This window comes from Macaca nemestrina, chromosome 15 (assembly GCF_043159975.1).
Source record: "Macaca nemestrina isolate mMacNem1 chromosome 15, mMacNem.hap1, whole genome shotgun sequence".
In the NCBI taxonomy this organism is placed as follows: domain Eukaryota; kingdom Metazoa; phylum Chordata; class Mammalia; order Primates; family Cercopithecidae; genus Macaca; species Macaca nemestrina.
The window spans coordinates 104,806,325-104,875,378 of NC_092139.1; the positions used below are offsets into that span (position 1 = coordinate 104,806,325).

Below are 69,054 nucleotides of genomic sequence, written 5' to 3' on the forward strand. Positions count from 1 at the left end.
GGCACCACTGCACTCCAGCCTGGGTGACAGAGCGAGACTCTGTCTCAAAAAAAAAAAAAGGCAGACCCCATCAGGATGTTCCACTATACAATGTAGTAGTGTGTTTTTTCCTGCAGAGAAGATCCAACAGTTCTCTTATCATAATTAAACACAAAACATGGGACAGGGTCCCTGGGGCGGGAGGTAGGGGGGCTTGTGTGTGCCTCACTGGAGCATAAACGGCACAGGTGCTCAGCTCTGCGCCACACAGTAGGGGCTTGGTAGATGCTGAGCATGAATGTGTACTTGTCGGGCAACCTGGCATCTGATCATTATGTCCACCGCATGAAGTAGATTACCATCATCCCCATTTTACAGACAGGAAACCAAGGCGCAGAGATGTGGGGACTTGCCCAAGGTCACAACCAGAGAGTGACACGGCTGACTCTATGCTGGTGCCACTAGCTCCAAGGCACGCTGGCTGCGTGAGTGACCCGGGGGCTCGCTTCTTTGTGAGCAGAAAGAACCAGTCTGAATCGCCAAGAGGAGACAGCATTCTTTAATCATGCTGGATGGCAGGGCAGGGCGGGGTCAGGCCAGGCAGGATCAGGCAGGGTGGTTTATAGCACAGGTCTTCCTGGCACTTGGTCAGATCCTGTTTCCGTCATCTGGCCATGGAGCCATGGCTCCCTTGGCTGTAAGCACCAGAGATCACCCCCCAGGGCACCTCAGCCCCAGAGTCTGCATGAGCACCAATGGGCGGAGGCCGCCTCCCTCTGGGGAGAAGGGCAGGCCACCTGGGTTTGCAAGGCTAGGGGGACACCAGGCCACCCCACCCTGGAAGAAGAAGAAATGGAAGGCCCAAGGTCCCTCCTTTGGCTCTGCCTCTCCCAGTGACTAGAAAATTGCCTGCTTCAGCTGCCCCGACCTGCTGAGGGCTCTAAAGCCTGGGGCTTCCGCCCTGGCCCTTCTCCCGCAGTTGTTTGTAAAGGCAGCACCAGGCCGGAGGAGGGCTCTGAGACGAGGAGCTGCCCACCGGGGCCTTAGCACCTTGATAAAGCCTGGAGAATCGGGGCACTGGGCCAGTGAGGGGCAGACAGCACCTGGGGACAGACATCAGTGTCTGAGGGCAGCTGGAGGCCCTGGGAAAACTGAGCTTCAGATGCCTTTGGTGTGGGGGTTTGAGCAAGGCCCTGGCAGAGCCCTGGGAGGAGGCAGGAAGGGGATCCCAGTGAGGAGGGCAGTTTTCGCAGGCTGCCGTATCACCTGTGGGGAGAGCTATGGGTGTGGGCTCCATTCCTCGGGGACCCCTTCATCCCACAAATGCCCCCACACTCCTGGGTCCTCTCCTCACAGAACCCTTGACCTGTCCAAGGCCCCCTGGGGTTTGCTTTAACAATGAGCATTGGGCAGGTGGATGAGGAACGGAAAGGGGATACCCACCCCTGCCACTGGGACCCCATCCCACCAGCCTTGGGGAGGAGTGGGTAGTGGAGGACCAGCAGCACCTGAACACCCAGAACACAGGGTCCCGTGAGCTCTGGGTCTGCTTTAAAACCTATGTACGCATCTCTCCCCGCCTGGGCTGGACTGGCTGGTCACTGAGGGCAGGGGCAGGGCCTGTGTCTGACTCCCTCACCCTTCCTGGGACCCGGCACAGAGTGAGTGCTCAGTGTTTAATGAATGAATAAATGAACGGTGACTGCAGTGGTACAGGCCTGAGCAAGAGAAGAGGGGGAAGGGGCAAAGAGAACACAGCATGGGGAGCCCTGGAGGGATGAGAGAATTTAAGAATGTTGGAAGAGGCCAGGCGCGGTGGCTCACACCTATAATCCCAGCATTTTGGGAGGCCAAGGCGGGTGGATCACCTGAGGTCAGGAGTTCGAGACCAGCCTGACCAATATGGTGAAACCCGTCTCTACTAAAAATACAAAAATTAGCCAGGCATGGTAGCGGGCGCCTATAATCCCAGCTACTAGGGAGGCTGAGGAAGAAGAATCAGCTTGAACCTGGGAGGCAGAGGTTGCAGTGAACTGAGATCGCACCACTGCACTCTAGCCTGGGCAACAGAGTGAGACTCTGCCTCAAAAAAAAAGAAAAAAAAAAAAAAAAGGTTGGGAGAATTCTAGAATGTGTGGATTCCAGAATGTTCAGAAAGTACTAGAATATTGAGAAAGTTCTAGAACCTGGTTGCTCCAGTGTGGTTCATAGACCGACCCCATCAGCATCACCCAGGAACTTGTTAGAAACAGAATTCTGGACCCACTCAGACCTGCTGAGTCAGAATCTGCATTTAACATGAACCCTGGGTAATTCGCATGTATATCCAAGTTTGAGAAGTGCTAGGCTACGAGGCTGGGAAAGTTCTAGAATATTTAGGTTAGAAAGTGTCTTAAAATAGGTCCAAGAGAGAAGAGAGGAGCAGAAATAGGCTGGGAGGAACGATGGCAGCCAAGAAAGAAGCAGGGTCTCCCCAGAATGCCAGGTCCCAGGGGACCTCCCTGGCCTTCCTGCTTCACAGCGATGAAAACTGAGCCCTGCAGGGGATGGGACCAGCACCTGGGCTCTCTGGCCGGAAGGATGGCCCAGAGGGCCTCAGTCGTCCTCAGCCTTGATGAGGTGGCCGCTGAAGGTGATGTAGGTGTCGAAGTCATTGCTGTAGATGGCGTTCTCGCGCTGGCGCTTGAAGAGCCGCACCCAGACGCGGTCCCCGTAGGCCAGGTCCAGCATCACGCTCTGGCTCTGCATGATGCTGCGCTCGCTGGGCTGCGCGTACAGGATGACGGCCTCCTTCTGGTTGTGCATGATGTGCACGTACGTCTCCTTGTAGTTCCAGCTGTGCACATTCAGGCTGAAGAAGTAGATGCCGCGCAGGGGAGCAGCAAAGTGGCCGGCCGCCATGTCAAAGCACCCATCGAGGTTCACAAAGACCCTTTCGAAGAGCAGCGTCTGGAAGTCCTCGCCGCTGTGCAGGGCTGTCTTGCGGCCCACTGAGAAGGCGAAGAAGCGCTTCTGGCACGGGGCACTGGGGCTGCCCATCTCCCCCTTGTCACCCTTGCTGCCCTGTGGGCCAGGCTCCCCTTGGGGACCCTCCCTGCCCATGTGCCCTGGCAGGCCCATTGCACCTGGGTCCCCTTTGTCACCTGTGGGGAGAAAAAGGGACAAGTCAGGGTGGACATCTGAGCCTGCTCCAAGGAGGTGCCCACACTCATCTGTGAAGGCGCTGCCCCTGTCCTGGCCCAGAGAAGAAGGCAGCATTTATTTAGCACCTACTGTATGCCAGACATTGCCTCCCCAAACGCCTGCCTAAAGAAAACGTCATGACCATCTTCCCTTCACAGAGAGGTTAGGTGACTCACCCCGGGCCACAGAGTGCAGGAGCAGAAGAGGCAGGACTTAAAACATGGTCTGTCCGCAGGGTGACTTGGCTTCCCCTCACCCAGCAGGGAGGGTCCGGCTGTTGTCTCTGGGAGGCCAGACCCAGGCCCCCACCCCAGGACCACAGCGCTGTCCAGGCTGGCAGGGATGTGCGGTGTGCTGGAAAGTACTTTGGGTTTCCGACCCAGGGAAGAAGCCAAGAAAATACCTTTGCCCACCTGGAGGAAAAGCCCAGGTTAGGAGCCAGGAAGCCCTTGGTTGGCAGTCCTGCCCCATGTGACCTGGGGCACTCCACGGCTGCGGTCTGGGTTTTCTGGTCTAGATTTTAAAGAGGATGATGTCCACCTCAGGGGTGTTTGTGAGCTCTCAACAAAATGTCCTGTGGGAAAGCACTTTGCAAACTCTGCAAATAAGAGGCAGGACAGTTCACCCAGCATGGCTGGTCCATCCCGACCTGCTCTGAGGTCTGGCAGCATCTACAATGGCCCCCAGGCAGGCACAGCCCTGCCCAGCCCTTAGTCCAGGCTGACTTTGAACATAAGAAAAGCAGGTGACCACCCACGCCTGGAAGGACACGACGTCACATAGCTCCCTGCCACCTGTCACAGTGCCTGGAGTCACACCAGCAACCACACCCTTGCATGGGTTAGAAGGCCCTGTGTTTTCCACAGGTGGGGAAGGGGGCAGAAAAGAGGGCACAAGCCCTTGAGGCAGAAGCCCAGAGAGGGGGTCAGGGCAAGTCCAAAGCTCTGCAGAGGTCTGGCTCCACCGCCTCGCTGGAGAGCCGCGTCCTCACCTGCACAGCTCCAGAGTGTTTGCAGAAAGCTTGCTGTGCCCCAGCCCAAGGGAAGGAAGGAGTGGAGGGTGGACAGGAGGAAGGGGCTATCTTGTCTTTACAAATAAGGCAGCAAGCTCAGGGTAGGGGAGAAACCAGCCTGACTCACTGGGCAAGGGAGTGGAAGAGGTGAGGTTGGGACCCAGGACTCCTAAAGCCAGCCCAGGGTCCCTCAGCCACGGCAGCCTACCCAGCTCCCAGCAGGCTGCTGAGCCAGGCACAGGAGCAGTGACCCCGGGTTTGGGGAGGGCAATGAGGAGGGACCATCAGCAGCCAGGCACCTCTCCAACCTCATGCAGAGAGCGAACTCGGCCCTGGGGAGGCTGGGTGGGGAGGGGGCTGTGAGGAAGAGCAATGTCCTCCCCACGAAATCAGAACAAGGGCAGGACAGGTGCCAGGTGACCACTGGCTATGCAGTGGAGTGTCCCCGGGGAGAGCTCAGGAACAAATCTGGCTCCGTCCCTGACAGCTGTGTGGCCCCAAGAGACTGAGTTTCCCCTTCTGCAAAGTGGGAGGAATAAGAAAATATCGAACTCACGGGCTGTTGCAGGCAGAGACTGAAGCTAAGAATGTCAAGGCCTGGCCACAGCTGTCAGCCACCACAGCCTGGAAGGGAAGTGAGTCCCTCTACGTCCAATTAAGAGAGCGGGTAGCCGGCCCTCACCTGGACGGCCCTCGCCTGGACAGGATCTCACCTGGACGGCCCTCACCTAGATGGCCCTCACCTGCACAGCCCTCACCTGCACAGCCCTCACCTGGATGCCCTTCACCTGGACGCCCATCACCTGAACGCCCTTCACCTGGACACCCTTCACCTGGACGGCCCTCACCTGGACAGGATCTCGCCTGGACGGCCCTCACCTAGATGGCCCTCACCTGCAAAGCCCTCACTTGGACGGCCCTCACCTGGACGGCCCTCACCTGGATGCCCATCACCTGGACGCCCTTCACCTGGACGGCCCTCACCTAGATGGCCCTCACCTGGACGGCCCTCACCTGGATGCCCTTCACCTGGACGGCCCTCACCTGGACAGGATCTCGCCTGGACGGCCCTCACCTAGATGGCCCTCACCTGCACAGCCCTCACTTGGACGGCCCTCACCTAGACAGCCCTCGCCTGGAGAGGCCCTCACTTGAATGGCCCTCACCTGGATGGCCCTCACTTGGACGGCCCTCACCTGGACAGACCCCACAGGGCTGCCTGCTCCGACCCTTGGCCCCCACTGGCTGCTCTCCACATGACATTAGAGGGATCCATTTGAAACCTGTGTGGGATCAAGTCCCTCTCCCACTCAAACCTGCCCCTGTTGCCACTCCACTCAGCGGAGCCCAAGTCCCTACGGTGGCCAGTGGTGACAGCACCCCATGTGATCTGAGCCTGGTGCATCTCCCAGCCCTGCCCCAGGGCCACTGCACCAGCTGTGCCCTTTGCCAGGAGGCTCCTCCGCCACCTCTTAGAAGCCTGTGCTCCATGGGTCCTCCACTAACCACCCCATTCTATATGCAGCCTGCAGCCCAGACCCACACTTCTGAAGCTCCTTTTCGTTTCCCAGAGCACTGATCACCATTGAACATTCCACTCCACTAACTTAGGTGATGTGTCTCTTGCTCATGCCCCGTCTCCCCACCGAGAACAGGCGCTCAGGCGGGAGGCATCTTGGCCTGGTTTCACACTCCGTCGTCAGTGTTTGGAAGTCCTGGCTCACACTGGGGCTCAGTAACTCAGGATGAAAGAGGAATCTGGACAGGTTTCCGTCCTGCCCTCTACTCCCTCCACCTCAGCTCCCTGGCCCTCCCTGCCCACTACCGGGCCCCATGGGAGGGCACTTACCCTTCAGGATGGTGATGTTAATATAGGGTCTGATCTCAGGCAGGGCGTGCGGGAGGCCGGAGGAAGAGGCTGAGGACACATGGGCAGGATCCAGGGGGTCCTCAGAGTCACAGCACCGTTGACAGCCGCTGGCCACAGGTCTGTCAGAGGTGAGCTCCACCTTAGGGACCTCACACATCAGGAGAAAGAGCAGGAGCACTGCCCAGAGGGGACCCAGGGCGGCTGTCCCCATGGTGACCTGGAACAAGGAAGGAGGGACAGGAACTATATTTCACTCAACATCTACTATGTGCCGATGCCTGGGGTGGGCGGGTGCTGCCTCCCCCAGCCAGATCACTCCTGACCTAACTCCAGAGGGAAAGTTATCGTCCCCATCTATCAGACAAGAAGATTGAGAACTCCACAGAGCAGCTGTTCCCCAAGATCGGGAGGAGACAGCAGCAGGGGAGGGCCTGGATGCTGAGTCTCCCAGCACCCAGTCCATGGAGGCTTCTGCTACACGCAGGCCTGAGAAGGAAGCCCCTCTGAAAACAGCCACAGCCGATAGCAGACAGGGATCCCAGGAAAGCTTTGCCTGGGCAGGTGAGAAGATGTCCCAGCTCGCCATAGGTGGCAACCCAGGAGACCATCAAATGCTTTCCCGCCCACGCACCTCCCTTTGGCAGTTTCTTGCCACCGACTCCACTATCGCCAGCAAACACATGCCCCTCGGACAGGAGGACAGAAGTTAGTGAACACTGGGGACAAACGTGGAGGATTCTGTAGGCTTGTTCTCAGGAGAGGGGATGGATGGCTGAGCCCACGTTTTGGCATGAGAACACCATAGTTCTGCAAAAAGAGATAGGAGAGTTCATTGATCCTAGCAGACAGAAAGTAATATCCATGAGAGCATGTGGGGTGGTGCACGGCGATGGCGTCATTGCATTGCTGAGCAATCGAGAGAAGGCTCCTTGACTGCAGCTCATTGCTAGTCTTCAGAGTGCCTTTGTGCAAAGTAAAGAAGGTGCCCCTCTGGACAAATTCGAAATGGTAAGAGTCCCCTTTGGAAGGACGTGATGCTGAGGGTGTGCAGCTTGGCAAGGGCTGGCGCTAGCCCACCTCCCTGCTCAGCACCTGTGTGCAGTCAACAACCTATGAAACCCAACCTTATCCAGAAGCCCTGCAGGGAGGGTTCTGGAGAGAGAGTTAATTCATTGGAAGATGGCTGTGTCAATCATCGTAGACCTGCCAATCAGATGCCAAGGTGGTAGATTGGAATTAAGGGGTAGGACGAGGAGGTATGAAAAATTCTAAAGGATCAGAAAAGTGTAAGTGTTGGTGAGGATCTCTGTCTCCGGCCGTGTCCAGGAAGGGGTCCAGGGTTCCAGGAGAGAGGCAGGAAGTAGCCTGGACAGCAGGCGCTAGAGACAGGCCTGGGTTGGGTGGGCAGGAAGCCGGGCAAAGACCTTTGAGGTGGTGCAGCTTCTGGGGGCTGGCCCCGAGTTATCACAGGATCAGAAACTCTGCTTTTGAAACCAGACTGGTTTTTACACTTCTGGCGTTTCTTTGTTTATTTCCTTTTTGTTCTCCTTTAACATTTAGTAGAATTCAAAAATATTTTTTTTGTGGTTAATACATGTAGACAAGGTACAATTATTACTTTTTAAAATGCCACCCTATCTCAGCTGAGCACTGAGGTGAGGGCAGAGTTTTAAAGGGGCAGGATGGCCAGGTGCAATGACTTACTCTTGCAGTCCCAGCACTTTGTGAGGCCACGGAGAGAGGATCACTTGAGACCCGGAGTTCGAGACCAGTCTGGGCAACATAATGAGACCTTGTCTCTATTTTTCAAAAATTAAAATTAAAAATAAATAAAGCGGCAGGAGCCCTGTCCCCCACCCCCGGAGCTGGGTGGTAGCAGCAGGAGAAGGGGTGTGGGCAGGGAATCTCCAGAGCCACCTCCCTCTTCCTGGAGGTGACTCTTCCCAAGCTCCTGTCTGCCCAGCCTGGCTGGGTTCCTGGTTCTGCTCAATAAGGAGATCAAATCCTCAGAGGTCAACATCCTCCCTGTCTGAGGCTGTCATCCTCAGCTTTTACTTATAAATGACAAATCCCAGTGGTTTTGGAAATCCCAAAATTTCCTTCTTTTTCCCAGCCATAGATATGACATCATGAGAAAAGCTGAGGTCTTAGAGTCAAATCTGAGACCCAGAATAGTTTGCAAGCTGTGTGACCTAGGACTAGTGGCTGAACTTCTCTGGGCTTCCTGCTCCTTGATACTTACAAGGAGATGACACCTCTCTCTCCCTCCCAGGTAATTTGGAAGGATTTCAATGCAGAGAAAGTGCCTGCCTTATAAAAGACTTAAAAAAAAAAAAAAAGTGTGCTTTGACTTCTTCCCTATGCCTGCATGGGATGGGAAGGAGAACTTCTCCCAGAGGACTGGCATGGTTTGGGAGCATTTCTGTTTCCTATTGGCCCCAGCCAGATGGGAGTCAAAGGCTGTGAGACACAGAACCGTGGCCTGGGAGCAGGAATCAGGAAGCCGTTAACGAGGAATGATAACCGCAGCTAGAATCACAAACTAGCTCTGGGGGTGGGTGCCAGGCAGGAACCAAGTGTGGAGACCAAGTCATAGGGAGGACTTTTGGGGTCCTTGCTGCTTCCACTGGGGAGCTGGGACCTCTTTGGGGTGGGAGCGGCAGGGCAACTTTTCTCGGTCCAGGCAGGCCGTGCAGAGCTGAGTTTGTGTGTGCCCGGGCAGGGGCGGGCACAAGCCGGGAGCAGTGGAGCGCAGCCCTCAGCCAGAGGCAGGAGGAAATGTGGAGGGGAGAGCCTGCAGAGGCTGTCCCAGTCAGAGGGAGAGAGCAGGGCCCGAGATGCTTCCAGGAAGCAAGGAGGGAGGAGAGGAATTCCAGGCTCTGACCCCAGTCCCCAAGCTGAGGAGCCTCTGGTCACTCACCCTGTGTCCTGTGGCCTCCCCAGGCGAATCACGGACCCTGAGCCACTGCATGGCCTCTGGCTCCTTGGCCCATGTCTGCAATACTAGTTGCTGGCCCAGACCCCCAGGCCCAGCAGAGGAGGGAGAGAGGAGAGGATGGAGGGAGAGAGGGCGGAGGGAGGGCGGAGGGAGCGGGCAGAGCCGCTTCCCACTTCCCCTCCTCCCTGCTCCCTCCCCTTCAGCCTCTGGGTTCTGCGGAGATAAAGGGAGGCAGAGCTTTCCTTTGCTTAACTCTTTGGTAATCCAGTGGGGTCTTGTTTGATTCAAAGGCCTAGAAAGTCAGAGCAGGGAGGAATGTGAGGCTCCCTGATGATTGGGAAATGGACACACGGATGGGGCAGAGGAGCCCCTAGGTTGCTCAGGAAGGGGGAGGCAGCCCTGAGTCCACCCTGAGCTAAAGTGCTCAATTGCTCTGAGTCATAGAGGCAGGGTGGGTAGCAGAGAAGGTGCAGGTGTTGGCCCTCCAGCCACAGGCTAGAATCCTGGCCCTGCTACCACAGTCACATCGCCTCTCAGAGCCTAGGTGTTCCAGAACTGCAGTCCTCAGCCCCCTTTGTGCCAGGCACATGGGAGGGCTTAACCCATGTTTGTGGGGGGGAATGACCAGGCTGACCTCCTCAGGTATCATGCAACTGTTACCAGAGAGGGGTCCTGATCCAGAACCCAAGAGACGATTCTTGGATCTTGCACCAGAAAGAATTTGGGGCAAGTCCACAGAGCAAAGTGAAAGCAAGTTTATTAGAGAAGCAAAAAAAAAAAACAACAAAAGAATGGCTACTCCATAGGCAGAGCACCCCCAAGCACTGCTAGTTGGCCATTTTTATAGTTATTTCTTGATCATATGCTAAACAAGGGGTGGATTATTCATGAGTTTTCCAGGAAAGGGATGGGGATTTCCTGAAACTGAGGGTTCCTCCCACTTTTAGACCATATAGGATAATTTCCAGACATTGCCATGGTATTTGTAAACTGTCTTGGTGCTGGTAGAAGTGTCTTTTAGCATGCTAATGCATTATAATTAACATATAATGAGCAATAAGGATGACCAGATGTCACTTTCATTACAATCTTAGATTTGGCAGGTTTTGGCTGGTTTGTTTACCACATACTGTTTATCAGCAGGGTCTTGATGACCTGTATCTTGTGATAACAGTCCTGCCAACTTCCTATCTCTTCCTGTGACTAAGAATGCCTGACCTGGGAATGCAGCCTGGCAGGTCTCAGCCTCATTTTACCGAGTCCCTATTCAAGATGGGGTTGCCCTATTTCGAACACCTCTGACATATTTCCCTACTCTCTTTTACGAGGGAACCCTTAATCTTAAGGGTTATAGAGGGACGAAGATCCATCTTCTGTAACTTCTTCAGGCTGAATAGGGGCGATAATATTCCTGCCTAACTATTACAGTCTCTTGTGTTTGGTGCAAAGAGGAGCTCAGTAAGAAAATGTTGGTATGTTCAGAGTTATTCATAACTCTGAGTCCTAACAAAAGGTGATATCTGGAAGATTATTGTGTGTTCAATTTAAGAAAGCATTGAGTAAGCTTATCTTGCATTCTTACACAAAGAGTATAATAGCAATATATTCTACAACAGCAAAGTAAAATAAGTAAAATTTTCCCAAGTAAACCAAATAAGAAGGTTTTCCATAAACTGGGCAAGAATGCCAATTAGTATTGACTTACTGGGTAAAATGAGGCTGAGACCTACTGGGCTGCATTCCTAGGAGGTTAGGCATTCTTAGTCACAGGAATTGCTAGATGAGCTGATATGGAGTTGCTAGATGATTCCAATACATGCCCAGAATTAGATACTGCTCCAGATTTTTATGTTATCCATCCCTCTTGTTTCTGATGAGAAACAGCCAAGAGATAACTGTTTGGTTCACAGAAAGGAGGAAGGTCAATCTAAATTGCAGAAAAAAACTCAAAAACAATGGATAAGACTAGAATCTAATGACAGGTGTCCCATATTTTTTGAAACATTGTTTTTCTCTCTCCAATCTCCCATTTAAAAAAAAAAATCATCGTAGGACCTATTTATTTGCAAAATAAGCTTTAGTCTCATTATACTTGGCTTCATTATTTGCATAAAATGCAGCAAATATAATTATTTGCCATATAGGCTCCTTTTAAAATTGGCTCTGTTTCATAAGGTATCTTAGATGTTTTAAAGCTTTGAGCCCAGCCATGGATTTACCTATGCCTGCAAGTACCTGTATAAGTTAGATAAATTCCTCTCCTCTTGAGGTCCCAAGATAACTTGGGGCTCCTGGGCCTGTCAGAAAGTTACATTCTTTACTTACCACAGGTCAGGAACCCCATACAGGGACACAAGGTACAAAACCAGTTTTTCCAAGGGGCTTTTATTGGCTCTCTTAGTCAACTTTAATTCCTTAAAGAAGTCTGTTTACATTTGAAAGCATGCCATTCCAGTCAAACCCTTGTTAAATAACCAGTTTCTCCAATTATGTCCTGTTACCAAAAAAAAAAAGAAGAAAGAAGGAAAAACAGGTTCTTACTGCACTTATGCAAATAACTATATTGCCATAAGTTAAGAACACTCACAAATAGTTTCCAAATTCTGGAGAAATCAGGTAGAGAGAAAAAAATATGTTCCAAATTTTGTTTTTGGACAAAACTTTGTTTTATAATCCTTATAGGAGCATACTTTACTCAATTGTTAAAAGCTGTAAATAGCTCAAGAAGTGGGGGTTTCTTGACTCTGAAAAACAAAACAGAAAGATCAACAACATTTTAAGCAAAAAGTCATAAAAGATTATTTCAGTCTTTTATTAGTTCAGTCTATGCAATTAATTCCTGTTTTGCTTGATATATACGTGTTAGTTTTCCAGGAGAGTCTTGGATGCTGTTTTCTTTCTCTCTGCATTTAAGAGTACTCATTAAAGTTCTAAGGCTGATTATAAACCACCTTTTGAAGAGAATAAAAACAAGACAACAATTGTCTATGGATGACAAAAAGGCTTAGGGCAGCCATGGTTAAACAATTAATATCATTGACTAGGAAATTTGGATACCTCTGTGGCACATAATAACTTAGCATAACAATTATAATTATTATTGATAATGAACATTAGTATTGATAATGTTCATATCAGAATTATAGGAGTTTCCCATAATTTTGGAACACATACCAATAACATATTTATATAAACACAGCCCAAAGAAAGCCAAACAGAATTTCATATTTGACAATGCTTCCTGTATTATTTTAATGTACCAAATAAGCCAAATATGTCATTTTTGGACTTTAGGGGACCTAGTATCTAAAGGACTAATCAGGTTAGAAAAAGACATAACTTAGAATGTGATTTTGGAAAGTTTGTCAAATATCAAAAATTTAAAACATTTGACATTACAAAATAGCATCCCAGGTCACCATAAGCCATTTATTTGGCCAAAATGATAACTCAAAGATATTTTTAAAGGCAAAAACCTTTACTCACTGATAAAGGGAAGACTTTGCTTTCCAAAAAAAACTGTCTCTTTTGTTTCCTTTCTTTTTTCTATAGCTTATTCAAAAGGCAAACAAAAATCTTTAATTATTTTTCAATATTACATGAAAAACTTGTTCAAGAGAGAAAGCCAAATTTTACCTTTGCATTTGTGTACTATTAATGTCAAACCCAATTCATAATAAAGCCTTATAGACAACTCTATCCAATTTTAATGTTTGACCATGAGGTAAGATTCTCATAAACCTTTTATAGCTCTTTACAATTTTCTTGTTAAAGAGTACACCAGTGCTCTAAGAAAACCTTGTTATACTTTTATTCCATATTTAATTTATGAAAAAACTGAATAATATCCCTTTAATTTAAGCCAATAGGTTCACACAGAATTTCTTTTACAAGATTAATCTTTCACAAACCTTCCACAACTTGCTCAAGCTTTATCCAACCTAACTTGAAACAATCCTTTGACCCTCTAAAGTAGGGGGAGAAAATCCACATTCCCATACTTTCTCATAATCTTCTTACCAAAAGCATATTCTACTTTCCTTACACACCTTGCATGTAAAACTGTTTTTCCAGTAGTCTCAATTACATACGTTACAACGTTAACTCTTAGCAACTTTTATTTTTGGTGAAAAACTTGGTAAGTAAGTGGTTTTAATTATGTTCCAGGTGTGGAGCCTAGGACACTGGGCAGAAGTGCAGATAAGGTCTGACTCTTTCCAGCATAGCTGGGGGCATGGCTAACTCGACAAGTCCCCAGGCCTTATCTAGAATCTAATGGCCCCAAAGCAGGTAAGCTGGGCAATTTCCAAAAGTCAATGATGCAGTTTATGACCTTGAAGCATTTAGCAAACCTAATATCTGACCTGCCTAATTTAGACCAAATGTCTAAAGTTTGAAGATATTTTAATTTTACCAATAATCTTTAAAAGTGTCTTTATTTCCCAAAGATTATTAAAGTCATGTGAACCAAAAGGCATTAATGTTTCTATTTTTCTGACAAAATATTTAAGTACTTATTATTTTTAAGCCAATTAATCAGAGCCCTTTCATATATCAACATCACACAGACAACATATATAAATACACAGACAGACAGAAGATCCTGTAGTTGTAAGATTTTTCAGTTGCTAATTTTTAAGTTTATGAATTGGATTACTGACTTCAGGGTGGAGCCCTTCAAGAAACAGTGCCAGGAAAGCCTGCAGTTTCTAAGGCCTAATAAGCAGGCACAGCTAGAACGCAAAACAGATCTCCAAAACAAAGGGTCTCATTTTTATATTGGATCCTGGATCCTAAAGAGAGGGAATCAGCCCATCCCCCATGGCAGTCTTATCTTTCAATGGAGGGTGGGGATGCTTCCATACTTCCTAGGTGGCCAAGAGTATGCTTTACTGATCCAAATGTGCGAAGAGCCAAGTATCCCCCCAGAACTGCCATTAGCCACCCCTAAAAGTATATTTCCCATCTAGTTATTACATAGCTAGGCTAAAAGCTCTCTTACAATGCAGAGTAATTTCTGATATCCCCAAAAGTCAAAACTGTCAGATAACACAGTACAAAGCAGAACGGAGCCTTAGATTTTAAGGGTGGGCTATCTGCTTTCAATTCCTGGGGATCCATGAGGAGAGCAGAGGTTTCTCCCAAAACAGGGTCTGTGGCACCTCCTATTTTTACTGACAAGTCCCAGGCTATTAAAATTTATCTTAGGTCCTCTCAGGTGCGGCATCAAGAGTGAGAAGAAGACAAAATGGTGAAAAAAATTCAGTTGACTGAAAAGAAAAACTTTTTTCAGAAAACTAAGACCCAAGAAGAGAAAAAAAAGCATAAAGGCCTTTTAAATATATATATAGCTTGGATATCCATTTTTAATTAAGCTGACTTTTAACCAAATCTTGTTACCAGACTCTAGCCAGGACACACAGGCAATATTTCTGACTTTTGAACTTCACCAACAGTAACCTCCCAGGTGAAACTGGTAAGCCTCAACTAAGGTTATCACTTAATCCAGGTATACAAGGTATTTTCAGAGAGGTGATAAGCAGTTTTTACGAGATCTAGAATCGCCAAGCGTAGCTCAAAGGGTAGCTCAGAGAAAGGAAAATTCAAACGAGAAGTCAGAAGCTGTTTATAGAGGGGAAGAGAATCAATAAATGGCAAAGGTCACATAGATATTAAACCAGAAAGGACTCATTCCCTAAGATGGGAATTGAACCTGGGTACCCACTGTGAAAAGACAAATCCTTAGTCACTGAGCCACGGCACTGGACAGTTTTTGTTTTTACTGGAAGGAGCCTAGAGAAGCCAATTTCAAGTTTGTAAAGGCTTTTAACAGCTCAGGATAATTTTTAGGGCTATCACATGAACCCCCAATTTCCTGTCCTCTGGATGGTGGAGACTAAGAGAAAGTACTCCCACATGATCACAAGGTTAAACTCCCAAGGACATAAAAAAAGACAAGACAGAAACATCTAGTTTTTGTTTCAGGGACTTGCCACAAAGTTTGTAACTGACCAGTTTGCTGGGCCAACTTCAATAATGGGCTTATAGGGGTCCTAGGCCCACATTCTATCCTATAGTACCTCTTTTTATGGCAGATTGACACAGAAAGAAAAATTCATGGCACAAAGTACACCAGATTCTCTAAAGCTTAAGACTAGCCCCCATGAATCCTTTTTCATATTAATGAAATTCCTTGCAGGAAAGACAAACAGTGATTGTTATCATTTATTCAACCAGTTTGCACAAAGAGAGGCCAGAAGCCTGACTGGTAAGAAATTCCTACCCTTTGTCAGCATGCCAGGTTTCTGGGTTCCCTTTCTCTCTGTGGCTTTGATGGCCCTGCTTACTGTGCCATTGCTATGGGGGCCAAGCCACGTTACAAAAGAAAATCATCTTTTTCCATTTCATGGAACCACAGGCAAAAGTCTCTTAATTTTGTAAGATGCCATCCAACAGGCTGCATGGGGAAACCAAATTAACATTTTCCATTTCAGGACACTGGCCACCCCACTCAGTGCCCAACATCAACCTGGCAAGACTCAAACTTGCTCCCAATGGCCCTTGTCATCTTTGATCCACTCCAAGTGAGGTGGAATGCCCTCCAACCAGGAGTTTCAATATGTGGTGTCTGGGCAAGATGGAAGAGTGGACAGTCACCCTGAGTGACAGAAAAGATAGAAAAGAGAAACGAGAGAGGAAGAAAAGCATTGCCTGCCAGGGGGTGGAGAAGCCGAGGAGCTCAGGGAGGCCAAAGGTACCCATTCCATTGACACTGAATCAATAGTTCAGGAAGTCGCTTGTCAGTGGCAAAGGTAGCTTTTCCAGCAATCTGGTCATCTCTAAAGTTTCCCCCTTTGGGGAGAAGAAAGCTCCCCATGTCCCATGATCCTGTACATGCCTAATCCTGTCACCCACATCTGTCAGCAAACAGTGCAAGGCAGATTAATCCAAAGAGAATAGTGGTTAACGTCCTGTAGTGCCTAATCCATTTCTCCTTACCAAGGGACTTTACCGTGGGGGATCTCTACCTCCCTAGATCTTAGGAAGGACTCCAACCTTCTTCAATTGGGCCTCCAACCCAGTTTCTGACAAACATCCTTGCCCTTTACTAAGAGGGACCTTTAACCCCCTATTTCTTAGGAGGGACCCTCACCCCAATCTATACATTAGCCAGGATAAAATACCCCTCACTTACTCAAAGTCGGCCAACTGGGGCTGTGGTCTTTCTCCTTTGGGTTGGGGGGTTCTCTGGTACTGTCCCTTTGTGGTTCACCAGAAAAATGGTACTGGAAAGAGGTCCCAATCCAGACCCCAAGAGAGGGTTCCTGGACTTGCACAAGAAAGAATTTGAGGTGAGTCCACAGAGTAAAGTGAAAGCAAGTTTATAGAGAAGTAATGAAACAAAAGAATGGCTACTCTATAGACAGACCACCCCTGAGGGCTGCTGGTTGGCTGTTTTTATGGTTATTTCTTGATTATATGCTAAACAAAAGGTGGATTATTAATCAGTTTTCCAAGAAAAGGGAGATTTCCCCAGAACTGAGAGTTCCTCTCGCTTTTAGACTGTATAAGGTAATTTCTGGACATTGCCATGGCATTTGTAAACCGTCTTGGTGCTGGTAGGAGTGTCTTTTAGCATGCTAATGCATTATAATTAGTGTATAATGAGCAGTGAGGATGACCAGAGGTCACTTTCATCACCGTCTTGGATTTAGTGTGTTTTGGCTGGCTTGTTTACCGCATCCTGTTTATCAGCAGGGTATTTATGACCTGGATCTTGTGATATCAGTCCTGCCGACTCCCATCTCATCCTGTGACTAAAAACGCCTAACCTCCTGGAAATGCAGCCCAGCAAGTCTCAGCCCCATTTTACCCAGCCCCTATTCAAGATGGAGTCGCTCTGGTTCTAACACCTCTGACACAGGGCCAGGGCAGCAGCCAAGTCGCTCCCCCATGCTCCAGCCCCAGCTACACCAAAGTCTTCTTCCTCTGACTGGAATTCTGCCATTGTTACTGACTCATCCTGGTCTTCTAGAACTATTCCCCTGTGGAAATGACCCCCAACAAGTTCATAGGACGGCAGCCTGTGTGCCTCTGGGTCTGGGCAGCGTCCTGCCTCAGTTTCCTTCTTGTTAGGCAGGGGGAAGTTTGGCAAAGCCTCTCTGCCCTGGCTTCCTGGGGCCCGAGACTCCTGTATAAAGACTGTCTCAAATGTCCCTTGCCCTCCACCAAGGGATTTGGTGGGTTTTGGCCAGCTTGTTTACTGCATCCTCCTGTTCTACATTTGTTAAGGACTTACTGCCTGCGCCAGGTCTCATCTCTCTCAGGGTTTTTGGTCCCCAAAGGGTGTTTATATTAATTACTTCAACTAGTCCTAGGGAGCTGGGGTCAGGCAGCTGAAGTGACTTGCCCAAGGTCACATAGCTGGTAGACAAGAATAAAGCCCCCTACAGAACAGAAGACTCTCCAACCCGATGGAGTTCCCTTGGGGCTTGGGCATGGGCGGGAAACAAAGCATGCCCATCAGGGCCATCCCGGGAAGGGGGAGGTGCAGGAGTGCGGGGACCCTGGTAGGGTTGGGGAGGATATATTTAAATCTGGGGCTTCGGGTGCTAAATCCCAGTCCCCACTCACAGCTGGGCAAAGTGTGGAGGATGGGACAGCCCCTGGGCTATGCATCCTCGACCAGGGCTCATCCTTGAGCCTCCAATTTTCAATTTACTTGGGGGATAATCAAACAAAAGAATATGAAGCCTGGAAAGATCCTCAGAGATTATCTCATCTGATTCTTTCATCTGACCAGCAGGGACACTGTGGCCCAGGGAGGATTTATCTTTGGCCCAAAGGTCACGTAGCAGAGTGGAGTCCAAGCTGGGATGACAGCCAGACTGTCCCAACCTCCAGCCTTGCGCTGTCACCCCTCCCAAACCGACTTGGAATCCCCCAAGTCGTCCATTCAGGGGTGCAAGGGGGCACAAAGGAAAGCAGACTAAAGGACTTTGGCTGCTGGGAACACCCAAAGGCCTGCACTGGCCCTGCCCTCTACGTGGCCCTGCCCCAGGCAGCATTCCCAGGGCACAGAGCCAGGGCTGCAGAGGGAGGATGCCAAGCGGAGCCTCCCTCCCTGCAGCTTCTAAAGGAAAAGGGTTGAGTCGGCAGCACTGGAGAGGGAGACAGCTCCTGGCTGGCTCCAAGCCTTCGGGCTTAGAAAACCTGACTTTCTGAGGAAACGGGGATGGAGAGAATGATCAGTGGGACTTGGGGAGAAACAGGCTGGGGACGCAGGAATGGTTTTGTCAAGGGCCAGCTGTGTGCCTGGCAGTGTTCCATACTGCCCTCAACAGCTCCTCTGCAGAGAAGAGCTGCTCAACCCACTTCACAGGTGAGGAGGCTGAGGTCTGAAAAGCCAGGCAATTTACCAGGTTCTGGGGCCAGCTCATTTGGCTCCTGGCCATGCAATGCCCCAGAGAAGAGCCTCCTGTCCCTCTAGGTGCGGGGCAGCTGGCAGGAGTCAGAGCAGACAAGAGAGAACTCTGGAATATTACACTTCAATATTTTCCCTCCCACTAGCTTTGACCAGGCCTGAAAATTCCTCCATTTGTGCGTCATCCGTTGGTGTCCCAGCCTTTCTGACAATCTCCTCAGCTGGTCAGGTGGCCTGGAGACAGAGCTCCAGCCCTGGGGCAGACAAACCTGGGTGATGACTCAGCTCCCCCTCCTAGCTGTATGACCTTGGGCAAGTTTACCTCTCGCAGTCTTGGTGTCCCTGGGCCAGATTAACATGGGGAGGACAGGACCATCAGAGCCCACTGGTGGAATGCCCAATGGGGGCGCTCCCCACTGGCCACCCATCAGTAAAGCTGTGTGCCCTTTCCCAGGCACCCTGGAACCCAGGACAACAGCATGACCAGGAGGAGTGCAGGCCCAGGGTGGCTCTCATCACCCTGCTATCACCCCCAGCAGCAAAGGAGTAACCCCAATGCAGAAACTCAGGGTATGGACCCTGTTTCCCCAGCCACCCCCCACCCTTTCCCCTGCCCCCAGAAGCTGGCTTTTCTGCCCCACCCATTCTGTGGGCCTTCCACATCTTGACTCCTCTAATCCTTCCAACAATGCTCTGAGATGGGCACATGTGTTACCTCATCTGTCCATTTTACAGACGAGATAGATGAGGCACATACTGACCACGAGCCAAGCCCCTGACCACCATCCTGCACTCGCCCACGTTCTAGCCCAGGGTCAGGAGAGGGTGTGAAAATAAGCACATTCAGTCAGCGCTTACAAAGCACCGCGTGCTTCATGTATTTAAAAAATAAAATGTGTGCCTGTCAAAAAAGGAGACAGGACAGTAAACATGATGATTCCTGGCGTCCGCTATGTAGGCTGTGAGTGGCAAGTCACAGATCTAATTGTTCAGGCTCAGAGATCAATTTCAACAAAGGAAGACGCCAGCGCCTCCTGCTGGGCAGAGCCCCCCGCGCCCGGGAACCTGTGACGCTACCCGCCCCCGCCTGTCCCACCAGCCCGTCCCCTCAGGGAAATTTGGGGCAGGCCAGGGCGCCCATGCACTGGCTTCTTCCTCCAAACCCCCGCAGTCCCCGCAGCACCCCGCCCCCCCCCCGGTCCCCCTGCCCCCCCGGCCCCCCCACCCCCGGTCCCCCCCCCACACACAAACCGGCTTCCTCTGGTTCTACCGAATCCCCCACGTTGACCCGCCCAGGGGCCGGGAAAGTTTCGCTCTCCGGACCCAGGTTCCCCATCCTGGGCTTTCAGGACGTCGGATCCCAAAGGTGTTCAGCGGAGTTGGGCGGGCTGTCATGTTTTACAAAAGGGGAAACTGAGTCTGGAGAGCGCCAGCACCGCGCCAGGCCCTCTGCCCCAGCGGGAAACCTGCTGATTGATGGAGGTGAAACCGAGACTCAGGGACACTGAGGGGCAGCAACTTCCTCCTCGGACACGACAGACCGACCAGCGGCAGAGCCAGCATGTTGGAGCGTGTGGCTGGCGCCAACCTCTCCCTTTCTCCCTGCAAAAGGAAGGGGAACGACGCCCCCACGCCAGGCTCGGGGAACCCCTCCCTCTCCACCCGCTTCGGCCTCAAGCCAAGCCCTGGCTCGTGGCTCCCTCTGCATAGCCCAGGGCCCAGGCAAGCAGGACCCCCACAACCACGACAGCGCCAAGGGCCCAAAGGCCAAGGACCCTCCTCTCTTGGCCTACGACCCTGGGCCTCGCGCCAGGAGGGCGGAGCCGCAGCAGCGCCGGGAAAGTGCCTTTGCGCTTCCGGCTTGGGGTGAAGCCGAGCAGATCCGAACAAGGCCGAGTCTGGCCGAGTGCTGCCGAATACAGCCGAGCAGAGCCGAGCCTGGCCGAGTGGAGCCAAGTATCGCCGAATAGAGACGAGTCCAGTCGAGCGAGTTGCGGTGAGGATACCACGCGGCGACTGGACGAGGCCTGAGGACCCGTGGCGCCCCCTGCCGGGCCTGGGGAGCACAAAGCCACCCCCCAGCTGTCTCCGCAGCCCTGCGACCGGCCTTTGAGATGGGCGTGGGAGCCCATTTTCCGGATGAGGAAACTGAGTCTATCAGAGGTTCTGAGGCTGGCTCAAAGGCACTCAGCGCTAAGAGGTAGTGGCGCTGGGGTTCAAACCCGATTGCGTGGCCAGGAGCTCACCTGCCACTACCGCCCACGTAACGGGCATCGTGCGTTTGTTCCGTTCTCCCTCTGGTAGCTGCCGTTTGATACGGCCCAGCAGGGAGAACCCCTCCCTTCTGAAGAGCAGGCGCAGGGTCCTGGCTGAAGCTCAGAGGCAACCCCTGATCTTACAGAGGGAGAGACCAGGCAGGCACGGGGGCCTGTTGAGCCAGCAGTTCCCCTGAGCAAATATTGACACATTTGCCGGCCTTTAAAGCGGACAGAAGGATGGAGAGGCCACATCCCAGCTCTTCCCCTGCTGGGCTCCGATACACCCCACCCCCACCGTAGGCCTCAGTTTCTCCACCTGTAAGATGGTGACAGCGGAAGTGGGCTCCAGGAGAGTGTGAGCCAGAACCTGAGGTGTCTGGAACCCCGGGGGACCCTGAGTGTGGCTCAGGCACCTTTTTTTTTTTTTAGACGGAGTCTCATTGTGTCACCCAGGCTGGAGTGCAGTGGCATGTTCTCTGATCACTGCAACTTCCGCCTCTCTGTTCAAGCGATTCTCCTGCCTCAGCCTCCGGAGTAGCTGAGACTACAGGTGCGTGCCACCACGCCCCGCTAATTTTTTGTATTTTCAGTTGAGATGAGGTTTCACCGTGTTAACCAGGATGCTCTCGATCTCCTGATCTCGTGATCCGCCCGCCTCGGCCTCCCAAAGTGCTGAGATTACAGGCATGAGTCACCGTGCCCAGCTGGCCCAGCCACTTTTTCTGAGCCTATGAGAAAGTGAAGGCTTGTCTCACCCTCCGCACACACATGTGCACTCATGTGTGCCCATCATTCACCCCTCGGTGTGGTGCATGCTGCTGCTATGAGGCTTGCTGGAGGCCTGCTGGGATTCTGGGGAGGAACCTAGGTCCCCATGGGGCCTGGGCTGCCCTCTGCCTGTTGGGTCTTCCCGGGGGGTGTTGTCTACCATGGCCAGTGGCCACCAGGGACACCAGTGGCCTCAGAGCTCTCCCCACCCCTAGCATCACTCCTGTCCACTCAGCCTCCATTTTCATAGTTTTGTTTTTAGACTATGAGCCCTGGACTAGGGCCTGGGAAAACCGTGTTTGGGGTCTGACTCCCGGTGCCGTAACCCTGGGTAAGCCACATGACCATCCTGGGCCCTACTGTCTTCAGGGGTAAAATTCGTGTCAGAGATGTCGTCAGGACACGGAAGGTCCATGCCTTCCCTGTGGACACGCTCTGGTTCTCTCTTTGCACTGATCTGGACTATAATCTGGGACACTTTCACCCCCACCGCAGAGGAATTCTTGCTGCTGTTGGAGCGCTTCTCATGCCTGTGCCACACACAGTATGTATGGTGTGCCAGCCACTGTCCTATGCTGTTACAAATATTAACTCATTTAAACTTCCTAGCAGTGGGGACAGTTGCTCTCCTGCTCATCTCAGAGAGGAGAAAATTAAGGCACAGAGAGGTTAATTAATTGGCTAAAAATCAAACGACTAGTGAAGATGAGCTGGGATTCAAGCCCAGACACTTCCAGAGTCCATGTGCTTAAGAATTGCTCTCTGGGCTGGGTGAGGTGGTTCACGCCTGTAATCCCAGCACTTTGGGAGGCCGAGGCAGGCGGATCACTGGGTCAGGAGTTCAAGACCATCCTGGCCAACATGGTGAAACCCCGTCTCTACTAAAATACAAACAGTTAGCCAGGTGTGGTGGCACGTGCCTGTAGTCCCAGCTACTTGGGAGGCTGAGGCAGGGGAATCACTTGAACCCAGGAGGCAGAGGTTGCAGTGAGCCGAGATCCCACCACTGCACTCCAGCCTGGTGACAAAGCAAGACTCCATTTCAAAAAAAAAAAAAAAAAAAAAGGAGTTACACCTCTTATCCTTGCCATCACTTCCTTGGCACCTAGAAGACAGGAAGGCCTTGTACTGGACTTCTCTGCCCTCAGCTTTTTGCAGTTGGCAACCACCCAATAAGCTCTTATTGGAGAGTTTGAAGGAATGAATGGGTTAACCCAATAGGTCCTCTGGGAGACCGAGGAGAGAAGGGGCCTTTACTTCCATTTTGCAAGAGTGGGAATTAAGAGTTTGCTAGGCCTCCCTTAACGAAGCACCACACACTGGCTGACTTAAGCAACAGAAACTGATTGTCTCACAGTTCTGGGGGCAGAAGTCCAGGCTTGGCCTCGGCAAGGTTAGTTCCTTCTGAGGGCTGCAAGGGAAGGAAGAGCTGTTTCAGGCTTGCTTCTAGCTTCTGCTGTGCTGGCAATCGTTGGCTTTCCTTGACTTGCGGATACCTTGTTGGATCTTTACCTTCATGTTCACATGGCGTCTCCCTGGGTGTTTGTCTGTGTCTGAATCTCCACTTTTTTTTTTTTTTTTTGAGATGAAGTTTCACTGTGTTGCCCAGACTGGAGGGCGGTGGTGCGATCTCAGCTCACTGCAACCTCCGCCTCTCAGATTCAGGCCTCCCAGATTCTCCTACCTCAGCCTCCAGAGTAGCTGGGATTACAGGCACATGCCACTATGCCTGACTAATTTTTGTATTTTTAGTAGAGACGGGGTTTCACCATGTTGACCAGGGTGTCCTCAAACTCCTGACCTCAGATGATCCACCCGCCTCGGCCACCCAAAGTGCTGGGATTACAGGCATAAGCCACCATGCCCGGCCTCCCCGTTTCTTAAGGACAGCAGTCGTATTGGATAAGGGGCCATCCCTGCTCCAGTATGACCTCTTCACTACCTACAACACAATGACCCCATTTCCAGGTAAGGTCACATTCTGGGGCTGTGGAGGTAAGGACTTCAGCATAGGAATTTAGGGGGGACACAATTCAGCCTTAACAGGAATAGATGCCCTAGGAAGCCCTGTGTGACACAGCCTCTGTCCCTCAAAAGGGGACTGTTCGCCACCTTTCTTTCACTCACTGCCTCTCCCTAGCTCAGGACCTTAGCACATGCCAATACCTCTGCCTGGCACACTGAGGCTGCAACTTCCACTCTAGATGCAGCCCCCACCAGCCCCCAACCCTCAGAGCATGCTGCACTTCTCCCTCCCCACTGAGCCCCCAAAATAGGGCTGCACTTCTTGTGTGCTTGTCTATGGGTGCTGAGAGGGCAGGACCCATGTCCATTTGCCTGCACCAGCCCCCGGCTGCATGTCAGGGCCTTGCGTATAGCTGGTGCTCAGAAAAGCCTTTGTTAGCTAAGTGAACTACATCCAGAGGTGAAATAAATGGCCCAAGGCCGCACAGTAGGTTTGCTGCGGGAGGCCTGGGACCCAGGCGTGCTGACTTTGGCCCCATGACTTTCAGGGAGACATTTCTCCCTCAGCCTTCCCGGGGAGTCGCTGAGATGCTCACAAGGGCCTGCCAGAGACAGGGAGTGCCCTGAGGCCTTGGCGGGATGGTGGCCTTGCACAGCTCCGGGGGTGCCCCTCACACTACAGCCTGGCCTTCTTGCCATGTTTTTTGGTTTTTGGTTTTGGATGTTTTTGTTTGTTTTTTTTGTTTGTTTGTTTGGGGTGGTTTTTTGTTTTGGTTTTGGTTTTTGGTTTTTGTTTGAGATAGGGTCTCCCTCTGTCATCCAGGCTGGAGTGCAGTGGCACAATCTTGGCTCACTGCAACCTCTGCCTCCCAGGCTCAAGCGATCCTCCCACCTCGGCCTCCCAAGTAGTTGGAACCACAGGCATGCACCACCATGCCTGGCTAATTTTTGTATTTTTGGTAGAGACGGAATTTCACTATGTTGTTGCCCAGGCTGATCTCGAACTCCTGAGCTCAAGCAATCCACCCACCTCAGCCTCCCAAAGTGCTGGGATTATAGGCGTGAGCCACTTCGCCCAACCTCTCACTGTGTTTTCTTCTGTGTCGAGTCCTGTGGAGTCCAGGCTGTCAATTCCCACGGGTCCGTGGCCTCCACCTGTCCCACCCCTTCTAGGTAAAGAGGATCCCAAAGATCTGGAGGCTGTGGTCTTTCCTGCCCCAGGCCTTGCGGGTTCCCATCTCCCCTCTGATAATGTTGATGCTGACGCAGGAAGTCCTGGTCCAGAGCCTGGTGGCCAAGGGCTGTTGCCTGGCAACCGCCTCTGAGAGACAAGTTCAAGGTAAAGCCTCGGGTCTGAGCAACTTCAATGGCTGGAGGAGGAGGAGAGGAGTGGGCAAGGTGAGTTATCATCACTCCTGCCTCCCTGCTCCAGCTCACAGCTGCAGAGCCTCCCCTCACCCTACAGCCCCAGTGGCTCCCCTAGCCCACAAATTCTAGCCCCAAACCCTATACAAGCTCCTTCAGTAGCCCCATCCCTTATCACTCATGTATTCAGAGGCACCATGCTGTAGCTTCACAGGAAGTTAGAGGCACAGCATGTACAGTCCCCCCTGGAGTTGTGACATGCAGTGGCCCCCTTTGTTCATTCATTCCAGATACTCCTAAGAAAGGCCACGGTAGCACTGCCAGGCCCTGGGAACACAAGGCTGCCAGACACACGTGTGTGGGGGACAAGCACACGTACACACAGACTGCACGTGAGCATGCACAGGTGGGGACAGCCAGTGTGGTGGGGAAGCGAGGGCTGCCAGGACCAGACGAGGGACCCTGCCCAGGCAGCCACTCCCACCCAACACTGGCACCCCAGCAGTTCCTCTGCTCCCACTACTTACACACCGGCCGCATGTCACACCCCAGTGCACATTCACTCATGGACGCAGCTAAGATGTCCTGACCACCTACTATGCACCCTGCACTGGGCTCACACAAACCTGGACACACAATATCACACCCAGCAAAGGCAGTCACACACAGCAAACCCCGCACACACCCAGACCCGCGTGCTGTTGGTTGTTGGTGCCTGGCCCACCTCCCCTAGCCATTAGTAGGCTGTCCCTGACCCACCTCTGCCCCATGGGCCAGGCCAGATTGTCCATCACAGTGCCCTACCTTCTCTCTGGCTGGAAATATGGGCACATGACCTGCACCCGGCCAACCATGGCACCCTATCACCATGGCTTTGGTGATTGGCCCAAGGGACCATCATGTGACCTAGTTGGAGCCAATCCACTTTCTTCCCTGAAATCTAATATTTGGATAATAGGGAGAAAGGACATCTACTGCTTTTGGATCAAGGTCTATAAGGATGTGGGCTCAGCCCCATCAAGGGTACCTTCCACGTTCCCTGAAGGACCTGGACTCTGGGATGTCACACCTGAAGAGGCCAGGGTGCACAGAGCCCACACACACCTGCACATTCACACCCATCTGGACACAGTGTCTGGCAGATAAATTGGCCCAGGCCACAGCTGTTATCAGATGTCACCATCTTTATTGACAAGAGCTAGAGACAGAAGCAGCAAAGGGTTTCCTAACTGGCCTCCCGGGGAACCTTCGAGGACATTGCTCTCCTGTCTTAGGCAGCAAGAAGGCAGGATCAGCCAGAGAAGGCCAGAAGGCCAGGGCATCCTTCCTCTCTCAGACCCTCAGATCTTCCTCAAGGAACCCCAGACCAAGTCCCAGGGCTGGGCCTCCAGCCTCCATCTCCACACAAAATGTGGTTTTATAAACTTCCTTCTCCTCTGAGGGTCTCACTCTCTCCCCAAGTCCTGCCTCCCTGACCCTTGGCCTCTGACCCCCAGACTGCCCATTTCTCATGGCCTACAGTGTCACCACCCCAAAGGACAGACACAGACCGGCCACTTGATGAAGGAGAGGGGGGTATAGGCCAAGCCTGGGGGTGAGGAGGGTACTCCCACTTTATAATCTGATACACCCCACCCTACCCGTTGCAGTGAGCCTCGAAGTTACCTCACATGACTCATTTTCTTGTTAGATCCCAGGAGGCAGCTAAGCTGTGATTCATCTCCATTTGTTGATGGGGAAATTGAGGCCCAGAAGGCCTATGCCAGCCCAGGACCCTGAGGTGTGCTGAAGATCCAAGTCTTCAAAATCTGGTTCCTGTGCTTTCCCTGAGGACCCCTGCCCTCTGCAGGGGGTGGGGAAGTGGAGGGATTTCACCGGGGGTCCCACCCTCCCAGGGCCAGCCTCACCACAGCTCTGAGGGACCATCTCTGGGACGGAGTCTAGGCCCAGCCTTGGATAGTGGCTGCTCCCCGTGGTCCCCCTCCACAGTCCCACTTCAACCTCTTCTTGTCTTTCCTGGGCCTCTCAACCTGTAGTCTCCAGGATGATAGAGCATGGGGAGGCCTGCTCCCCACCCACCAGGGGCTCCCCGGTCCTCCCGATGTCCCTGGTAGCCAGCTTCACCCTAGGGCTTTATTAAGACCTGAGCCCTTCTTGGCAGCACTCTCAGGCCCCTCAGGGACGCAGGCCCTGTGCCCGTCTGTACTCTGTGCATTTGCCGTTGCACCCTGGCTGTTCCACCCTGATCGTGTCCTTCCCTCAGTACTGGTTGGGTGGGCTGTTGTCGGCAACTCAGGTTCACAGATGCTACCACTGAGCTCAGCCCAGGGAGGCCAAAGACGGCTCCAGGAAACAGATCTGTGCTTCTCCTTCCCCCACTCATCCTCCCCTTTCCCCCTTGTCTTCCTCTTCCTTCTTCCTCTTCCTCTTCTCCCTTCCTCTTCCTTCTCCTCTCAGCATTCTTCAGCAGACACTGTGCCTTTCCATGCCAGTCCCCATGGGCTGGGTCTCTGCCTCAGTCTCCAGGAGGGGAGAATATGGGTCACAAGGAGAGAAACAGGAATGGCCTCTCCTACAAGGAGGTGCCTGGAAGCCCTCAAAGACCTGGGAACCCCTGGGAGCCCCTACTCCAGCCGCAAGACCCAACGTGAGCTTCCTTGGGGATTCAGTGGCTGACCTCAGCAGGGGTAGAGCCAGGCTTTGGGTGGCCTAAGCTTATGCAGTTTGAGGTCCCTCTTTAAGAAAACGAATACAAAATGACAAGTACAAAAGTAGATGCAGGGCCTTGAAAGAGCCCAGGCAGTGAGAGACCCTGAAGCTGGCCCTCACTCGCTTCCTGGGAAATTCACCTGTTCTCTCCGCGCCCAGGAGCACAGGACCTCCAGCATTGACTGCCTGGGCCAGAAGGGCATGGAGGTTGTTGGGGTTTCCCCGGGTGAAGCCTGAGGCCTAGAGAGGAGCAGAGCTGGTCCAAGGCCTCACAGTCGAGAGGAGGGAGCTGATCTGGGGCCTGATCATTTCTGCGCCACACCTCCCACCAGGTTAGGCTTTCTTCTGTTTAGGTTTCCAGCCCAGCCCCCAGCAGTTCCTGTGTCCCTGACTCTGAGCCCAAGAAATCCTGGCCTTGGTTTGTCCCTCTGAGGGTCAAGATTCAGGTTGATGCCCCCACACACTCCAGCCCTGGGGGGAGGCCAGTCTGCACCCACCTTTTGCTCGCTCAGCAAGGTCAGCCCAGCAGTAGTGCCCTCCAAACCTCTCATCTGACATAGATCATCCAGGCTGATGACTCCTATCCCTGAGTCACAGAGGAGAAAACAAGTCCCAGAGACTGGAAGCAACCTACCCGAGGTCACACAGCAAGTCCTGGCAGCAACAGCATCAAAGCCCAGGCCCTTCAACATCCTATCATGGGCCTGTGGCACCTTGGGAAGTACACCCTAGGCATACCCACGGCTTCTGCCCCTTCCTCGGGCCACCCCAGCTTTCCCCAGGCCCCTACAGGTAGCTGATGCGCATGGTGCTGGACTTCTCCCCAGTGGAGGCCTCTTGGGGTAGGAGCTGCTGCTCCTTGCTGGCCACTCTGCTGGGCGGCCGCTGCTGTCCACTGGTGCCAGGCTGTGTGATCTGGCTGACCCGGCCGTTCATCTCCTTCCTCTTGCCCCGCTCCCTGCTCTCCTCCCCATCCTCCTCCTCCTCATCCTCTTCCTCAGTCTTCTCCGGGGGCCCCACAGTGGGCTCCTGGCTGCACACGCGGCGGGAGGGCCGCAGCAGGACCCTGCGGAAGCCCTGCTTGAAGCGGTAGGAGAGGAAGCCATAAAGGATGGGGTTGGCACAGCTGTTGGCGTAGGGCAGTGCCACCACCAGGAAGTAGAGCCCGAAGAAGGCAGGCTCCTCAGGCAGTGGGCACACCACGTTGACGATGTTGAGCACGTAGAAGGGCATCCAGCAGAGCACGAAAAGCGCCACCACGGCCACCACCATGCGCGTGACCCTGCGCTCAGAGCGTCGCCGCTGGCACGAGGGCGCCCACACCCGGCGCCCGGCTGAGCGCACCTTCACCACGATGAGTAGGTAGCAGAGGCAGATGACCAGCAGCGGTCCGAAGAAGCCCAGTGCAGCCGTGTAGATGATGAAGCCAGCTCGCCAGGCTGCTGCCGGCTCGGGCCACTGCATGTGGCAGGTGCTCATGCCGCGGGGCACTCCTGAGAAGACCACCACGGGCAGCACCACCACGGCTGAGGCCACCCACACGGCCGCGCTGACCATGCGGGCCACCGGAGCCGTGCGCCAGCGGGCCGAGCGGGTGGGATGTACCACGGCCAGGTAGCGGTCCACGCTCATGACGGTCAGGCAGAAGATGCTGGTGAACTGGTTGATGCCATCCACTGCCATGACCAGGCGGCACATGAGGGAGCCGAAGGGCCAGTAGGACAGGGCGTTCTGGGCGGCCAGGAAGGGCAGGCCCAGCATGAAGAGCTCGTCAGCCAGTGCCAGGTTGAGGATGTAGACGTTGGTGACTGAAGGGCTGGCCGTGTGCCGCAGGACCACATAGATGACCAGAGAGTTACCCAGCAGGCCCACCACGCACACCACCAGGTAGACCAGGGGGATCAGAACGCCACTGACAGCCAGCCCTGCTGGGCTTGGGGCCGCTGACACATTGCCCAGGGTGGCATCTGGGGGCCAGGCCAAGGAGGCATTCTCGGGTTCTGAGGTCGTGGACACCGATGATGATGGAGGAAGCGTGTCCATGGCTGAGGGGAGGTTGCTCAGCAGTCAGCTATTTGCCTGGGGGAAGGAAAAACAGCTCGGTCACGGCAGAGAATGGCTTTCTCTGTGCTGCCCTCTCCCATCACACTGAACCTGGGGACCTGCTGCATGCCCATCCTCCCATCGTCTGAGAGATTTCAGAGGATGGGAAGTGCACCATCTCATTCACCCTGCACAGTGCCACAAGGCTGAGTCATGTTATCCCCTTTTCTCAGATGAGGAAACTGAGGCTTGGGGAGGTGAGGTGATCATTCTTCATCGTGGAGAGAGGGTGTGGTGTGAGGCATGAAGTCATACTGTTTCATCAACCAATACCTGCCCTTCCTTTCTACATGTGAGGCCCCAGCTGGCAGGCCCCTGTGAAGTGGGTTGCATTGCTGGCGAGACCAACAGGTCTCGTCCTGACATCTGAAAAACACTGCTTCATATCACAGGAACTTCACCTGGAAACCCGCTCCCTACCTGAACTTCAGAGGATCCATGAACGCCCTAAACTCCAGGTGAAGGTTAATATCAGATTCTTCAGGTTCCAAATGGAGTTAAGAACCATAGGCTTGGGGTGTCCCCTCCCTTGGGAGTCAGAGTCCTTAGCGCCCCCCATCAGCCTGGGCCATCCCACTATGCCCCTCCCAAAGGCCCTGCCCAGGAAGGTTGGCTATGAGCCTGGGGGGCAGGTGGTTGAGACCCCTTCTCCTCAGCGGCCGGCTGGGGTTGGAGAACTTTACAATTCACTTAGTAGATGGTATCCAAGAGCAGCCCCGCCCCCTGGCTGGAGGGGCCAGCTGCCTGGAGAGGGGAACATTTTCAGAAGGGATTTGCAGCACAAGCAAGAGCCCCCACTGCACTCCACGTGCTCTCTTAGTGTCTTTCTCATCCCATGCCTGCGTGTAAGAAGCCGGGGCTCCTCCGGGCTCCCCTGCAAGACTCTGATCCCCTCCCATGTGGAGTCTCCAGCCAGCTTTGGACCCTCCCCACTGCTTTCCACCCTGTCACTTTCCCACAGGCACAAGCTCTGCCTCAGTGTCAGGCATCAAATGAACCAGGAAGCCTGGAGTGGACCAATTCCAATGCCAAGGGGGAATGTCCGACCCCACTGCGGAAAGCAACGCTCAGGAGGCGGCCCAGGCAGGGCCAGGCTGGAAGCAGGAGCCTCCTCTGGGGCCTGGACCACCCACTGCACCCCTTCTTCCTAATTATCCCTCAATCCCCTGGCTCCTGGCTGTCCTCAGATTCTCCCTGCAGAAAACCCTGAAGGGAAGAGAAATCTCTCAGAGGAGAAGCTCTTCTTCTAATATCCCTGACACTGGGCCTGCAGTTCCTCCCTCCACTGGGAGCTGTGGTCCGCACTGCCCTATACGGACGTCACTGTTGAGGTGCAAAGCTTCTGGGAAGGAAAGGCACCCCAAATCCAAACAAACACCTCTGAGCACGCCTGGCTACCCTTGCCCCAAGGACCTGGGGCTGCAGCGGGCTTACAGTGCCAGGCTGGGTGAAGTCAAGGGTAGCAGGGAACCCCTAGGCCATGGCTTCTCCAAAAGCATCCCAAGCTGGCTGGGCTCAGAGCATCTCCTCCCTGTTCCTGGGGCTGGGAGAAGAGAAGGATTCTGAGCCTGGGTCATCCCCCAACCTGTCCTCAACCCATCCTTCTCCCCAACCCCTCATCAGGTCTCCTGCGCCTGGAACAGCAGCACTAAGGGAGGGGCACCTAGACAGTGGGCTAGAGGATCCTAACAGTGCTGCCAGCTGCTCATCACTGAGCCCTGACTGTGCCAGGTGCCAGGCTAAGCCGGTGAACTGCAGTATCCTATGGTGTCCCATGAGGGAGGCACTACTGTCATCCTCACTGCACAGATGGGGAGCAAACGTGAGGTCACATGTTCTGGTCACAGCTAGGAAGTGGCAAATCTAGAAAAATTTGTAGTGACGACCTCTACGCCCATTCCACAGGCTGGCAAACTGAAGCCAGGCCTGGGAAGGCACCCACCTGAGTGCCCAGCTGGTACCCCGCTTTCCCAGTTGCCCCCAGGGCTTTGAGCTATGAGGATCATGAACTCAAAGCCTACTGGACCTTAGAGATCTTAAAATAGAATTTTGAATTCTTAGAACAGTCAGAGAATCTTACAGCCTTAGGATTTTAGACTCAGTATCCTTGAATCAAAGAATGTTAGAATTTCAGAATGCTAGAATGAGTCCATCTTAGACCTGGAATTGTGGAACCTGGAACCTTAGAGCCCTGCCTCCTTGGCAGGGGACCCGCGTCACCATCTACCTTGCTGCCCTGTGATGTGCACAGATCCTCTTTATAGCATCCCTGCTGGTCAGCCAATCACAAGCCAGGGCTAGATGAGGGAGGGGAGCACCAGGCTCGCGAGAGAAGCAAGGAGCTGGGCAGGCCTAATTTCCAGGCTTCAGGGACAGATGCCCCTGGGGTAGCCCACTGGGGGTAAGCTCTGAGGTTGTCCCACCCCCACGCCTGCCCAGCACACGTCTGTGCACCCACAAGCGCATGCGCTGACACACACATGGTCCTGACAGGAACACGGCACGCCTAGCCAGACCCTCCTTTGTACCAGGGAATGCAGTCGCCCCTCCCAGAACCCCTGGCCCCCTCCTGGAAAACCCTGTCTCCACCTTTATCTCAGCCGGTCGTCCCTGTCAAAGTTTGAGGTGCCCAGGGAGCAGAAGCAGGGAAATTACAGCTTTCCAAGCACGTAAGCCAGACCTGCAATTGAGGTGCCGTCTTTTCTTTAAAGAGCTGGAATCCTGTGCATGATCTAGTTCATCCTTGGGAAGGAGGGACTTTTCCTCCCTGTCTGGTTTATCTTTGGCACAAGCTTGCCTGAAAGCTGGGGGCGGACTCCTCGGAGGACTGTTCAGGAGGAGACAGCACAGAGAGGGTGAGTGGCTGCCTTGAGCCCTACAGCCCTAATAATTCAGGGAGGCCAGGCACCCCAATCATTCTCCATTTGCCCATCTCTCACTCGCTAGAACACTGGCTCTTGAATGCAGGGGCCCTGATTGATTGATTTCTTAACCCCAGAACCTAGGACATCACCCAGAACAGCCATAAATGTGAACAGCCAAGCAGTTCAGCAAGGAGAGCTCCAAGGTGGGACACTGTCCCCAGATGGAAGCCTCAGACTCACATCACGAGATCCTTGAGAAGCCCAAGAGGGAGAGTTTTTAGAGAGGAAGAAGTTGAGGCTCAGAGAGGTTAAGTAAGCTGCACAGGGTCACCCAGCTGGAGAGTGGGAAGCCAGAATTCGAACTCAGTTCTGTCTACTTCTAAACCATCAGTACCTCCTGGCCCCACTTGGTTCCTCTGAAGGCCTCAGGCTGAGAAGAATCAAAGGCCATGACAGTCCTGAAGAGTGCAGGGCGATGGCTCCTGGCTCTCTGATTGTCCTCTACACCCTTGGGCCTTCTCCCCAAAGAGACCTGGCTTATGCTTGTCAGCGCCAACTGACTCACTCGCACCCCAGGCCTGGGGCCTTATCCCAGGAGCACACCCCACAGGCCCAGGGTTGGGGGCTTGGGCTCTGTTGCACAGCAATGACGCCAAATTGCTGTGTGACCTCGGGCAAGTCACTTCTCCCCCCTGCACCTCAGTTTCGTCGTATGACTTCGGGCAAGTCACTTATCCCCCTGGACCTCAGTTTCATCATATGGAAGACAAGCGGACCCACTTCCCAGGGTTGTTTGCAGAGATTAAATGGAGGCGTGCCAAGCACAGTGCCGGGTATGGAGGGGGAGCTCAGGAGAGCTGCCACGTGAGCTGGGAAAGCCAACGACATGACGCATCTGGCTCCCTCCAGCCCTGACAGCCTGCGATTCTGTGATTCCGAGATCCTGGAATCATGGCACAAGATTCTGAGACTAATGCCCCTGCCCCTGCAGCTGACCGGGAGGTCACAGGAAGGCCTCCCTCCTGCCTCCCTGGGACTCCCCACCCTCTGCCTCCCCAGCCCCAGCCTCCCAAGTTCATCCTGGGCAGAGGATGGGCTTCCGGGACCCCACCCTTCGGGACATCATCCGGGCCCCAGCCTCCTTACCTGCCCATAGGGTGAGGGCTTCCCTCCTTGTCGCCAGGCTGGTTATCATTCTGCTGTCCCCTCTCCCTGCCCAGTCCCCAGGGTCATTAGCCCTGGGATTGGTTAGGAGGGCACTCCTAACTGGGGTCCCCACGCGGCACCCACTTCTAGACTGCTTGCGGGCTCAGGTCCCCTCCCAGGCCCTCGGCCACGGCTGTCCACAGAGCCTCTCCCATCTGGTCTCCGGCCCTGACTTCCCAACCAGCGCCTGGTACGTCACCCCCCATCTCCAGGACACATCCTGGGGGGGCAGGGGCAAGGATAGAGGGGGAGAAGCTTCCCAGGGTGAAGAAGAGAAAAGGGGAACGAGGGACGCACAAACCAATAGAAATAGAGGGGAAAGGGGGTCGGGAGGAGGTGGAGAGAGAGAGAGAGAGAGAGAAAGAGGGAGGGGGAGAGAGAGAGAGAGGGAGAGGAGACCGTGAGTAGGAGGAAAGGCAGAATGAGGGGGAGTGATGAAAGATGCGTGACAGGGAGAAGACGAAGAGGAAAGAGAGGAGAGGAGACACGGGTGAGAGGGAGAGATGCAGAGAGAGGCAGGATAGAGAGGAGGAGGGAGGAAGGAGAACGAGGGGTTGGCAGGGAGAGTGACAGAGAGGGACTGTGCCACAGATGGTGACATGGAGCCCGCGAAAGGAGGGAGCAAGCAGGGAGGGGCCGAGGGCCAGAGAGCAGGTGTGGGGGGTGGGGGGCAGGTTAAGGGAGGAGGCCCAGCGAGGGAGCAGGAGGGGGGCAGACCCTGTTACCGAGGAGATTTCAGCCACCCACGCCCGCTGGCCTTGGCTCCCGCAGGGAGTTGGAGAAAAGAATGTGCTCAGTGCTCAGGGGAGCTGAGGCTGCCAGCCAGTAGCCAGAGCAGCTCCCCAAGGCCACTGCGGCACAGGTCCCACGGGGCTACAGCTGTGTCCCAAGGCAAGGCTGGGTGTGAGGCTGACCAGCCCGAGAGTCCACGGTCCAGCCCTGCAGTCGGGCATACCAGCCGCAGCCAGCACCGGCCACCGGGGAGGCCGGGTGGGGGTCATTAGCCCTGGGATTGGTTAAATCTGGAGAGCCCCAGGCAGGGTGCGTAGAAGGACAGAGTAGAGAACCAATATTTCAGGCTTTGAGGGCAAAATCATTGTGCCGGGAGAAAACAGATTTTCACTATTTTCTAACTGACAAAACTCAAAATAGAATAATAATAATTCAGGCCAGTGTTTTGTAATGCAGGTCCACTAATGAGAAGAATAGAGTTCTTTTTAGAGGCAACATATTTTGCTTAATTGGAGTTTAGAGTTAGTGTTTCATCAAACTGATTGCAAATGGTCATCCGTAAAAACCATTCTCAGCTCGTCGGCTGCACAAAAACAGGCAGTGTGTGGGATGTGCCCCATGGGCCACATTTACTGATCTCTGGTCTAAGAGACTCTGCCCTGTGGTCCTAGGAATGGCCCAGTGTTTGGAAAGCATCCTAGGTGGTGCTCTGCACAGAGGAGTGCTCAGGCCAAGGACGCAGTCCCTTCTCCCTCCCGTCGACGGGAGGGAGAAGGACACGCGTCTTGGCTGAGCACCTACTATGTGCCAGGCACCACCTAGGATGCTTTCCAAACTGGGCCATTCCTTGGGACCAGGGCTGGACCTCCTTTGTCACTAGGTACCTGGGGCTGCAGAGAACTGGAAGTTGAATTCGTCCAGAAGTGCCACCGTGCGTGCGGCAGCACACAGTAGGACACACCCGCTTCCACCCGGAGCTGGCCTGGTCTCTTAACGCTGCCCCTCCGTTTGCCATGTGCCCGGGGCAAGGCCCTTGCTCCAGGTCTCATTGTCTTGGTCTGTACAAGTTCATGAGGTGTGGGTGGGCTCCTGGGAGCATGTCCTCAGGGTCAAGGGTGGGTTTTCCATGGCACTGACCACCCTTCCCTACCCATGGCTTCTCCCTGCCCTCAGAATAAAAGCTCTCCCCCGGCAGCCCACCTGGCACTGCAGCTTTGAGTCTGCCGCCTGCGCGGGCCTCCTCCTCTGTGGATTTCCCTCGCCCCTCTGTGCCCTAGGCGCAGCCAGCCTCATGTATCCATTCACTTATTCCTGCAGGTTGGGGTACAGGGGCTGAAGACTGGACAGGAGAGTTTGAGCCCCAGCTCTGCCCCTGCCGTGCAGTGAACTTGAACTTCAGTTTTCTCCTTCAGTAGAGTGTACACCCCTGACTGCCCAGCCCGGGGGTTCTTGTGAAGGTTAAAGTAGTAAATGTTTGTCAGCATGCCCCCAGTCACACACCTCCCCAGCTCCGAGCCTTGCTGCTCCTGCCCAGAACCCCTCCACTGCTCTCCATCCACAGGCTCCCTTCTGGGCCAGGCCACTGAAGGGGTTCAGGGCACACCACCCCAGAATATGCCACTCTGACACATTGATTTCTTTGAACTAAAGGCACTTCAGAAACAGCAGGTGCAGAAAGGCTTTTCTTCCTGAAAGCAGGAGCGAAAATGCCCTGTGAAAGACGCCCTCCCTATGCTAGGAGGAAGAAAGACATTCTTATTACCGGATAAGGAGAGTCGAGGCCAAAAGAAATCCGTAAGAACAAATCGTTTAACCCTTATCTTCCCAGTTACACAATCGCCATTCTTTGTTCAACCTGATACAAAAGCCCTTATGTCTAGTCACTTCTTTGGGTCTTGGTCATTTGGGCGGGGGGGTGGAGGGGGCTCCCTCATACATGCAAATGAAATCTGTATGTTTTTCTCCTGCTGATCTGCCTTATGTCCGTTTAATTCTCCAGCCCAGCCAGAGACACTAAGACAGTAAAGAAGGGTTTTTCCTCCTCCACCCCACCGTCGCCTTGCACTCCCCTGCTTCCACCCTCGCCCCCTACTCAGCAGAGAGAGTGAGTCCATTACAAACATAAGTCATCCCAGCTGCCTCTTTGAGACCTTCCCATGGCCACCTGCTCTTTTTTTCAAGTAAAATCCACAGTCCCTACTGCGGCCTAGGGGCCCCGTGTAACGAGCCTCAGCCTGCGCTCCTGCCACTTGGCCCTCTTCTCGTTCTAAAGCACCAGGGCCTCCATCTGAACCTCACTGGTGTCACGAGTCCCTAGCAGTCCACTCCGGGTCCCCCTCTTCACGAACTTCAGCATGGTTAGGCATCCCCTGCTCTGGCAGCCTTCTCCAGAGCCCTCCCCTTCTCCGACACTCCCTTCTTCAAGATTCCTTGAAATAAAAGCAAATAAAATGTGCTTTTATTTCATCAAAGTACTGTTTGCAAGTAAATTTAGAAACCAGTAGAATAGTCCCCCCTTTACACCCCATATAATACCTTGGGACATACATCCCAATACCCGAAGCGGATGCCTGAAACCGTGGATAGTAGTGAACCTGCATATGTATGCTATTATTTTTTCCTGTATGATGTTTTACATACCTATGATAATTTTTAAAAATAGAAACAGGGTCTCACTATGTTGGCCAAGCTGGCCTCAAACTCCAGGCCTCAAGCGATCCTCCCACCTCAGGTTCTCAAAGTACTGGTATTATAGGCATGAGCCACCCTGCCCAGCCTGATAATTTTTTCTTTTTTTTGAGACAGAGTCTCGCACTGTCATCCAGGCTGGAGTGCAGTGGCGCCATCTTGGTTCACTGCAACCTCCGCCTCCCAGGTTCAAGCGATTCTCTTGCCTCAGCCTCCCGAGTAGCTGGGATTACAGGCTGATAATTTTTTTTTTAAATAAAAGTTCTCACCTATGTATTACTGAACCCAGCCTACTAGTGCAGAGCATATAAACAAAGAGAAAAAGTACCTTCCCAATCAAACATGTCCAGCTGTCCAGACAGTGGTGACATTTTCAGCTTGCAATGGTAAGATGATCATGACCTTGATACAACGTAAATATGTGTAGCATCTCACGCTTAGTTCCTTATAGACCCAGCTTGGTTCTTTCCAATACCTCCTTTTGGAGCTGTACCTGATGTTATTGCCAGTTTTCATACAAATCCACTGGGGAAATGGGTCCTTTTTGCTTTTGTTTCTTGCACAGGAATGACTTGATCCTGAGAGTCTTGTGAGAAGCTGTGGCGAGAAGCGGAGTCAACCACACACCACGATGGTGGAGAAAGATAATGTTTAATTTATAAATTAGGCACAGTTAAGAGATGAACAGCAATAATTAATCATACACTATACAATAGAACAATTATAACAATATACTCTAACAGAAGTTATGTGATGGTGATCTCTCTCTGTTTTTTTTCTTTCAAAAGCTATTAGTATTTTTGGACTGTGGTTGCCCGAAGGTAACTGAAACTCCACAAAGTGGACTACTGTAGTGCTGAAAAGATTTATAACAGCAAAAAACAGCAGTCGTCCCGCGTCCCTCCCGCCCCTCCCATCCCAGAGGTAATCCCACCCACTCAGCAATTGCTCCCTCGGTTAAACTCTTTCTTGCTAAATATAATATTGATTTTTAATGTCTTAATCCCTCAATTTTACCCATTATCTACTGACTGCTCTTATAGTAGAGGAGAAGTTTACATTTCTTACACACTCTCACCCCTTCTCCCCATCTTGTCGAGTTTCTGTTAAATGCATATCCAGTGTTCCCATGATTAATGCAATGTAAATATTATTTCCTGCTCAGCCAGGAGTTCATAATTGCTTCGTTTTTTTCATTTGCTTTGTGTTTTTCATTTGCTTCGTTTTTTGGTTTTTAAAAATATCTTCAATTTCCTGCACTAAGCATTTCCACACGTTCCTATAGCTTCATAAAAACCACACAGTGGAGTTTCCAGAGTCCAGCCTCAGGGACGATTTCATCCTGGAGACTACCGAGCTCCTCTTATCTGGGCCAGCTGCCCTTGGGCCCGTGTGCAGCTGACATCCCGAGATTCTCTCTCCATTATTGTTTGGGGATTGCCTTCAGCTTTTTCCTGTATGAATCCAGTTTCTTAGATTCCATGTCCTCCTTCTTGATGTTTTACTCTCTCATTTTGTGGGGGACTTGGGGGGTTGGTTTTTTTGTTTTGTTTTGTTTTTGAGACAGGGTCTTGCTCTGTCACCCACGCTGGAGTGCAGTGGTGCAATCTCAGCTCGCTGCAACCTCTGCCTACCAGGCCCAGGCGATCTTCTCACCTCAGCCTCCTGAGTAGCTGGGACTACAGGTGCATGCCACCATGCCCAGATAATTTTTGTATTTTCAGTAGAGATGGGGTTTTGCCATGTTGCCAAGGCTGGTCTTGAACTCCTGGGCTCAAGTGATCCACCTGCCTCAGCCTTCCAAAGTGCTGAGATTACAGATGTGAGCCACCGCGCCTGGCCTCCTCTCTCATTTTAATAGACCATAGCTCCTAGTAACTTTCAGAGAAAGTGTGCATGTTTCAAAATAGTGAATTCCCCTCTCACACTTGTTGATAGATAGGCTAGGTATAGAATTTGAGATTGAGAATGGCTCTGACTCAACTGACAGAAGGCATCTGTGGGTGTCTCTAGCGCTTCCAGCACAATTCTTTTTTTTTTGAGACAGAGTCTGGCTCTGTCGCCCAGGCTGGAGTGCAGTGGCGCGATCTCGGCTCCTGCAAGCTCCGCCTCCCGGGTTCACGCCATTCTCCTGCCTCAGCCTCCCGAGTAGCTGGGACTGCAGGCGCCTGCCATCATGCCCAGCTAATTTTTTGTATTTTTAGTAGAGACGGGGTTTCACTGTGTTCACCAGGATGGTCTCGATCTCCTGACCTCATGATCCGCCCGTCTCGGCCTCCCAAAGTGCTGGGATTACAGGCTTGAGCCACCGCGCCCGGCCTCTAGCACAATTCTTAATCCCAATCCACTGTGTGTAACTTAAGCTAACTTTTATTATTATTATTATTATTATTCTGGAATCTTCTAGGATCTTTGCCTTATCCTTAAATTTCTGAAAATTTTATAACAAGACTTGCTTGAGTCTTTTTTCATTTGTCATCTGGAGCATCAAGTGGCCTTTTAATGTGAAGATTTGTGTTCTTCAGTTCTGAGACATTTTTCTGTTATTTCCTTCTGTAACTCCTATTATTTGAATATTGGGCCTCCTGGATGAAATCTTTACTTTTCTTGTTGCTCATCTTTATCATTTTGTTCTACTTCCTGGGAGGTTTTTTACAAATCTGTTTTTATCTTCCAATCCCTCTTTTTTTAAATCAACATATTTTTCATTTCCAAGAGCTCTCTCCTGTTTTTTATTATTTTTTGTTTGTTTGTTTGTGTTTTTTGAGACAGAGTCTCACTCTCTCACTCTCTCACTCTGTCACCCAGGCTGGAGTGCAGGGGCACAATCTCAGCTCACTGCAACCTCCGCCTCCTGGGTTCAAGTGATTCTCCTGCCTCAGCCTCCTGAGTAGCTGGGATTACAGGTACATGCCACCACACCCAACTAATTTTTGTGATTTTAGTAGAGACAGGGTTTCACCATGTTGGTCAGGCTAGTCTCGAGCCCCTGGCCTCAAGCAATCCATCCACCTCGGCCTTCCCAAAGTGCTGGGATTACAGGAATGAGCCACCACGCCCAGCCGGTTCTCGCCTGATTTCTGCCTCCTCCTTTGCTGTGGCCTTCTGTACTCATTTGTGGATGTACGTTTCCTTAGCTCTTCAAGGATGGCAATGATGGTTTTGTCAAAGTTTTCTTCTGCTCACTGCATCATCTTTATTGTTTGCTGATATTCATTTTCTTCTACTTGTTTGATTGGGTGTCTTTCATTTATCATTTGGGGCAATAGCTATCATTAGAGCCTTCTTCAACCAGTCATTCTGTGTTAGCCACTCCTGTTTCAGAGTGAGGCATTAAGGCCGGGCACGGTGGTTCACGCCTGCAACCCCAGCACTTTGGGAGGCTAAGGCAGGCGGATCACCTGAGGTTGGGAGTTCAAGCCCAGCCTGACCAACATGGAGAAACCCTGTCTTTACTAAAAATACAAAATTAGCCTGGCGTGGTGATGCATACCTGTAATTCCAGGGCTCAGAAGGCTGAGGCAGGAGAATCACTTGAACCCAGGAGGTGGAGGTTGTGGTGAGCTGAGATCGTACCATTGCACTCCAGTCTGGGCAACAAGAGTGAAGCTCTGTCTCAAAAAAAAAAAAAAAATTGAGGCATTAAAATCTGACCGGAGCCCAAGAGCAGTACTTGTACAATGGTGGGCATCTCTGTGGGGCAGCTGGATCTTTAGTCAAGGACACCCCAAAGTCAGCATCTGTAAGACTTTTCTCTGGGGTGACCAGATCCTCCAATTTCATTCCTGGCGTGAGTGTATGGCTGGGTGCTGGCGCATCTGAAATGGGCCAGGGAAGGGGGCTGGGGTCACCATGTTCAGTGACCCCAGACTTTCACTTAATCTCCTTGTGTCAGTCAGATAGTGCTGTGTAACAAACAACCACAAAAGTCTCTACGGCACACTACAGTAAGTATTTCTTCTCTTCACACATGTTCGGGTCAGCTGGGATGAACTGATCTAGACTGGGCTCGACTGGGCAGATCTGTGTGAAGTTGCGGGTCTGCAGGTCAAGCAGGCAGCTCTGTTCTGTGTTTCTGCTTTACTCTGGGAACCAGTGGGCTCATCCAGGGCATGTTAATTTTTTTGGCTGCATAAGAGAGCATGTCCACGGGGACAAGCCCACGAAGTCTCTCCTGACGCAGTTGTCGTCATCCCAGTGGCCACAAGTCACATGGCCAAGCCCAGCATCAGGGGAGAGGGGAAACGCGCCCTTCCCATGGAGGGCATGTCAATATCTCTCTGGAACGTGGTAGGAATGGTGGGTAGGGAGGGTAGGAGTGGAGGAGTGATTGTTTGCAAGGCATCATCGAATTGACAGCATCTCCAAAAGCAGTCTGGTGCCTCACCCCCACTCTGCCCTGTAGCGAATGTCTCTGGGTCCAGAGAACTCTGGCTGAATTCTCCCTGCCGGGGTTAGCGAGGGGTGAATGCCTGACCACATAATGGAAAAGAGAAGATCTGGGGTGGTGCTGGGAGATCTCACTCCTCCTAAGCAGACTCCCACACAACCCCCCGTTTTCAGCCTCCTGCCTCACCATCCATAATGTCTGGGTTCCCTAATTCTGAGCCTCCCCAGGGTTCTGCAAGAACAGGTGATTTGCATCTTTTCTGTCTCCAAAGCCCCTACTCCACCCCACCATGCAGCAGCAGGCATTTAGGTTTGCCTTCCTCAGCTCTGTTCAATCATTTACCACCCTCCATCTGCTCTCGCTGCTCATACATTGTGGTTTGGGGTTACAGGTGTCTCCTGGCTTCTTTGAAGGTGGGAGTTTGCGTTTCTGTTTCTTGTTCTCCTTATTGTCGTGGCTGCTTTTCAGCGAGGAGGTGGGGGTGGAAACATCTCTACCCTAGCGCCTTGAGACCAGAGTCTCTTCCTTTCTATATTGAATATATTTCTGTGATCTGTGGATCAAGCCACATGGTAGATGTCTATTCACACGTCTGTCTCTCCCACTGGCTTCTGAACCACTGGTGAGCAAGGAGCTGTACCTCACCCCTCTCTGCGCCTCCAGCTCCTGCCACAGCTTGGTGTGAAGCATGTAGTTAGTAGGTGGGAACTGTATTAATTGAATTTTGGATTCTGTGGAAAACTGCTCATTTCACCTTCCTTGAGGTCCTCTCCAGAAGCCTTCTAGGGACATCCTGGATCTGCCTCTCCCTCTCCGGGGCCTGTCCTGCTCTGCCTCCCATATCATGTGAGAGCTGGATGGAGTCAGATGTCCCCAAATGTCAATATCTCTCTGGAGCATGGTAGGAACGGTGGGTAGGGAGGAGAGGTCAGAGACCAGAGGAGCAGATAATGAAGAGTCTAGACTGCAAAAAGTCAAGGTTTCAGTATCAGTGCCTGTGTCACAAACCACCTCAAAATGTAGTGGCTTACAATAGCCATGTTATTATCCCTTATGATTCTGTGGGTTGGCTGGGCTCATTCGGGCCATTCTTTTCTTTCATGGTGGCCAGCTGTGAGTCATCTGGAGACTCAGCTAGGCAAGCACATCCAGGTCAGCTCTCGCACATGGCTGGCACCTGGCTGGGGTGGTTGGAGGCTGGGCTCAGCTGGGTTGCTGGCATGGTTCAGTCTCTCTCGTTTCATGAAAGTCCATTCTTTCACCCACTTACTCATTTGTACAAATGACATTCATTCCACATGGATTAGGTGGCCAGGACTCACTAGGGTCTTAGTGTAAAACAAAACACACAGGTCCTTGTGTGTGTTTGAGCTTATAGTCTAGAAGGGAAGCACTTTTTGAACAAATAGACCTATTTAATAAACACTCAATTATAAACAGTGATGAAGACTGTTCTTCAACAGAGGCACCAAGAGAGAAGCAGGAGGAGGAGGTGATCGAGATTGACTGTGGGCTGATTGCGGAGGAAGCTCTGGGTGCTATGGGTGGAAGGAGCGGCTTGAGCAAGGGTCCCAGGGTAGAAAGGGGCCTGGCATGCAGTGCAAATCCTGGGAGCAGCCTGCATTAGTCTGTTTTCACACTGCTAATAAAGACATACCCCCAGCCTGGCCAACATGGCAAAACTCTGTCTCTACTAAAAATACAAAAAGTAGCCGGGTGTGGTGGCACATGCCTGTAGTCCCAGCTACTCAGGAGATTGAGGCAGGAGAATTGCTTGAACCTGGGAGGCGGAGGTTGCAGTGAGCTGAGATCATGCCACTATATTCCAGCCTGGGCAACAGAGCAAGACTCTATCTCAAAAAATAAAACAAAATTAAAAATAAAAATAAAGACATACCCAAAACTGGGTAATTTATAAAGGAAAGAGGTTTAATTGCCTCACAGTTTAGCATGGCTGGGGAAACCTCAGGAAACTTACAATTATGGCAGAAGGGGAAGCAAACACGTCCTTCTTCACATGATGGCAGGAAGGCGAAGTACCAAGCAAAAGGGGAAAACCCTTTATAAAACCATCAGATCTCGTGAGAACTCACTTACTATCACGAGAACAGCATGGAGGTAATCATCCCCCTCCCCCATGATTCAATTACCTACCACTGGGTTCCTCCCACCTGGATTATGGGATTCAATTACCTCCCACTGGGTTCCTTCCTTGAGATTATGGGAACTACAATTCAAGATGAGATTTGTGTTGGGACACAGCCAAACCAGATCACAGCCCTTGTGGCTGGAGCTTTGCAAGGAAAGGGAAGATAGTGCCAAGTGAGATCTGGAGGTAGAAACTGGCAACATCCTATAGGCCTTGTAGGTGAGGGCAGAGGTTTCATGCCAAACGTCCTGAGATGCCATTGGAGGGTGTTATACAAGGGAGTGGTATAACGTGATTGGTGATTGGTGGTTTAACGTGATCATTCTGGCCACTCTGTGGAGATAAACAATGGCCAAAGGCAAGAGTGAAAACAAGAAGGCCAGACAGGAGATATGAGCGTTAGGATTGATGCTCAGGGAATATTTCCTTTCCTCCAAGTCTGGGAAGAGTTCCTGTCCCTGCCCAATTGGCGGTGCTGGGCTCAGCCATGTGAAGCATGAGCAGAGGCCTTAAACACTGCATGGTTTGGCTTGACTTCTCATGCTCCTGTGAGAAGGATGAGAAGGACATGCCCCAGGGAATGCTGGTCTAAGGAGGATGACAGACAGGTGGAGCCAACACACACACACCCACAGCCAGCAACGAGACCACCCATCCCCAGCCTGAAGCCAAGTCACCAGCCAAACCCTCCTAAGTCAGCAGACCCACTGTCCACCTACAACTAGTGAGTGTGAGAATACGGGCCTGCTGCTGCTTGCCTCTGCGTTTGAAGGCGGTTTGGTTCGTTACACAGCATTATTGTGCCAATCGCTGACTATGACAGGAGGCTACCGCAGGAATCCAGCAAGGAAACAGTGCTGACCTGGACATTAGAAACCGTGGCAATGCAGAGAAGTGGGGGGCGCTGGGGAGATTGTCGGTGATGGTTTGGAAGTGGAAGGTGAGGGAGAAGGTGTCAAGGAGGACGCCCAGGTTTTTGGTTTGAGAGCCTGGATGCATTTACTGAGTGATGAAGGCTGGGTGGGGCGTGTGAGTTTGAAATGCTCAGGAGACATCCAAGCAGAAGGGCCATTTCCTGGGACTGTCTGCTGGCTGGACAGCCTCCCCACTGGCCTGTGAGCTTCTGGGAGCAGACTCATGCTTGACCTACCCCCAAGCCTTGGGCTTGACACACGGTCTCAATAACTATTTGCTGAAGGATTCAATGACTGAATAAGTCAGTGGTTCTATTAGCATTTTTGACGGCACAGTTGTTTGTAAACGAGGAAAATCCCCAGGCCACCTGGTGGAAAACGGAGTATAGGCAGAGAGAGGGAAGGCAGGAGGCTGTGGCTACTGTCCAGGGGAGACATGGCAGGGGTTAGGTTAGGGAGCAGCCGTGGGGACAAGGGGTGGATTTAACAGATAGAAGCCGAATTGTCCAGGCTTGTGGCCAGGAAATGACAGGATGAAAGGATCGGAGGAGTTTGGGGGACCCCAGGCCTCTGCTTTGAAGAAGGGACAAGGAACAGCCAGCCTCTAGAATAGAGAGCACCAGATGAAGTGGCCTCGTTTGGCAGGCACTTTCCTCAACCACTAGGCCATGATTTCATTGCAAGAAGGGCTGAGTGAGGCACGGAACCTGCTGCCAGCCCAGGCCTGGCACTAGGTGGGCACTTGGGAGGGGTTGTTGTCGCATGAGAGAGCAAACCATGGTGTCAGCTCCTGCCCACAACCAGCAGGTCTTCCTGTTTCAAAACAGGTTCTCACTGACTTCCTATAAGCTTTCTCTTTCCTACATGAGGGGCCTCCGTCCTCAGCCAATTTGCAGAGCAGAAGCAAGTGGCTCACCCCATGTGGGGTGGCTGCTGGGAACAATTATACAGTGGGAAGAGCACTGCGCGAGGAGTCCTACCGCCTCAGTGACAAATGCTGTCAGCTGACAGCAACAAAAGGCCTGACCAATGGTGACATAAATAATTAGGTGGTTTCATTTTCTTTAGTTCCCATAACCAGGCAGCTGTTAGCATTGGTTCAGCTGCCCATTGCTGCTGCCAGGAACCCAGGCTCTTTTTATCTTTTTGCTCATCCACTCTCAGCATGGGGCCTTGTATCTTCATGTTTGTGGCTTCAAGCTCACAAGATGGCTGCTGCAGCTCCGACATCCCATCAGTATTCAGGCCAGAGGAGGGGACAGGAAAGGGGCAGTGCCAGCTGGGCCCGTCATTTTTTTATGGAAGAAAACAACTTTCACAGAAGCCACCTCTCCAGCTGATTTTCACATATGTCTTCTAGGCCAGAACTATGTGACCCGAAAACCCCAGTGACAAAACCAGCTGGGAAAACATGTATTTTGTTGGTGTTAGGTACGTTGCTCCTGTGCACAAAACTAGGATTCTGTTAGCCAGGAGGATGGGAACAGAGGTAGAGGATGGGAAAGTACAGCATCTGCCTTGTCAATTTGAGCCAAATCCTGTGCCCTTCGTTTCCTCTTCTGCAAACTGTGGCTATGAGTACCTATCTTGGAAGGTTATTCAAACATTAAATGAGATAATACGTGCGTGGAAGCCAAGATAACGAGCAAAGGAAGTTATTTACTGACATTATTATCGTATAGAAGCAAAGATTGTCTCTACTGGGTTAGAACTAATGGGCTGAACACACGTGGAAGGAGATCCAGGCCCACCTTTGGCCTGCAGGGAAGTTCCAGGAGCAGAGGAAAGGGTTCAAGGAAAGGGGACCAGTATGTGCAAAGGCCTGGAATGAAAGAAGCATGAATATGGGATGGAAGAAATGAAAGTCCAGTCTGATGGTAGAGGTGTGAGTGCAATAAGAGTGGGAGGCAGAGGATGGCCAGGCCTTCAGAGCCATGGTTTGCTGAGGAGGCTCTGGAGTTTATCCCACGGCTCTGTGAAGAGGAGGGAGCAGAAAGAGGCTGTCTCAGACTCTGGCCAACCTCCGGGGGTGCCTCGGGGATCTTAGACATCGAACATACTAGGGAGTGGGGTCCTGCCCGCCTGCATCTGTATTGTGCCATGGATGGGTGGGGTTTAGTATTTCATTTCTGTTTCAGAAGAGAAGTAACTTTAAAAACATCATGACTTTGAGCTGAAACTAAGAAAAGCAAAGGGGTTTCCCCTATGCACCCAGTCCCTTTTAAGGGGGACTCCCAAGAGGTGAGTGAGCTGGAGGGGGTCCTGCCTCAGAACATGGGGCACTTATGGGGACAGTGGGGTTGGCTGGGAGCTCTGGGAAAGCACAATGTGGAAACTCAAGCATTTCATGGGCCAGAAACTGGGGTCTTCTGGGTTGTCAGGGGCAGCCTCTCAGATCTCTTAGCCTCTCTAGAGTGTCAGCCTCCTGAGGGCAGGTCCTTCTGGGCACCACTGGATCCCCGGCACCTAGAACAGTGCCTGGCACAGAAAAGGTGCTCAATAAATGTGTGTTTGATGAATGAGTGAGAAGTTGAGATAGAGGAGAGTAATTGTCCACAGGAGGGGGAGGTCTGGCACCTCCCCAGAACTTAGCAAGCCCTGTGATGGGCCTGACTGTGCAGGCACTGTTGTGCTCACCTGTGAACTTCTTAAATCCTCACAACAACTCCGCCTCTCTTTTAAAGAAACTTCCCCTTTGCTTAGCACCTGCGGGGTCCAGCGCTGCTTCTTTTCACTGCTGAAATGAACACTTTCCCATGACCTCCAATAGGGGAGGTTGAGGGTTTCTGGCCCAAATTCCCGCCAGGCTCTCAGCCCACTTTGTAACTCAGCCTCCCTCCCTGGTACACACGCTTTTACCGGGGTTGCCGCAGTTCTGTTCTGGCATGGCGTATGGTCCAGGCCTGGCCAATCAGAGCACAGCACCACACCACTCTGACAAATGTGATTGGTTGAAAGGGGGCCCAGGACCTAAGCTGGTCCAATCACAGTAAACTTTAGTTAAGGACTTTGCCTGGGAGAGACATTTGCTCTTTTTGGCTGAACTTGAACTTGGAAGGATGAAGCCCTAAATCACCTGCCTGAGAATGAACCAGCCAGCAGAAGGCAGAGCCCAGAGCTAAACAAGCCTTGATGACATCATTTGAATCCCTTGATCAAGCTGCACCTGAAATCATGATATCTCCAAACTTGAATCAATAAATTTATTTTCTGCTGAAGCAGGTGGAGTTGGGTTTTCTATTTGCAATAGCAAAAGTCCTGACTGGCAAGGTTTAAAAGTTTGAAGACTCTCACAGGTAAGTGCAGCTCAGGATTCCTGTGAGTAGAGCAGAAAGTCTTAAGAAATGGCGGGGGCCAGTTGAACCCAGATTTTCCATTGGCTGAGCAGATACCCCCAGAGACGTAGAAAATTCGATTTGTTTTATGTTGTCCCAAAAGAGGAGAACTGAGGCCAGAGGAGCACACTTCTGAGACACTCATTTTTGCTGGGTAGAGGAACTCTCTGAAAAGCAGGACCATCGATATTAGAGCAGCCAGCCTCAGGAGGGAGTAAGAGTCCCATCCCTGAAGGTACACAAGTTGTGGCAGCAACCATCTGGCCTGCAGTTTCCAGAGGGGAGTCAGGCGTGGGGTGGGACTGGAATGAACCGGTAGATGCTTCCATACGCGGCAGCTGGTACTGATGGCAGGAACACGGGGGTGGCTTAATGGGTCCTGGGGCTCCCCTCTGGCCCTCAGGAAGGCAGGAGCATGAGGGGCTTGGAATGCAGCACCTGCAAATTCACACCTTCCTGGCCTCAGGAGGCCTCCAGTACAGAAAAGACCATCAATGAAGCTCTGCAACCATCTGCTAAGAAACGCCACAGGGAGGGGACAGCGTGGCCAGTCGGGGCGCCATCAGGCTTTGGGTGGGGATCCTGGAGGATCAGACCCATCTAGGTGGGAGCGCTGGGGTGCAACCTGGAAGGAAGATAAGTAGGGAAAGAGAATTTGGAGACATGCAAAATCCACAGCTCTCACCTTCCTGGCTCACAGCTCGTTCCCACCTCCAGGCCTTTGCTCAAGGTTTGACTCGAAACAGGACTGCCGATGCTCTCTCCCCACCTCACCAGTCCTCTCTGTCCTTCTGGTCCCACACCTCCAGGAGGCCTTGTGGGCTGCCTCCAACTCATAAGCACCCCACCATCTGCCCCCTAGGTCTCATAGCTCAGTCTCTCCCATCTCCACCCACATATGTGGGTGCATCTCCCTGGCTCGACTGGGCTCTCCTAGGGCCAGGGACCAAGGCATCTTTTCCATCACCTCCTGCAGGAACGGGCAGAGTGGGGGCTCCGTGACACCTACTCCCTGGCCCGGGACTAGTGGGTTACCAGGCATTCATTCCTACCTTGGGCCTTGCCTCTGGAAGATGAGCTCCGGAGAGTGAGACTGGCCCAGACAAATAACAAGTAGGCTGGGGAAACTGAGGCTACCTCCATACCCACCTTCTTTCTGTCCTGGCCTAAATGCCACTCACAGTGAACCAAAAGGCCACTGCTCAGCCAGGGCCTGCTATGAGTGGGAGTTGGGCACTAGACAGGGAACTCTTACCCCTAGAGGAGGCTGCAGGCGCGCTTCTGCTGCCGCGTGGGCTGAGGGCACAGCACGGCCCGGATGGCTTCGTCGAACACGGTTTTCAGGCCTCTCTGGGTGAGGGCTGAGCACTCCAGATATTTCACCGAGTCTGGTTGGGGAGATGGACAGGAGAGCCAAGGCTTAAGTCGGAGGGACTCTAGGCCAACATGCCTCCTACACCATACAACCCCTCCCACGCCATACACCCCCGCCACACTATACATCCCCCTCCCACGCCTCCCACACCATACACCCCTCCCATGCCATACAACCCTCCCACGCTATACACCCCTCCCACGCCATACACCCCTCCCACGCCATACACCCCTCCCCCTCCCACGCCATACACCCCTCCCACGCCATACACCCCTCCCACGCCATACACCCCTCCCACGCCATACACCCCTCCCACGCCATATACCCCTCCCATGCCATACACCCCTTCCCAAGCCATACAACTGAACACCAGGCTCTGGGGGCCACCATCCAGATTCCAGTCCCCGTGGGGTCACCTGGAGGCTGTGTCACCAGGAGCAGGGAGTTTAATGTCACCGTGCCTCAGTTTCCTCATGTCTGAAGTAGTGAGCTTGAGCTCAGTGAGACACTGAGGCTTACAGGGCAGGTCTGTGTCTTTCTTGGACACACAGCCCTTAATCCATGGAAGGAAGGCGGTAATTTTGATGCTTTTCTGGGAAGGAAAGGGCTCCAGCATCAGTGACCAAATCTCTGGGAGCCTCACCTTCTTCTAGAACATTGCCTTGCCCATCCCTCCAGGATTCTCCCAGGGTTGCAAATAACCCCCAAGAAGCCTGAAACCCTCGTAGCCCCCTCCCCAGGAACTTCCAAACATCATCAGCCCCTTCCTTAGCACCATCCCCGTCTTACAGACAAGGAAACAGGTTCGTGGAGAGTATATGACTCATCCAAACGACATGCTGGACGTATTCCCTCAACCTGGACACAGCTGGGGCCTTCTGGGAGGAGTGGGATTGGACAACTCCTCTGTCCTCCCATGGGAGGCCCAGCCTTCTCCCACATGAAGACCCCTCGGGGCTGGAGCCCAGGGCACAGACGGGGAGAAAGGCAGGCCTAGTCCCCACCCCCAGGGACGATGTTCCATGACCTTCTGCAAAGAGCCTGTGTGACTTCTCATGTCCATTTCAAGCTGCACAGTTTCCCTGAAGTGAAAAACCACAAAACCCCTTCTGCCGAGATGCATGCAGGCCCGGGGGCCAATGTCAGAACCAAGAGGAAGGAGGAGGGAGGAGGGGGGAACTCTGGACCCTCTGCCAAAGTCTGCTTGCTTCTCTGTGGCAGGCAGGAAGGAAGGAGATGGACGCTGGCCACCACCTACTCTGTGCCAGGCACTGAGCTGGGTGCTTCCAACAACACCAGGAAGACACATTGTGATTTCCCACTTCACAGACCAGGAAACAGGCCCAGAGTCGGGAAGCCACGGCCCGAAGGCACAGAACTGGGAGGAGAAGTCGGGATGGCAGGAGGGGCAGCCGCTGGAACAGGGGAGCCCACTGAGGCCAGGTGCTGGGGAAAAAAGGAAGGGTGGGGCAGGGACGAGGAACCTGAGGCTCAGAGAGGACATCACTGGCTCTGAGTCACATGCTGGGTGTCTCCCCTCTACCTGGAGGCGTATACGCCCACCAGGGATCATGGGCAGTGGTTGCCATCGGGCTTGGTTGGCAAGAGCAGGGTGCCCTGAGCTCAGCCCAGAGTCTGGTCACCACCCCCTGTGTTGAGGAGGTGTCACTGGGCACGTGGCCACTGTCTCCTTATAAGGGACCACATCTGCATCCATTTCCCTCACATCCACCAACTGCCGTTTCCCTGGTACCTGGCCGCCACTCACACAGGACAAGGGTCCTGAGCTGGGGGGCCAGGCTCACTTTGGCTCTGCCTCTGACTGCTCTAGACTTTAGCCAGTTACCCCTCTCCAGGCCTCAGTCTCCCATCTGTCTAGGACTCATTGCCATACAATGGCTTGTCAAGCTGAGACAGGGGCAGGGGAGCACAGAGAGGGCAAGGAGGGCAAGGGGGCGGTGGGGGCAGTGGGGGTGCAGGGATGACAGATGGCCCTCAGCTTTGTGGCTTAGGGAGCTATTCCACCCCCTTTGGAATCCGGGCTCTGCTATGTCCTGGCTGGGTGGCTTTAAACCAGCAACATGTCCCCCAGAGCCTGTTTCCCCTCTGTAAGTAGAGGTGACAAGACCCCTTTGTCGTAGCTGCTGTGAGAATGAAGTGGCATCTAGGAAGTGCTCAGTCCACATCAGCTGTGATTATCAGCTGGGCTCAGGGCCGCCCCCAAAACTTGTCATCCCAGGGCTGGGGAGCCCAGGTGGGCAGAGGCAGTTGCTGCCTCCCTTACTAGCCCTGCCAGTACCCCCGGGACTCCCCCTAGGCCTGAGCTGGTCGAGGCACAGTCACCATCACTGCCCCTGCCCCAGCTCCATGCTGGGTCAACCAGGGGAGATGGGCTAGAGGCTAAGGCAAGAGCTCTGGGTCACTACCTTATAGAGGAGAGAGGGCCTTTGGGGATTGTCCAGGTCAGCTTATGTGAAGAGGGAGACTAAAGCCCAGAGAGGGGCAGCCACTAACCCAAGGTCACACAGACAATCAGTGTCGGAGCCAGGACCGGAATCCAGGCCTCCAGCGCCCTCCGCATGATCCCAAAGCGTGCGCTTTACAAAGGAGGGGTCAGTGACAGCCAGGCCGCCGGCTGGAGAGCTGCACCCTGAATAGAAGGAGTCCAGGACCAGAGGTTCGAGGGTGCTGGTTGGTCAGAAAGAGAAGGCAGGGATGAATCCCTGATATTTAAAAGGAGAGACGAGCAGGCTGGGGAGCTGTGGCCCCCGGACAAGGGAAGGGAGCTAGTGTGTGAGCCATAGTCCGAGGCCCCTGAAGAAGATGGCTGTGTCACCACACTAGTCACAAGAGGAGGGAGGTGGTGGCTGCGGTTTCCCTTCCTGTGAAGAGATGTGAGTCTCCAGGGCCCTCCCAGTTCCGGCAGGGGGAGGAGTGGCGGGGCTGGGGCAGTGGGGCGGGAGGAGATCTAGCGGGTTCAATTCGGGGGCCAACCCCTGGGCCTGCAGAGTCCTGTGGTGAGGCAGAGGGCACAGCCCATCATGACCAAATCCAGCTGGCGGTCTTGGGCTTCTGGGCAAGGATCCCTGAGCTACAGACACATTGGGACCCACCAGGGACAGGGACAGGAACAGAGCCAGCAGGCCTGGGTACCATGCATGAAGCCAGACCCATGGTCATCACCTCCCTGATGCAGGCAGCCCTGAGCCACTACAAAGAAGCACCCCCCAGCAGTCAGCCAACAATTTGCTGTCCTTCCTTCAAATCTGGCTAGGCCACCTACTGGGTGACCTCAAGAAGTGACTATATTTCTCCAGCCCAGGGATTTGGAGGCAAAGAGGAGTTGAGCTGAGAAACCAAAGGGAGTGGGGAAAGGGAGGAGAGAAGGTGGTGGAAGGAAATGTGCCACCCTTCAGATCTAATGCGGGGCCACCTCCCGCAGGAAGCCTTCCCAGAACACCCGAGTTTGACTTGTCGCTTGTCCTCCAAGCAACCACGGCACCCCTACTCAATCTCTGCCTCTGCCTGCTCAAAGCGTACCTCCTTATTTTCAATATCGATTAATAGATACTACTAATACTACTAGGACGACTACTAGCTAACACAGAGTGCTTCCCACACACAGGTGCCGCCCTGGGAGCTCCACCTGGAATAACTCACTGAATTCCCCCAACCACCCCAGCAGGCAGGAGCTATCACTAGCCCCTGCTTTTCTGATAAGGAAACACAGGCAGAGACAGGCTACGTGACTCGCCCAAGATCACACAGCAAGTGCACAGGACAGCTAAGTTCGAACTGCACAGCCTGGCCCTGCAGCCCATGTTTACACACCACGAGGCCAAGTCAGGGCTCCCCTGCAGCCAGTTCCCCTCTCTGAGTCTGAGGCCCGTACCAATCTCCTTGGCCAGTGCCAGGCCCTGCGGGTAGGTGATGGGAGCCAGCTTCTTCTCCTTCAGTTTCTCGATGGTGTCCTTGTCGTCCCGCAGGTCCAGCTTGGTGCCCACCAGGATGATGGGTGTGCTGGGGCAGTGGTGCCGCACTTCCGGGAACCACTGGGCAGGTGGGTGGGGGGACACAAGGTTGTGTGGGTCAAGAGCGGGCATGAGGCTGTGCAGGGATCAGAGGGGGTAAAAGGGTGTAGGGAAAGGAGGGGCACCCAGTTGCTAGAAGATCAGACGTGGGCATGAGGGTGAAGAGAGACATGAGGTGGCACAGGGAAGGGAGGCCACGAGGTTGTACAGGAAGGAGGGGGCGCATGATTGTAGAAAAGGAGGAGGCGAGGTTTTGTGCAGACATAAGAAGCAAACATGAGGTTATGTGACAATCAGAGGCGAACATGAGGTTGTGTAGGGAGGAGGAGGACGCAGCCACGGAAAGTGGGGGTATAGCTAACTATCGCTGCACCCCCACTCCGGACCCTCCAAATATTACCCCCTCAGTCCCCCTGCCAGCCCTGGTTGGCACTGGGGACCCTCTCTGTATGCGGCCTCTGCTGCCCCAGGGACCAGTCTAGAGTCACCAGTTCCTCCCTCTGTCCCTCAGGGTTACCTTCCCCAGAGCCCCCAAGGCCCACCCTGTCCAACTCACCTTGGCACGGACGTTCTCATAGGAGGCTGGGCTGACGAGGGAGAAGCAGATGAGGAAGACGTCCTGGGGACAGAGCAAGCGAGGGTTGCCACTGAGGAGGGCCCAGAGGTGTCCCACCATGGCAGTCACTGAGAGGTGGAGCTTGGGGCTCCCTGAGGGTGGAGCAGCCCAGGGGACGCTGGGGACTTAGGATCTGGGCAGAGCAGAGATACCCTTCTCGCCTTTACCACGAGGCTGCTGTTTGTTGGGATGCTTACTAAAGGTCAGGGCCTCTGCAAAGTGGTTATCCTCACATGTCACCCTGCAGCAAGCACTGCTGCTAGCCCCATTCCTCTGATGGGGAAAGTGAGGCTTCCCGAGGTTAAAGGGTTTGCCAGCGTGCACTCTGGTGAGGGGCGGATCTGGGATTCCGGAGTCCATACTCCAATCCATATACCATCCACATCTGCAGGCCTTAGCCACCTCCCTGCACACCCTGGAGGAAGAGCGAGGACCCAGCAGCCACCTGCAGGCATCCTCCACCTCTCCCCTCCCCCAGCACTCCCAGGGCTCACCAACCTGGGGCCCTGTGCAGACTCCACCTGCCCCACCACTGGAAATAGGGGGTGCCAGAGCCCAGCAGGCAGTGGGGTGGGAAAACAGGCACATTGAGGACCGGGAACAAACGCAGGGCTGGGGGAGTGCAGGAGGAGGCCCTGCTCTGCCTGGGACATGCAAGGCAGGCAGACTCCCTGAGCTGGGCCTTCAGGGGAGAGGAAGGGTTTCCCAGGCTGAGCTGACTGGAAGGGCATTCCAAGCAGAGGGAATGGAGACAGCAAAGGTCAGGACTGCAAGGCGCGGGGGAGCAGCGCACCGTCTGTGGGTAGGAGAGTGGCCGGAGACGGTCGTAGTCCTCCTGCCCAGCAGTGTCCCACAGCCCCAGGTTCACCGGCTTGCTGTCCACCATCACATTGGCTGAATAGTTGTCAAACCTGTGGGGAGCAGTCAAGGCAGAGGTCAGGTCAGTCTCAAACCCCAGAACCTGGGGACTGTGGTCCAGCTCCGTGGCATTCCTCGGAGGCTGAGACCCAGAGACAGTCTGCAACTGGCCCAAAGTCACACAGCATTTGCAATTAGGTTTCTTTATCTGTTTCGTGACTGATTCATTATATTTTTTAAAAATGTAATACAAGTAAACAAGAAGAAATAAAGATTATCTCTGAATCCTTTTCCTACTTGTACCTGTCCTTTGGAAAGGTAATTGAGGCTGTGTAAATTTTCCTCCAAGTCTTGATATGAATAAACTTAACTCTCTCCCTATGCTGTCACTCCATGTTTATTTTTTCGTTTTTGTTTTTGTTTTTGTTTTTTGAAATGGAGTCTCATTCTGTCGCCCAGGCTGGAGTGAGTGGTGTCATCTCAGCTCACTGCAACCTCTGCTTCCTGGGTTCAAGTGATTCTCCTGCCTCAGCCTCCCGAGTAGCTGAGATTACAGGCATCTACCACCATGCCCAGCTAATTTTTGTATTTTTAATAGAAACAGGGTTTCACCATGTTGACCAGGCTGGTCTTGAACTCCTGAACTTAAGTGATTTGCCCACCTCAGCCTCTCAAAGTGCTGGGATTACAGGCGTGAGCCACCGCGCCCAGCTTCAATATTTGTTGAATGAATGTTCATCCCCTCTCAGGCTGGGTCCCCGCAGAAGCAAACCCTGAGACAAGGAGGTGGTATGAGGGGTTTATTTGGGAAGTGACCCCAGGATGCCGCAGAAGGGGAGTGGGGAGGAATAAAGGAGGGGACAGCAGCTGGCACAGGGCAGGTGGTTGAGCTGTCATGGCTGTGGACCACTGCTGCTCAGTCCTGCTGGGGCCGCCTGGGAGATAGAATGGACTGTGCTCAGGGCGTCCCCAGAGGAGGCAGGAAGCTAGGGTGCTGTCATTCGTCTCCCACCTTCCAGGGAAAGAGGGCTGCTTCTGGGGCCTTTCAGCCCACCCCAGAGTGTGTGTGAAAGCTGTCAGTCACGGGCCATGGGAAGGGCCATGGCACATGGTAGAAAGATATGTGCTGCCAAGGAGATAGCGTGGGGCACCGACCTTGACTCCCAGCGTCTCCTGCCAGACCCAGAGAGCCCTGCAGGGCCATCGAACGAGCCTCCAGATGCATTTGCTGGGCACCTACTATGCATCGGGTGCAGAGCCAGCACTGGGGCCACCAAGGAATACAAGTCTGATCCTGCCCCCACAGCTAGCAGGAGTCCAGACATGGGGTGAGGGGCCTGATAAACATCAGAGACAGGGAAGCCCAAAGAATGCTGGGAGGGCCATCCCAGGGCTCCAAGCTTGGAGTAGGGGAGGTTCACAAGCCAGTTCTTGCTACACACATCCCCATGAGGAAGGTGCTGGCTACCCACGCTGTGGTAGAGAAAACTGGGCTCAGAGAGATGCAGTGACTGGCCCAAGGCCACACAGCCAGTGAGTAAGAAACCAGAAACCAGTGACCACGACCAGCGCTCACTGCCCCAGGCCACAGCTGTGCCTCCAGGAATGCCCTCACCGCCTGCCCCTGAGGGCTAGCGAATCACTCTCACTTTTCCTGCTGTGGTCACTCACACAGGCCCTGTGCCTTGTCTCCTGACCAGGTCCACTGAGACCTCTGGCTCCTCTGACTTCTCCTACTCCTCCCCTCGCACACCAGCCAAGCCGTTTCCCAGGGAAGACTCACTCCGCCCACCTCCCTGTGCTGGTCCACACGAAGCCCCTGCCCAGAACGTCCTTCCCACCTTAGCTGTCCATATGTTCTCACCAACCTGGCCTCCGGCCCCCACACCCTCCAGGCTGCCCACCCCTCCAAGCCTTTGCTCCTGTCTATACCTCCCTCTGGAATATGCTTCCACCCCCATTTCACTCCCACCTTCTATTCATGCTTCAAAACCCTGCCCAGTAAAGTCCTCCTCTCTGGCGAAGGTTCGTCGTCCTCCACCTGTAAAGAGCTCATGGTTCCCTTTCTTGGGTGACTACCTGCCTTGACCATGAGCAGGCACTTGGTGAGTCTCCGCCCCTCCAAGGGCTGTGGGCTCCGTGTGGGCCAGGTCGATGCCTGCTTATTCTCCACAGTCTCAGGCCTGGCACCCAGTGAATGCAGGTGGAAGGGAATTAAACCAAAGTGAACTGAAATCCTTCAGATGCCACCTCCTCCAGGAAGTCCTCAGAGAACGCTACCCAATGTTAGGCTGCAGAAGCCCTAACACTGCAGAGTAACACCAAAGACACCTCTCCTGAGAGGAGTCCCCCACACCCCCAAAAAGTGGGCAGCCCAGCCTTTTTAATACACTTTGCCTGTCCAGCCCTGGACAGAATTCCTGGTCACCTCTCAGTTCCTCAAATGGCCCTGTTCCCGCCTGTCTGGAAAGTGCTTGCAAATAGTGGTCCCTGGCTTCCCACTCTCCTTCCTCTCTCCCTTCTCTTCCTCCCCACTGCCAGGGCAGCTGACTTTTCCTCATCCCTCCAGTCCCTGCTCAATGTCGCCTCTTCCAAAAAGCCTTTCCTGACCTCCAGCCACGTCGGAGCTACCACTCCACCTAAACCAGCACTCCTTGGGGAACTCAGCATCCCAGGTGGCAAGCACTAAGCCTGACTTGTTTGTCGCTGCACCCTGGGGCTGGCCCGGGGTCTGGTGCACAGCAGGTGCTGGTGTGCACCTACTCTGGGTACCACCTACACTGCTGTGGGATTTCAGGAAGAAGGCGCTGTCCAGGGAGACACAGCGGGGCATGATGGGAAGAGCAGCATCTGTGTTGTTTTTCCAGTTTTGACCAGAAACACACCTTTGGGAAATGCTTGGACACTCTCTCCTCTAACGTCCAGCCAAAATGCTAGTGCCAAAAAGCCCCCCAGGATTCCTCAAACCAAAGGCACCTGTCTCCTCTGGGTCATCCCTGGAATCTCAGGGCCACAGTGATGGGGAAAGAGCTGGGACCTTGAGAAGCACCAGCCACCTTCTCTGAGGCCAGTCAGGGGGCTGAGGGTCTTTGCATGTTAGGTCTTGAAGTCTCATGTGATCCAAGACAGAAGGATCTTAAGTTACTCCCATTAGACAGATGAGGAAACTGAGACCTGAAGAGGTCAAGGACCTTTCTTGTTGCGGAGGAACAAAGAGTTCCTTGTGAAGCCAGGACATCCTGGCTGGGTGACCCTGGGTGAGTGACCTAACTTCTCTGAGCCTCAATCTCTTCAATGTGGAGGGGAAAATACCTATTTCTTGGGGCCATTAGGAGAATCCAAAAAAGCAGAGGATGTTCAAGCCACGCCACTGGGAGATGCTGAGAAGCTGAGCAGTCTCATTTTCCATGTCCCCAAATGCCCCTGCCACAGGGCCCCTCCCCAGAGGGCCAGAGGGACAGCTGCAGGGATGTGTCAATGGTGTGACACCCCTGAGTGTCCCCCTTACTTAAGAGACCCACAGGCAGCTGGGACCAGAGAGGAACCTTATGCACAGACCACCATGGCCAACCCTCACCCCATTTTCCGGATGAAGAAATTGAGGCTCACAGAGAGGAAGGGACTTGCCCAAGATCTCCCAGCCAGTGAGTGGCAGAGCAAGGCTAGATCCTGTTACCCAATTCAGAAAAGCCCACATGATAAGCGTCGCTGCTATTTCATGGCTGGAAACGGAGTTGGAGACAGCAGAGACCACGTTTTCATCCAGAGCCTGTAGAACTCGGAGGCCTGGCCCTGGACAGGAGTGGAGGAGGGGAATGGGGCAGGCGGAAGGGGCCCCAGCACCCGGGTGCCACCTGACCACCACCAAAGCCCACCCCCAGGGAGGAAAGATGGTGCATTCAAGGAACCCAGAGACCACAGGGCACACACGGCTAGTGACTTGGGGGTGAGAAAGGATTGATGTCAGAGGGGCATGGAGCATCAGGTCTTTGTTCTCAGGGCAATGGGGATCCACCAAGGGGCCAAACCAGGCAGAAGTGATAAGATCAGATTTGCATTTAGAAAAGGTCCTGGCTGGGCATGGTAGCTCACACCTGTAATCCCAGCACTTTGGGAGGCTGAGGCAGGTGGATCACAAGGTCAAGAGATCGAGACCATCCTGGCCAACATGGTGAAACCCCGTCTCTACTGAAAACACAAAAATTAGCTGGGCGTGGTGGCGCACGCCTGTAGTCCCAGCTACTTGGGAGGCTGAGGCAGGAGAATCGCTTGAACCCAGGAGGCAGAGGTTGCAGTGAGCTGAGATGGCAGCACTGCAATCCAGCCTGGTGACACAGCGAGACTCCATCAAAAAAGAAAGGTAAAGAAAGAAAGGTAAAGAAAGGTAGAAAGAAAGAGAGAAAGAAAGAAAGAAAAGAAAGAAAGAAAGAAAGAAAGAAAGAAAGAAAGAAAGAAAGAAAGAAAGAAAGAAAGAAAGAAAGAAAGAAAGAAAGAAAGAAAGAGAAAGAAAAGAAAAGAAAGAAAGAGAGAGAGAGAGCAAGAGAGAGAGGGAGGGAGGGAGGGAGGGAGGGAGGGAGGAAGGAAAAGAAAGGAAAAGAAAAGAAAAGAAAAGAGAAGAGGAAGAAAGAGTCCCTCTTGGAGAAGTCTTAGGGAGTGGCCAGAGGGGAACAGAGCGGGAAACTGGCACATCAGGCGGGAGGGGAGGCCATTACTGTGCTATTGGTTGAAAGATGAAGGCAGCCGGAGGTGTCACGGGGTTGGGAGAGGTGGAGTAAGAGGGAACAGAATACCCAACAGAAGGGGTGCCTGAGCTAAGGCTGAGGCTTGAGCCACTGGACATCATCAGGTACCCACACACACAGCGGCAGGAGCAGGGATGGGGCAGCCGAGAGGCCAGGCAGGAGATCCTGGTGGGGCCTGGCGCACACAGCTAGGGAGGCTGATGTCATCCTGTCCACCAGAATCCCAGGCTGGATTAGCCAGTTTACCAAAGACAGGATTTCAGATGAAAGTGAAAATTAAGTGCCAAATGATTCAGCCTCAATTAGGAGCACACATTCTTCCATGCAGAGCTGAGCCCTGCCTGCCTCCCCGGGGCGGGGCCAGTCATGACGGAGCAACAGGAATGGGCTCAGCTCTGTTCTAGAAACCGGCGCGATGGCAGGGAGCGAGGCAGATAAGCGCCCTGTCCTTAGGGAGCCTCCATCCAGGAGGAGGAGTGGCAGCAAAGGAGCAGCAAGATTAAGTTGGGGTGTGGGGGAGCCGACGAAGACAGCTGAGCAGGGTGGTGGGATGGAAAGATGGAGAGGGCAGGGTGGAGGTGGGGAGCTGCTTTAGACAGGGGGGCAAGGAGGCGATGTCTAAGCCAGGAACTGAATGACGGAAAGCAGCGAGGGTTCTGGGTGTCATAAAGGGGAGTGAAGAGGTTGGGGGGAGGTTCAGATCATCAAGGCAGTCTATGTACTTGAACTGAAATTTACTTAAGGGGTGTCGTAAATGAGGCTGGGGAGACGGGGACTGTTGTTCATGGTTTGAACATCAAGATGAGTTTTAAGTGTGAAGGGAGCCACAGAAGAGATTTAGGCCAGGATAAGCTTCAGTCGTTTTGGGGGGGCTCTTTTTTTTTTATTTTTTTTTTTTTGAGATAGGGTCTCACCTTGTTGCCCAGGCTGGAGTGCAGTAGTACAATCAAAGTTTGGTGCAGCCTCACCCTCCTGGGTTCAAGCAGTTCTCCTACCTCAGCCTCCCAAGTAGCTGGGACTACAGGCACGCATCACCATGCCCAGCTAATTTTTGTATTTTTTGTAGGATGGGGTTTCTGCTCCATGTTGCCCAGGCTGGTCTCGAACTCCTGGGCTCAAGCGATCTGCCTGCCTTGGCCTCTCAAAGTGCTGGGATTACAGACATGAGCCACCATGCCCAGCCTAACTTTCAGTTTTAAAAGCTCACCAGGGCTTCCGTTGAGCATGGTTCTAAGGAGGTGAGGTGTAAGGGGGAGCCCTTCTATGTCACAGGCACCGGAGGGCACTGTCTTCCTGCCATGTTTCTATATCCCCAACACCTAACATGAGGCCATCCACAGAGCAGCTCAGACTCCCCATCTGCGAAATGGGGGATTTGACACAAAGATCTCATAGGGCCCTGCCGGCTCCAATACAGGGTCTATACAACACAGCAGGCGGCAAGAGCCAATCATGGTGCAGCCCCGCAAGTCCTGGCAACTGATTGGCTGCTCAGGAAGGTGTCAGTTCCGAAGGTTTAGGTCCATCCCTTTGCTGCTAACCCCTCATGGCTGGCAGTAGCAGAGCCAGCTCTCAGGCTTATCTGATCTTGTATCTGCAGCACCGGCCTCCCCAAACCCCAGCAAACCTACCATCCCCAGCCCAGAAGCTCTCTCCACCTTAATCTCGGGTGCCAGAGATTTGGGGCTGCCTGTTTTTCCCAACCTACCCTCTCTCCCTCCTCCCCATCCAGTGTCAAGGGCCCAGTGTGACTATTTTACCCTCCCTTCACAGGGACACAGGCATTGGCAGTAGCAGGATCCTGCTCTGGGGTCTCGTCTGGGGCTGAGAAACTTTGTGCCTGAAGCTATAGGAGGGTGTGATGCAGGATCCACCATAGAACTTGTAAGACCCAGTGCAAAATGAAAGCACAGGGCCCATGTTCAAAAATGATTAAGAATTTCAAGATGCAGACATCAGAGCATTCAACTAGGTGCAGGACCCTTCTGAGCATGAGGCCCTGTGCAGTTGGACAGGTGGCCACATGCACAGAGCTGGCCCTAGTGGGATACCTTCACCCAATCCTTCAGAGAGTCTTGGGAAGGTAGGTCTGGTCAGGTCCATTCCTCCAGCTTCTGTGATGTTGTCCAGGACAACAAAGTCTACTAGGGACCATCAGGGATCAGGGGCATCCAGGCTGCTGAGAGCACCTGGCCATAACCTGGCCTCAGCAGACTCAGCCATCCATCTCAACGCACAGGGGAGGCGCCTGGGGAAGGAGCTTAGGACTCCCAAGCCTCCACCTTTTATAGAAAAGGAAATCAAGGCTCAAAGAGGGGAAGTGATTGGTCCAAGGTCCTGCAGTAAGTGGGTCCTTCAACCCAGCCAGGATACACAAAGGCAGGACAAGTTCTCAAGCCAGCATCCAGAGACCCAGGGACACAGGCAGTGACAACACACTGCCGGTAACCATGGCTTTGAGCAGGAGCTGCCTCGCCTAATTATGCCACCCTGCTCAGGTTTGCAGCCAGCCCTCCCTCTGTACTTAGAGGCACCTGTTAAAAGTTTAATGGTTGATGGTGAGTGGGCAGGAATCCTCATTCCCGTTTTGTATATAAGGACAGGACCAGAGAGCGGCACTCACCAGCATCAGGACTGAGCTGGGGCAAAATCAGCTTTCTAGGCTCTCTGCTAGGGTTTCCCTGCCCTCTCCTGGCTGCCTGCCTTCCTCTAGCCTGGGCCACGGTATCTAAGGCAGCTGAGCAGAGTGTCCCGGGAACAGACAGCAGCAGAGAGAGCCCAGCCCACCCAAGTCTGGGGTTGGGGGTTGGGTAGTGAGGAATCCTCTGGGGTGGGTTGGAAGCGTCTCGGCTCCAGGCTCTCTTCTCCCTTCTGCCTGCCCTCCTCTTCCTGGGAGAGCCTGATCCCTGCCCCTGAAAGGGGATTTCATTAAGATCAAGAAACGAGGGCCCCAGCGAGACTCTGCATGGAGCTTGGCTCTGAAGCGAGACAGGACCGTGTAAGCCGGGGAAGCAAGCCTCTTAGTGGCTGTGAGGCTCAGCTTCCCCATGGGTGTCCTGTGCATGCTAATAGCCACCTCCCAGGGGGATCAAATGAGATCACTTGTGTGACATCTTGTGCAGGGGCCAGCACGCAGCAGGTCTTTGCTAGATGGTGGCTATGACCAATCTTCCTATGGTCTTTCCCACAATGTTCAATTCAGGTCAACTCAAAACGCATGTGTTGTGTGTAAGATAATGCATGTATTATACCATGTAGAAGACCACAAAGAGCTGGTCGTGGCTCCCTGACCTCCACAGGCTCATGGTCGTGGGAGAGATCAGATAAAGTCAGTCTGTGGAGTGGAGACCCCTTCGTGGTAGATCAGAAAGGCTTCCTGGAGGAAGGGGCACTGGAGCTGGGCCTGGAGGGTTTGGACAGCTGGATGTGGGGAGAAAAGGCACGATGGGGAGAGGGAACAGCTTGAGCAAAGGCCCTGGGGTAGAAATGTGCAGGGAGCTTGTGGCGAACAGTAGGGTCCGGAGGCGGCAGAGTGTGAAGCAAAGTAATGGGTGATAAGGCTAGGCGGGAGGTTGAGTGAAGGCCACCAGGAGCCTTGAGTGCCATGCTAGGGAGTTGGGGAAATGTCCTAGGAGAGATGGGGGCCCCTGAGGGCTGGCCAGGGAGACGCTGGTGCCAACACACTCCCTCCACGTCCAATGACAGCCCTGCCTCTTCACCCTGCAATAGAGCGCAGGGCCTCCCAGGCCAGCAGATGGCTCTGTTCTGCCCCCCAGCATGCCTTGTCCCCAGGTGTCCCTGCTCCTTGGGGTCAGGCCCTCTGGATCACCTCCTCCAGCAGCCTGCTTCTACAGAAGCTCCTCTCTCAGCCCCTGCTCTTGCCCGAGCCAGCCCTCTCCTCCTGGTCCCTTTGCTTGGAGGCCCAGCCTAGAGGCCACCACCTCCTCCCTTCTACCCCTTCCCTTGCACCCCACCCCGGGTTCTGGGAGCCCCCAGCACTTCTCAGCACAGTGCTGCCTTCCCGGCTGGACCGTCAGGGAGCTCCACCAGGCTGGAGGCTGTGGCTCTGGCATCACCCCATTGGGTGCCCACACAGGGTCTGGCCCACAGGAAGTGCCTGAAAGGTGGGTCGACTTGGTGACGGTCTCCCCCTGTCCCAGCACCCTGCGTATCCCCAGGAACTCACACGGTGGGGATGTACTCTCCGGGGAAGGCGTTGGTGGTGTAGCTGATGAGAAGGCAGGTCTTGCCCACGGCCCTGAAAGACAGGAAGTGCAAGAGGGTGGCGGTCATGGGCTCTGCCAGAGACATGGGAGGTTTCTGCCTGGTCCTCTGCAAAGACCTCAGCATCCACCCAGCCTAGCCTTCTGGGCCTCCGTCTCCCCATGTGAGACGCCCCATGTCTGTGTTCTCACACCCGAGAGCCTGCCAGTCACGTGGATGTTTGTTAAAGTGAAGACTTCAGGTTCAGCCCCAGAGACTCTGATCCACGGGTGTGCACAGAGTTGGCAATCCGCTTTTCCCACAGGCTTCTCCAGGGACCGGTGATGTGGGACAGACGGTGCCCAGCAGACTCAGGCAATGCTGAGGGGCCCCGGACGCCTGACCCAGGCTTCAAATCCCAGCTGTACCACCTACCAGTGGTATGATCTTGGACAAGTCACTTAACCTGCCTCTGCCTCAGTTTCTCCATCTAGAAAATAGAGATGAGCCCATCCTCATAGAAGTGTGCTGAGGAGTAAATCCAACGATGCCTATCAAAGCGCTAAGCACAGGGCCTGACGCATGGCAGCAGCTGGTGGCTGCTAGGGAAGGCCTGGCCCTGCTCTCCCCTCTCACCTCCCCTTGGAGCAGATCAGTTACCAGGTCACGGTTTGAGTCAGGGTGGTCTGGGTTCAAATCCTGTGAGACTTTGGGCACATTACTTAGCTTCCCTGAACTTTCATTTTCCCACCTGTAAAATGGACCTATTAGGTTTGGTGAAAGGATAGAGAAGGCTGGATTAACCCCAGAGCTCTGGTACATAGGAAGGAAGTGATAACGCATGCCTACTCCACCCTCGGCATGCGAGGCTGGGAGTGGGCGCAGGTAGCTGAGCCGAAGCCCAGAGGCCAAGGGGCAGCTCTGGGCCTTCCCCTGCCCTGTGTGGTTTTGTCACTTCCTGCTCAGAGGAGACAGCTCACCCTCTCCTCTCTACCACTGCCCTCCCCTGGGCCTGCCACCGAGGTAATTTTGAATGACTGGAACGTTAACCCTTGACTTCCGCCCACCCCTCCTCCGATCAGATACAAAGCAGAAGTGAACTGGGCTGGGCGGGCATGGGCAGATAAGGAGCCATGCATCAGAATCAGCTGAGGCTGGTGGACAAATGAGCCCACCCCCACCTAGATGGGTCAGTGCCAAAGTCGGGGCCGCAGAGCCCAGGCCAGGAGAGCTGAGTCTCTCAAAGCTTTGGGCTGCTCCTCTGTAGAGTGGGAGGGCTGGACAGGAGGCCCCTTTCAGCTAGAACATGCTCCAGGGTGGACCTGTAGGCTGCACCCTATGACGTGGCTGCTGGCAGGCATGACAGATTGACAAATTGGACCTGTCCTTTTATTTTGTGTTTTTTAAGAGACAGCATCTTGCTCTGTCACCCGTGCTGGCTGCAATGGCACAATTATAGCTCACTGCAGCCTCAAACTCCTGGGCTCAGGTGATTCTCCCACCTCAGCCTCCTTAGTAGCTGGGACTACAGGCGCATGCCACCACTCCTGGCTTTATAAATTTTTTTTATAGACATGGGTTCTCCCTATGATGCTTAGGCTGGTCTCAAGCTCCTGGCCTTGAGCAATCCTCCCATCTTGGCCTCTCAAAATGCTAGGACGACAGGCATGAGCCACTGCACCTGGCCTGGACCTGTCATTTTACAGATGAGGAAACTGAGGCTCCCAGAAGACACAACAGCCTGAAGTCACTGGGATCTGACAACTGAGAAGGGTCTCAGCCCAGCCTGCCCCTCCCCTGCTGACCCCACAATCACCCTCCCATTCTTTAGCCTCCTCCTTCCCTCTCTGTCTCTCAATGTCCCCTTGCCCCTTCTGCTCCTCGCCCACATCCCCCACACATCTTCCCCAACCTGGCAGGCTGAGGGGAGGGGAGAGAAAGTGGAGGGGGTACTAGGAGGCACACACTACAAGCAAGACAGCCACTCAGCTTATCTCAAGCGACCCCACAGCATCCCTAGGGCATAGGCCTCCTCCCAGATGGCTAAGCTGAGGTGCTGTGACTTGCCCGAGGCCACACAGCAGCACCAAGCCAGTGACGACAGCCCAGGTCAGCCTGGGGACGAAGGCTGAATTTCAGGTTTCTCACTTCCCTCGTGCATCTACAGAATAAAGACTGAGGCTTGCCTCTGTGGGAGACCTGCCCCCAGCTTTAGGGGTGCAGGTGAGGAGCCCTTGGCACTCTCACCCATAGTCCTGCACCCTCCACCCAGATGGCTCCCCGGGTGGGGTGGGGCTGAAGAGGGTGAAGCTGTCCTCAGCCCACCCTGGGGTGCTCCCTGTGGGCCCTAGGAGAAGAAGGAAGCGACCCCTCCAAGCTGCCTCCCAGGGACAGCTAGTTCTGCAGGACCAGGGGCTTCCCCAGGGACACCAGGGTGGGAGGATCTCAGGGCATCCCAGTTGGGGGCTGTGAGGAAGTCCAGCCAGGTACCTACCCATCTCCCACCACCACACACTTGATGGCCTGCATCGTGTCCGGGGCCTGGAGAGTGTCGGTGGTGACAGCTCAGGGCCAGGCGCGTTTCTGCGGGCACAAGGGGTGTGGAGACTGGCGAGGCGCCCGCTGAGGAGCAGCAGTGGTGGGGCAGGAGGAAGCGGAAGGGGAACTTACTCAAGCTGCTGCCCCCACGGGTCGGTCGTTTGCAAGGGGCGGAGCATGCGGTGTGGCAGAGCAGCTGGTGGGAGGGGCGCTCAGGTGCTAGGCTGAGCCCTGGGCATCCCCACAGACCCCCAGCCTGGAGGCTCCAGCAGGAGACCCGGGGGCCCTCTGTGCTGGGAGGCTCACTTCCTGCCCACGGGGCAGGCCCAGAGGCCGTTCTGCAAGAACTGGAGGGTTCCAAGAATTCAGTGCACCTCAATTCTAAGCACAGCATTTAATGAGTGCCTGCTGTGTGCCAGGCACAGTACCAGGTGCTGGTGATCCCAGATGCAAGAGACAGCTGGTCCCTAGAGTTTACACCCTTTGGAGAGGGGGAGGCACAACTTCATCATGGGAGATCATAAAACAGACAGGAAGTGACTGGGGCAACAGGGAATCTACAGAGAGGACCTCAGGGTTACGGAGAGGGAGAGCTGGGGGCCTGCAAGCTAGCATTGGAGCTGGCTCTTGAAACGTGGCCTAAGGGGATCTCCAGGTCGGGGGATGCTGGGGACCCCAGAGCTTCCCCTGGCCTGCCTCATCGCCCACATCCTCCCACCCGTCCCTGGGTGGGAGGATGTGGGCGATGAGGCAGGAAGGGAAGGTGGGGTCCGCTGATGGAGAACGGCACGTTGAGAGGAAGTGGCGGTCAGTGCCCCACAGGAACCAAGTCTATCCTGAGACCACCCTGGGGGACCAGGCACCCTGGAGCTAGGAACTGTGGCCCATTTCCCTGATGCGAAAACTGAGGGTCTGAGAAGTCATTTGACCACCTAACCTGAAACCAGCCCTAGGCTCAGGTGACTCCAAGCTCTTCTTTAAGCTGCAGCTCTTGGCTCCAGCTGCTGTTTGAGGGGAAAAAGCCCGAGTTCTGTAGCTCGTGGGGAGCTCCCTTCGCCATGAGGGCTCTCCATGTGGACTCGGAGAACATTCGACCACCCCAGTTGGCGCCAAGTTCACCGTTCATTGCTATCACTCCCCACCCACACACCTTTCCAGCGCGGGGGGGAAAGGACGGAGGGGCGGGGAGAGGAAGAGCCACTGGTCACCCACCCTGGTTCAGGACAACCCAGGAACCCTGAAGGAGGGTGAGGAGAGCTAGGGCCTGCTGGCTGGCAGAGCCCGGGATTCCCACCAGGCACCCGGAGGCTGAACCTTTTCAGAGCAATTCACATAAGTTACTGGGTTCTCAACATTGACTTTTACAGAAAGGGAAATGCAACTTCCTCAAGCACTGGCCCCAGCACTGGGCAAGTCAACTGTTCAAGCTACCAGCAAACCGGTGTCTTTCCTCTACGCTTTGCATATGCTGTGCTGAGACCGTGGGTCAGAGAGGCCAGGCGTGCCCTGTGACCACCCTGGGACTTCCTCCCTCACAGGCCACCTGAGGACTTTGTTCTGGGATACTTCTCTATACCCCTTTCTTTTTCCATCGACTGCTAGTCCATAGGGCAACCTCTGTGTTAATTTAAAATAATAATAATAATGTATTAAATACAGTGTGGTAGCCCAGATTAGAACCTGGAACAGAAAAAGAACATTCGTGGAGCTTCACTGACAGAGAAAGAGTAAGGTCTGGTGTTCCGTTACACAGTGGGGTGACTACAGCAGATCACAATCTCGTGCATATTTCAAGACAGCTGGAAGAGAAGGTTTCAAATGTTGCAACAAAGAAACGATAAATATTGAAAGTGATGGATGTGGGAATTACCTGGATTTGATTAATCATTATACGGTGTATACATACATCGGAATATCACATTGTACCCCATAAATATGTATGATTATGTGTCAATTACAAATAAAAAAAATTTAATAAATTTTTTAAAAGAATTCTTTTCTAGTTCTTGAAGGGAAAAAAAATGTTTCATGTATACATGCAAATTCTTAAATCAATTTAACAATTAAATTAGCTCTAAAAACAAAAACATCAGGCCGGGTGCAGTGGCTCATGTCTATAATCCCAGCACTTTGGGAGGCTGAGGCAGGTGGATTGCCTGAGGTCGGGAGTTCGAGATCAGCCTAACCAACACGGTGAAACCCCATCACTACTAAAAATACGAAAAATTAACGAGGCCCGGTGGCGGGCACCTGTAATCCCAGTTACTTAGGAGGCTGAGGCAAATAATTGCTTGAACCCAGGAGGCAGCGGTTGTGGTGAGCAGAGATCACGCCATTGCACTCCAGCCTAGGCAACAAGAGTGAAACTCTATCTCAAAATAAATAAATGAATAAAAATAAAATAAAATAAGAACATCAGTGGAAAAAGTAGTAAAATCCAAATCAAGTCTGAAAATTTTAAGAGTATTGTAAGAATAGTAATTTCTTAGTTTGACAAATCTACTGCGGTTACACAAATGACGTTAGCACACAGAGAAAGTGGGTGAAAACTGTACGTGGACACTCTTACTATCTTGGCACCTTTCCTGTACATCTAAAATTCTTCCAGAATAAACCATTTTTTTGTTTAAAAAAGGGAAGAGAAAAGAATAATGCACTTCTCTAGGAATATACAGCCAATGGGTGCAGCCACCTGACCTGGAAAGCAGTGTAGGTACTGAGTTCTATCCTTTGTTCACCCACTAGAGCAGAGATTGTTTGTTTTTGGGGTTAGTTTGTTTGTTTTTTGTTTGTTTTGTTTTGTTTTTTTGAGACAGAGTCTCGCTCTGTCATCGGGCTG

General features: G+C 53.2%; 3 protein-coding genes and 1 pseudogene across 5 annotated transcripts; all 4 read right to left on the bottom strand.

Moving 5' to 3' along the window:
* Positions 1–523: 523 nt before the first annotated feature.
* Positions 524–9,165, bottom strand: LOC105464495 (C1q and TNF related 6). Of its 2 annotated transcripts, XM_011712462.3 has the most exons (4): positions 8,965–9,053; positions 6,676–6,851; positions 6,024–6,261; positions 524–3,122 (listed from the first exon to the last, which is right to left on the bottom strand). In XM_011712462.3, exons 2-4 carry the CDS (start codon positions 6,724–6,726, stop codon positions 2,575–2,577), a joined length of 837 nt encoding a protein of 278 aa, XP_011710764.2. In that variant the 5' UTR covers positions 6,727–6,851; positions 8,965–9,053; the 3' UTR covers positions 524–2,574. The 2 variants fall into 2 exon arrangements, with proteins under 2 accessions (XP_011710764.2, XP_011710763.2); XM_011712461.3 differs by lacking the exon at positions 6,676–6,851 and having other exon boundaries at positions 8,965–9,165.
* A 16,761-nt stretch (positions 9,166–25,926) lies between these two features.
* Positions 25,927–34,597, bottom strand: LOC105464494 (somatostatin receptor 3). 2 transcript variants are annotated; one of them, XM_011712460.3, is made up of 2 exons: positions 33,585–34,597; positions 25,927–29,550 (listed from the first exon to the last, which is right to left on the bottom strand). In XM_011712460.3, the coding sequence occupies exon 2, from the start codon at positions 29,512–29,514 to the stop codon at positions 28,258–28,260; it is 1,257 nt and encodes a 418-aa protein (XP_011710762.1). In that variant the 5' UTR covers positions 29,515–29,550; positions 33,585–34,597; the 3' UTR covers positions 25,927–28,257. The 2 variants fall into 2 exon arrangements, with proteins under 2 accessions (XP_011710762.1, XP_070936639.1); XM_071080538.1 differs by lacking the exon at positions 33,585–34,597 and adding an exon at positions 32,255–33,412.
* A 13,109-nt stretch (positions 34,598–47,706) lies between these two features.
* Positions 47,707–48,414, bottom strand: LOC139358404 (uncharacterized; annotated as a pseudogene).
* On the bottom strand, positions 47,707–66,328 carry LOC105464493 (Rac family small GTPase 2). Its single transcript, XM_011712459.2, has 7 exons — positions 66,172–66,328; positions 63,661–63,732; positions 54,668–54,785; positions 53,815–53,877; positions 53,120–53,279; positions 49,108–49,240; positions 47,707–48,477 (listed from the first exon to the last, which is right to left on the bottom strand). The coding sequence occupies exons 1-6, from the start codon at positions 66,204–66,206 to the stop codon at positions 49,110–49,112; spliced, it is 579 nt and encodes a 192-aa protein (XP_011710761.1). The 5' UTR covers positions 66,207–66,328; the 3' UTR covers positions 47,707–48,477; positions 49,108–49,109.
* Between the last annotated feature and the right edge of the window lie 2,726 nt (positions 66,329–69,054).

What these genes read in the sequence shown, in the direction of transcription:
- LOC105464493 (XM_011712459.2), bottom strand. Translation starts at nt 66,206, where the DNA reads ATGCAGGCCATCAAGTGTGTGGTGGTGGGAGATGG. An exon ending in GGAGAGTACATCCCCACCGT is followed by an intron (nt 54,786 to 63,660) that starts GTGAGTTCCTGG and finishes TGCTCCCCACAG; the next exon opens with GTTTGACAACTATTCAGCCA. An exon ending in ATGAGAACGTCCGTGCCAAG is followed by an intron (nt 53,280 to 53,814) that starts GTGAGTTGGACA and finishes CCACCTGCCCAG; the next exon opens with TGGTTCCCGGAAGTGCGGCA.
- LOC105464495 (XM_011712461.3), bottom strand. Translation starts at nt 9,015, where the DNA reads ATGCAGTGGCTCAGGGTCCGTGATTCGCCTGGGGAGGCCACAGGACAC. An exon ending in GGGAGGCCACAGGACACAGG is followed by an intron (nt 6,262 to 8,964) that starts GTGAGTGACCAG and finishes TCCTTGTTCCAG; the next exon opens with GTCACCATGGGGACAGCCGC. An exon ending in TAACATCACCATCCTGAAGG is followed by an intron (nt 3,123 to 6,023) that starts GTAAGTGCCCTC and finishes TTCTCCCCACAG; the next exon opens with GTGACAAAGGGGACCCAGGT.
- LOC105464494 (XM_011712460.3), bottom strand. Translation starts at nt 29,514, where the DNA reads ATGGACACGCTTCCTCCATCATCATCGGTGTCCACGACCTCAGAACCC.